Here is a 66,940-nt window from a genome sequence, read left to right on the forward strand (position 1 = left end):
AGCTCTACATCACAGAGGGAGGGACTGGAGAGGTCAATGATGAACATGAGGTCAGACAGATTGAAACAGCATCCAGGAAACCAGCCAGACCAGAAACAAGCATCAGACAAGAAGACATCTTTAAAGCCTCACCTGGAAGAGATGGACCAATCAGAACAGTGATGACAAAGGGAGTGGCTGGCATTGGGAAAACAGTCTTAACACAGAAGTTGACTCTGGACTGGGCTGAAGACAAAGCCAACCAGGACATACACTTGACATTTCCATTCACGTTCAGAGAGCTGAATGTGCTGAAAGAGAAAAAGTTCAGCTTGGTGGAACTTGTTCATCACTTCTTTACTGAAACCAAAGAAGCAGGACTCTGCAGGTTTGAAGAGGTCCAGGTTCTGTTCATCTTTGACGGTCTGGATGAGTGTCGACTTCCTCTGGACTTCCACAACACTGAGATCCTGACTGATGTTACAGAGTCCACCTCAGTGGATCCACCTCATCAGGGGGAAACTGCTTCCCTCCGCTCGCCTCTGGATAACCACAAGACCTGCAGCAGCCAATCAGATCCCTCCTGAGTGTGTTGACATGGTGACAGAGGTCAGAGGCTTCACTGACCCACAGAAGGACGAGTACTTCAGGAAGAGGTTCAGAGAGGAGGAGCAGGCCAGAAGGATCATCTCCCACATCAAGACTTCACGAAGCCTCCACATCATGTGCCACATCCCGGTCTTCTGCTGGATCACTGCTACAGTTCTGGAGGATGTGTTAAAAACCAGAGAGGGAGGAGGGCTGCCCAAGACCCTGACTGAGATGTACATCCACTTCCTGGTGGTTCAGTCCAAACTGAAGAATGTTAAGTATGATGGAGGAGCTGAGACAGATCCACACTGGAGTCCAGAGACCAGGAAGATGATTGAGTCTCTGGGAAAACTGGCTTTTGAGCAGCTGCAGAAAGGAAACCTGATCTTCTATGAATCAGACCTGACAGAGTGTGGCATCGATATCAGAGCAGCCTCAGTGTACTCAGGAGTGTTCACACAGGTCTTTAAAGAGGAGAGAGGACTGTACCAGGACAAGGTGTTCTGCTTCGTCCATCTGAGTCTTCAGGAGTTTCTGGCTGCTCTTCATGTCCATCTGACCTTCATCAAGTCTGGAGTCAATCTGCTGTCAGAACAACAATCAACCTCCAACAGGTTTGAACTGTTCGGTTACAAATCACAGCTACCATCACAGCTCTACCAGAGTGCTGTGGACAAGGCCTTACAGAGTCCAAATGGACACCTGGACTTGTTCCTTCGCTTCCTCCTGGGTCTTTCACTGCAGACCAATCAGACTCTCCTACAAGGTCTGCTGACACAGACAGTAAGTGTCTCACAGACCAATCAGCGAACAGTCCAGTACATCAAGAAGAAGATTGAAAAGACTCCCTCTGCAGAGCAAAGCATCAACCTGTTCCACTGTCTGAATGAACTGAATGATCGTTCTCTAGTGGAGCAGATCCAACAGTCCCTGAGTTCAGGACGTCTCTCCACAGATGAACTGTCTCCTGCTCAATGGTCAGCTCTGGTCTTCATCTTACTGTCATCAGAAAAAGATCTGGATGTGTTTGACCTGAAGAAATACTCTGCTTCAGAGGAGGCTCTTCTGAAGCTGCTGCCAGTTGTCAAAGCCTCTAACAAAGCTCTGTAAGTGTATAGATAGTTGGATTTATTCATCATTATATAAAGACTTTGCTATTTTATTCAGCAGGAGGGAAAATAAATTCCTCTCTTCTTTAATTCCTTCCATCATCTCTGAGGTCTGAGCTTCATCACATTGAATCTGAATTAAAACAATGGATCCTACATTAAAGAGCCAAGTCTCAGCTTTAATTTGAGCAGGTTGACATCAGTATAGAAAGAACTGTGTGGGAGATTCAGCCCTTTTAGTGGTTCAGAAGTAACTGGACAAATACACATGAAGTGAAACAAACAGATTTAATATTTAGTGTAAAATCCTTTGCAGTCATTGACTGTAGTATCCATTATTATATTTTAAAGTGAATGTGCTGAGATCCCAAATAACATATCATGTCTAACTGTCCAAATACTTACGGCCTTGACTCTACATATCTGTTTATTACTGATTGTGTCATATTTAACTGTCATGTCTCCAACTTGTTGAGAATAAAACAGGAAGGATTTGAATCAGAGCCAATGAAAGATGATCATCAATGTAGAAACTCCTCATTGGTTAGCAGGTGGATAAAGAGCTGATATTTCTGCTTCACTCAACAAATATGTGTTTAATGTTTGGCCCAGTTTTCAAATGCAGGTCTGTTAGTTTGCTGTGAGCTGCAGAGCAAACTGAGAGTTTTGTTCCTTTGATTGTCCTTTCAACACAAATGTTATTTGACTTTCTCTTCATTGTTTCCTCCTCAGACTGAGCAGCTGTAACCTCTCAGAGAGAAGCTGTGAAGCTCTGTCCTCAGTTCTCAGCTCCCAGTCCTCTAGTCTGAGACACCTGGACCTGAGTAGCAATAACCTACAGGATTCAGGGGTGAAACTTCTGTCTGCTGGACTGAAGAGTCCACACTGTACCCTGGAGACTCTCAGGTCAGTTCACTGTCTGTTACTGTTGTAGATCTTATATGTTTAATCCACAACTGAACCTTGTTTATCTTCATCCAGAACTCAAATCCATTGATTTTAAATTAATGAATGAATGAGATTTGAAATACTTGTTGTTCCATATTGTGACTTTTTCTTATCCATAATGTGACCATTTTTATCACAACTATATACAGAAGATCCTCAGAACTAATATTTGTACAAATCAATTGAAAAACACTTGCTGAAGAAAAAACTCTTCTTTCCTTTGAAGTTCATTTCAATGAAGTGTCAGGACTAATGTCAGTGTGTGTGTGTGTGTGTGTGTGTGTGTGTGTGTGTCCGTGTTTGTGTGTGTGTGAGCAAAGACTTAAAGGACCACTCTGTTGGTTTGGCGTGTCAGTCCATTAACTGCAAATCTTGTTGTATTGTAAACTGTTGCTGTGTGTTTGGAAAGACACCAACAAATAAACTGTATTATTATTATTATTATTATGTCATGTCATCATCTGCTGCTTATCTGGGTCCAGGCCCAGGTCGCGGGGGCAGCTGCCACCCAGTCCACAATGCACCAAAGTCCTATGGCACCTCCACGGGTGGTGAGCCCATGGGAGGTGGTGCCGCCCGGAGTGGGATTCAAACCCACAACGCTGAGAGATTGAGTCTCATGCTCTACCAACTGAGCTAACCATGCATTATTATTATTATTATTGTTGTTGTTGTTGTTGTTATTATTATTGTAGTTATTGTTATTATTTATAAAAGTAATAGTGTTACATTGTGTGTATGTGACTTTGCTGCTGAGCATTTTCCAAAGTTTTCCATTAAATCCATCTGTAATTTGGGCTCAAATAGTTGTTGTTCAGTTGAATATGTGTTTAGTTGTGGATTAACTGAGCTGATCTGCAGGATAGAGACCAGGACCAAGTAAGACATTTTGGACATCCTGGATCAGGACTGAACATTTGAAGTTTGATCCATTTCAGTGGTGAATCAAAGTCAGTTTTTAGTCCAACATGTCTGATTTGAGCTTTATCTTCTAATTCCAGACTTGACTGAGCTCAGCAGCATGTCATGAATCTGTGTTTACATGAATAGTTGTATGAATGTTGTGGTGACATTTGGATGATGTGTGTAGAAGGCTGACATTATGATGATCCACAATAAGAGAAGGACAAAGTCCCTCTACTCATGTTAGTGAAAGCTCATTGATTAGGACATATCTGATTGGATTAGAAATGATTTTTATCCACATGATTTATTCTTTATTCAGATTGAGTTCCTGCAGTTTGTCAGAGATCAGCTGTGCTTCTATGGCCTCAGCTCTGAAGTCCAACCCATCCCATCTGAGAGACCTGGACCTGAGTAACAACAAGCTGCAGGATTCAGGAGTGAAGCTGCTGTGTGGTTTTCTGGAGAGTCCACACTGTAGACTGGAGACTCTGAGGTCAGTTCACTGTCTGTTACTGTTGTAGATCTTATATCTTTAATCCACAACTGAACCTGGTTTATCTTCATCCAGGACTTGAATCCATTCAGCTTGAATGAATGAATGAATGAATGAATGAGATTTGAAATAGTTGTTGTTCCACATTGTGACTTTTTCTTTTCTCAGACTAAGAATTATTCCTTCAGTTTCTCTTCATTTCAGTCAGTTGTCATGAATAATGTCTGTTGACTTCAATGAAACCTTCAGAACTCACACTCGTATTTGTCGCTGTCAGTTGTATGAAGTTGTATGAATGTTGTGGTGACATTTGGATGATGTGTGTAGGAGACTGACATTATGATGATCCACAATAAGAGAAGGACAAAATCCCTCCACTCATGTTAGTGAAAGCTCATTGATTAGGACATATCTGATTGGATTAGAAATGATTTTTATCCACATGATTTATTCTTTATTCAGATTGTGGTCCTGCAGTTTGTCAGAGATCAGCTGTGCTTCTCTGGCCTCAGCTCTGAAGTCCAACCCCTCCCATCTGAGACACCTGAACCTGAGGAACAACAAGCTGCAGGATTCAGGAGTGAAGCTGCTGTGTGGTTTTCTGGAGAGTCCACACTGTAGACTGGAGACTCTGAGGTCAGTTCACTGTCTGTTACTGTTGTAGATCTTATATCTTTAATCCACAACTGAACCTGGTTTATCTTCATCCAGAACTTGAATCCATTCATCTTGAATGAATGAATGAATGAGTGAGTCAATGATTTAGATTTGAAAGAACTGTTGTTCCATATTGTGTCTTTTTCTTCTCTCAGACTAAGAATTATTCCTTCAGTTTCACTTCATTTCAGTCAGTTGTCATGAATAATGTCTGTTGACTTCAATGAAACCTTCAGAACTCACCCATTTGTATTTGTCGCTGTCAGTTGTATGAATGTTGTGGTGACATTTGGATGATGTGTGTAGAAGGCTGACATTATGATGATCCACAATAAGAGAAGGACAAAGCCCCTCTACTCATGTTAGTGAAAGCTCATTGATTAGGACATATCTGATTGGATTAGAAATGATTTTTATCCACATGATTTATTCTTTATTCAGACTGAGTTCCTGCAGTTTGTCAGAGATCAGCTGTGCTTCTCTGGCCTCAGCTCTGAAGTCCAACCCCTCCCATCTGAGACACCTGGACCTGAGTAACAACAAGCTGCAGGATTCAGACCTGATGGATCTGTCTGATCTTGTGCAGAGTCCAGACTGTGGACTGGAGACTCTGAGGTCAGTAGAGGGTTGGAGTCAGTCCATGCTGCTTTCATCAGTATTGTCCTAAACACAGTTCGTATCAAAGCAAAGATCCAGTGTCTCCTGTAAACCTCCAACCTTCTCAATGGCTGCTTTCCTCATTGAAGCTGTGAGAGGAGAACGGGGACAGGCTTCAGGATTGGACAGAAAAACAGAGAGACAGACAGCGGTCAGCCAATCAGATCAGACACAAGCCTGATTGTGTGTTTGAGGTGATGTGAAGACGACTGTTGTTGTGTTCATGTCCACAGGAAGTAGAGCTGGATTACAGCTGACAGCCTCACAAGATGTGTAGAGACAGTGGTCCTCATTCATCAAAGTGTCGTAGCATCAAATCTGATCTGAAACTGTTTGTTGTCTCATTTCAACACTAAAGAATTGATGAGTTTGATCTTTGTCACAGCTCTGAGATCAGTCTGACTGCAGCCTGCAAATCACTGGCTCTGATTTCAGAGAAGCATCATGACATTTTGTCAGCATGTGGTCTGATACAGAGCAGAACCTCTGCTGAAGTCCAGTGATCACATCTGTATATCTGTCCATCTGTCAGATACTTTCAGTGACAGCCTCCATGTTTATTTGTCAGCTGATATTTCAGAAGCAGATCAGATGTTCATCAACACACAGAGACTCTTTCTTTAAATGGAACATGAGTGTCAGCCAGAGCGGCTTTATTGTTTATTTAGTGTTTCCTGTTTTATTTTGGCAATGCTTGAGTTTCCTGTTGTTCACGGTTCTTCCTCTCATTTCAGGTGTCTTGACTTCCCTCTCCCCGTGTGTGCCTCACACCTCCTGATTACCCTTCCTCCCTTAATATGTTTCACCTGTGTGTAATTGTCTCCCCGCCCCTGACATATTTAGTCCCCGTCCTCCCTGCACTCTTTGCCAGATTGTCTTGTGTGTTACTTGCGTTCCTACCAAGCTTTCCAGCGTTTCTTGTTGCGCTCGTGATGCCTATTGTTTGACCTTTGCTTGGATTTTGGATTTCGAGTTTGCCTTCTCCCTATTGTACCTCTGCCTTATTGGACTGATTGCACGTGTATCAAACCCGGACTGATTAAACCGTTTTTCTGGTTATCCCTAACTCTGACTCTGCGCCTGTGTCCACTCCACGACCTACCCTGCCCTGACAATGAGTTGACATGTAACAGCAGTGAATCCATCACTAAACTGTTTGTGCAGTAATGGAGCTTCATGACTCAGCAGTTTATTTCCACTGTGGACTTGAGTGAAATGTTCAGAGTAAACAGACTTGATGCTAAAAGTTCCAGCTCAGTGTCTTCACTCCAATACGTTAACATGAGAGCTGAGAGGAAGCTGCTACACTACACAGCTGCTCCACTTCTGCTCTGAACAGGACTGAAGTCCCTGCTGCTCTTTATACTGGATGTGCTGCATCAGTGACTGACAGCTGATGAAGTGAGTCTCTGTAAACACTGATTTATCACCTCTGTTGTCTGTCTTCTTCTCTCAACAGATGGAGGTAGTGATCTTTCTAAAGGACAGAGTGAAGAGGACGGTGTGTGTGTTGAGAGAGGACGAGCTGTGTCCTGATGATCCAGAGAGGTTGAAGCAGCAGCAGCTTGTGTGTAGAGAGGCTCTGATTGGTCCATGTTACTGGGAGGTAGAGTGGAGAGGAGAGCTTCATCCAGCAGTGACTGACAGAGGAACCAGAAGAAGTGGAGAAGACTCTCAGTGCTGCAGTCTGAACTGCTCTGAGAACAGCTCCACTGTCAAGTCCACCATCATCCCTGTGTGTTCCTCTGGATCTGAAAGAGAATCATCAGTGTATCTGGACTGCTCTGCTGCTGCTCTGTCCTTCTACACAGTCTCTGCAGACACACTGAGACTCCTCCACCTCCTCCACCCTCCACTTGGACTTTGTCTTTTTTTATTCATTCACAGATGCTGAACCCAAAGTGATAAATCAGATTAATCAGCTCCATCATGTGGTGTGATGAAGCAGATCTTGGAGGTTCAGAGTTATGCAGTAAGTTGAGGCATCATTATGTGTCTGCTGTACAAAGTACACAATACATATATTATTATTCACTATACTTCTTCTTCTTTAGTCCCAATGAACGATCTGTATATGTTTCAGAAGATGTCCACATTAGTGTAAACAGAGCTGTGTGTGTCAGCCAGTGCTCTAGAGTTCCCCCTATTGAACACACTCTGGTACTGCAGATAACATTGAATCCAATTTTCTGATTGGCTGAGGCTGGTGAATTTTGTGATTTGCCATTTCATTCATGTGAGAACATGACTGGAACTTGTACAGGAACAAATTCACAAACTGAGGCAGGAAGAACATTTAAACTGGAAAAAACAATGGAGCCTTTCTTCAGATATAATAATTCAATTATACTACAAACTGCATTATAGTATAACATGTTATTGGAATGACATAAACAGTAATAGAGACCAATAGAGACCAAAAACAAAAAATGTACCAGGCTGTAAATATGTTTTTTTAGGCTGTAAAGTTGGCTATTTTAACATGAGGGTCAATGGAGAACTGCTCACTTCTGGAGCAGCCCCCAGTGGCAGCCGAGGAACTGCAGCTTTTTGAAAGAGGAAGTGATCCTCACTGCTGAAACCTACAACTCCCCCCTTGGTAAAATGCAGAGAGTAATTTCCCCAGGAGGGATCAATAAAGTAATTAAAAAAATATATAAATAAATAAAATAATAATAATAATAATATATATATATATATATATATATATATGGCACAGCCCCAACACTAAGACAACCCATTGCGTGAGTACTTTTACTTTAAAAAATACTTATATATTTGTGCTTTTACTTTAGTACTAAGCTTCAGTACTTCCTCCACCACTGCTCTCTTTAATATTACACTTTCTGAATTAGTTCCTCCTCTGCTCTCAACTTTCTTACCCTGGACTTCATCTGTCAGCCAGTGATGATGTTTAACCCAGCACGTGCTTCATGGTTCACTTCTGTTTATCTGAACATCTCAGCTGCCATCCCTGGTGGGGTGAGTGCAAAGAGGTTTGGAAACAATATAGAGATGACATTTCTGGAAATCACATTCAAAATGATCAACTTTACTCAGTACCCTAAAACAGCTCCTATTGGCCCACATTTTCTCTGCTCCTCCTCTGTTTAGGGGCCAGGAACCATGGTCAAGCCCTAAATGTTACATGGACACTTTTCTTCATCACTACAGAAGTGTTTATTTTTGTACAAGTTCATGAGTAAAGCTGGAAATACTGCACACACAGCTAATTTTAGCCTCTGGAATAAACTCTGTGTGAGTTAAAATCAGCTCAGTCTGAGTGAACATGTGTGACCATTGAATAGACTCTGTGGCAGAGTTAAAATAACTCTGTTCCTGGAGCTGAATTTTTAACTCTGAAACAGAGTTAACTTGAACTGCTCCTGGAGTTAAAATACTCATCCCTCACTGAGTGTGACTCTAAAATGTAGTTATTTTCGATATAAACTCTTCTCCAGTGTTGACACCTAACACTCAAAATGTGTTTTATTTACACTTTTTAGAATTAAAATTTATTCATTTATTATATCATTTAGTTTTATGGGAAAATGACCACCAAACACCATCCTGATGATTTTTTTTTTTTTTGCTTTTATTTGTGCAAATACATTTAAAAGTTCAACACATGACACTTTGAATTAATTGCTGCCTTAAAACTGTAAAATTTAACAGCACACAGGCAGCAAATAATGCCAATGAAAAACATTTGTGAAGTTGTACAAAACACTGTAAACAACACATTACTGCATAATAAAATGTCTGCAAATGTATAAAAAACTGACACATTTCTCTGTGGTGCATTGTGTAACTTGAGGTAGACGACTACTCACTTTACAGTTCAAGTATAAAACAGTAAGAGAACTCATTAAATTGAGATTAGAAATAATTTTATGCAACTGTCTGATACAACATAACATTATGAATCACAACCATATGACATCTGAGCATCAAACCATTTGAAATATCTTAATCTCTCCCTTTCTAGAATCAGTTCACTCTGTGTAGTGTCACTCACTTGGAAAGCATGGAAGTGATCATGGAAACAAGTTTCATGCTCAATCAAAACAAAAACACTTTGTGCAAAATGATTGATGTTATTTTGCTGAACAATGGTTCATGTTTTCATCAGCACCAGTGCACACAAAGAGTCCAACACGATACTCAGCTCCACAGCATTTCACCCACTGTGTGACAGACGATGGCTTCAGAATCAAGGTGAAGAGATTCAGTTGTATAAAGAACTACAGTATTTGGTTCACCACTCCACAAAAGCTTGGCTATAACTGAAGCACACGTCTTTGTTGTGAGTAGAACCTGAAGGAGCTGCTTCAGTATTTTGGAAATGAGATGAAGTATTTCATCAGTTACAGACTGAGAATTGTTTACTGTCTCTGTGTCGTTGTTGAAAGGGATCTGGTTAGACACACTTGTGTTATCAATGGAGCTGTGGATCTTAATGAGATGTCTCCTGAATCCACAATAACTAGAGAGACTTTTACCTGGATACATGGCATGAATTCATTTGAGGTTCCTGAACAAAAGCAACACTGAACCAAAGGATGAATTACAGAGGAAACATCTCAACATTTTGGCTAAATAAGCTACTTATGGTTTGTTTAACAGCTTTGCTCTGAGCTCTTTTACTCTGTCTGCAAAAATGTAAACAGGCTGGAGAGAGCGTCATCATACTTCACACCGAAAACAAAATGTGACTTGAACAGCTCATCAAAAGCACCAAAGGATGTACATGACTGACATGACAGAAGCTTTTTGTCCAAGACAATATAAAAGGTGAAAACCTGGGTCTTTGAAGTTTCTGTGGTAAGAAGATATGGCTGATGGGTTCCTTCAGTGGTCAGGAGATGATCCTCAAGGCTTTGGGATGACTGAAACAAGAGAAATATGTTTACAAAAATGTGTTTCTAAAACTCAGCAACATCTACAGTATTTGGAAGTTTTGACAAACCTTCTGAAATTTTACCAGATGATCCGTTGCCTCTCTGACGCTGATCTTTGTGGGACGCTTTCTTCCAGCTGGTTGTGGAGTGAGAAGATGAAGCAGCACCAGAAGAGAAGCCATGTTGCTGTCCTACTCTGGGGACAGAGTGAAAAGTACTTTTACACTCATTATATATATTAAGTAGTGTGTTTATGATATTGTTCTGTGCATTGTTCTAATGGTTTTACTATGATCTTAACCAGGGTCTGTTTTGACCGATTCTCAGGGGAGTAAGATAGAGACATGGGACCTTGTCCTACCCCCCCATTTGTGTGTACCCCGAGTCCAACGGTACCACCCTTGAGTCTCTAGGACTTAGGGTTCTGGAGTTATGAGCATTTGAAGTTCCCTCAAATAAGGGAGTTGGGAGAGTGAAAATTTGGGGTTTTAACCAGGGTCAGTTTTAACCGATTGTCAGGGGAACAAGATAGAGACATGGGACCTTGTCCTACCCCCCCATTTGTGGGTACCCCGAGTCCAACGGTACCACCCTTGAGTCTCTAGGACTTAGGGTTCCAGAGTTATGAGCATTTGAAGTTCCTCCATATAAGTGAGTTGGGAGCGTGAAAATTTGCCTAAGTGTGAGAGGCCAAAAGTGATCCCCCAAGTGTTTAGGAGCACGTTTCAGAGTTTAAGGAGTTGTTTGGACCCCCCTTTCTGTGGTACTTTTTGTAAAGTTGAAGTTGGTGTTTAGGGTTGCTAAGAGTGTACAGGGCTTGGAGTTTTAAACATATACACAAATAACAACTATTAATGGCCCAGTCATTATAAATCTGTGCTGGAGAGCAAAGCAATGTTCAGCCCTCACATTGAATCTTAACTGCAGACTTAAGTGGCCTATTTAGACTCAGATGCTTTTGTAAAATAAATCAATAAAAACACAATAAATTCATGACTGTTGGACGACTCACATAACTGCATTACTATTCTGATGATAACTGTACCTGCTTCATCAGCAGTGTCAGATCCTTCATTCAGAGCAGCTTTCAGTTGTTGTTTTAAGAGAGACGCATGTTTGAAGCAACCTCTGCTCCAAACATCAACCTCTGCTCCAAACATCAGTGAGAAGTCTTGCAAAATCTAAATAAAAAGAGAAAAACATTTTCAAATGTTTAAAATAAACCAATATTTTCACTAAAAAATGACCGCTGTGGGTCATGAAGAATCTGCTGACGGTAGTAGAAGGTTTCTCTCATCTTCTGGGACTCTAAGTCAGGATCAGCTTTGTGGTGAAGGAGAGATATGGCTTCCATGCATTCATCTCTGATTGGCTGATCATCATATGTTCTGGATGATGTGGGACCTCCTTTTAGCTCCACTCTACTCTGGGATGAAGCGGTGCTTTTGGATTTGTCTTCATGCACCACTCAAGAAAGTCTTCGTTGCTTTGAATATCATGTTTCAGTGTTCCTGAAAGAGTAACTGTGTGGTGGAATCTTTCAAACTTCCAGTCTCTTCATACTCTTTAATCACAGTCATCTCTGCTAGTTTTGAAGTAAGAATTTTCTCCAATTTCTAAAAAAGAAAACATTATAAACTATTTACAACTACTCTTAGATCTATGTTGTAAGCAAATACATTCATCTCATACATGTACATATTACTTGCATTTTTTAGGAATTATGTCAAATAAGGATTAAAATCTTGTTGTAAACAAGCTGGAAAACAATTACATTTTCTGCAAGCACACTGTCCATCAAAGGCTGGCATCCAGAATTACTTGTGTCTCTGCTTAAAGTGCTTGAGACTGACAGTGTATCTGTCAGACTTGGAGAGGAGGAGCCTTCACACCCTTGCTGCAGGACACTTAGATCTGAAGATCACACACACACACAAGTATAAGGCAAATAAAATCTAAAGTCCAGCACATTAAAACTATATCACAGACCTGGCTGGATATTACCTGTCTCAAGACAAAACATTACCATTACCTATAACTCTGCTTACCACAAGTAGTGAGGGTCACATATTCTGTCAGGTCTGAACGATCAGCCAGGTTCATAGATGCTTCAGTAGATGGGAGGTCTGAAATGCAGACAACACATACAGCTTAATATGAACTGATTAAATACTGTACTTTGGAATTCTTATCATCCACTTCTCACAATACAATCACATACAAATCTCTCAAAATATAAGTGAAGCAAACTATGAATTTTTAAATGACAGTAGATAAAGTGAGAACAATGACAAAATATCACACATTTAAAGTACTTTCTGATAAAAATCATGCTCTTACCAGCCTTGTGACGACGTTCCTTGTGCTGCTCATGCCGCGATAAAATGTGTCGTGAATTCCAGGGGCAGAGTTAAAACCAGATCCTGAACACCAGGGAATAAACTCCAAAATTCAACTCGGCCTGGGTGTACACCTTAACACAAACTGTAGTCAGAGTTATAAAATAAACTCCAGAAATGTAACTCTTTCACACTTTTTTGCCTGACTCCAGATTTTAGTACTTTGTGAATTTGCTGTGTGTTAGTACATGTAGTTGTGTACAGTTCAGCTGCTGCTGTCCTTGGTGCTGAATTCACCAACCCAGCTGAATGGTCCTGAGTGCTTATTGTTGTAATTCATTTGGTATTTTTGAGGAGGTTCAATATCATTAGTATGGGTTATGTTTTGGTTAGAGTTAGGCTTTCAGTTATGATGGTTAAGGTTAGGTTAAGGGGCAAGGGAATGACTTATGGCAACATGTGTCATCACAACTATATATATATAATATAACTATATACTACAAGAATGTGTGTGTGTATGAGAGAGAGAGAGAGAGAGAGAGAGAGAGAGAGTGTTTGTCCTTTGATGTATCAACATTCTACAGTCTGATGTCAGAGGCTGCAGTAAGTGGACACACAGCCAGAGACAAGTTCAGAAGTCAAACAGGAGCAGAAACAGTTGGACTGGACAGGACTTGCTCATGATTTAGGAAGAAAGAAGCACTCAGATGTTTCTGCACAATTATTGACAAGGAAGGGAGGAGCTACTGCTGTTACAAGGACAAGAGGAAACCACAGGAAAGTGCAGATCAGCTCCAAGGTTTTCAGTAAGTCCATACATGTTAGTAGTTCATGTCAGTGTTTAGTTCATTTAGTGAAATGTTTTGAAAAGTGTCCCACGTGGGCCTTTGCTTTCTTTCCCAAGAGACAGCTTGACTAGTGGCATTTCACACAGTGTTCCTTTGTTTTTGGCAGAGCAGTGCATGATGGGTAGATCCAACAAAGCGCGTTTGCTGCACGCCGCAGCCTATTTGCAGCAGTGTTTGTGTCTTTTCAGCCATAAATGTAACAGACAAAGGGGAGCTGATGCTCAAGGCACTGAAATGTGGGATTATGCATTGTGGGCACCGTCAGCCAGAGTGCTGTGCCTGGTGACCACCACCCGCTCTCTTCCAACTGCAGCTCATACTTACCTGGCAGGGGAGATACCATGATCAACAAGGTGGTTCACCCAGGGTGAGGCTCGGCCATTGCACTACGGCTGTGCTGACCCCTGCGAATTCCCCAAATGTGGGAATCTCGACTGCATAATTTCTGGTAGTGGGGGACTGCGTTCGCGCTCTCCCATGTTGCTAGCGTGTAGAAGAACACACAATGTGTCAGGAATTCCCATGTGCTAACCTGTTGAAGGCTCTCCATTTTGTGAAGTGGCTTTGTTGATTTGGGGTTACATGTCAGCTTTTGCAGTCTGTCCACAAAGCGGCAGTGTTGCTCTGCAGAAGCTCTCTGGCGTACGCTACAGAGTGGCGTGTTTAGTCATGACAATTCCCCGTGTTCCCATTGGAATTGGGGAAGTGGGCGTGGCCTTTCCATGACAAAATGAAGTGTGAGCTCTCCTGTCCTACTTTGCTAATTGTTTGTGGAAGAAATGTGTGCTAGATGTTGTTCTAGTATGTTTTATTTCTAGGCTTTGGTGTGGAACAGCAATGAGTTGAAGCTATTTTTGGCCGGCTTTGCCGTATGGCTGAGCCTTTTGAGTTGGTGAAAAGTCAAACATCTTTGTATAGCGGCAGGGAAAAGTACACAGCAGACAGATGGGCGGAGTTGCTAAGTGGCGGCAATTGATAAGCTGGCTTACAAACGGGACACCGCGACACTGTGACGGTTGTACCAAGAGCTTAATTTGGACGTCAAAGGCTTGGGCCTCATCGCTTCTCGGCCTTTTGGCTAAGATCAAGTGTAGTATCTGTTCTTATCAGTTTAATATCTGATATGTTCCCTATATGGGGATAACATATTAAACACATTTTTAGGAGAGGGAGCTGAAAAGGGAGCTTGCTCCGCTCACTCCACGCATCGACCTGGCATTGCAGTGCCGCCGGGAACGGTGCACCTTTATCTTGCTTTGTAGAAAATCAAGGTCTGACACACATGTTTAGTTAGGAGTCAAACTTTTACAGTGGCTGAAGGAACATGCGGCTAAGTTTTTATCAAGTGAATTGTGCACAACCAGTCAGTTGATTTACTGATATCACCCAGGGAACCCAGCTCAACAACACAGTGCACCTCAGCTACGATGATTGGTCGCGGACTCCCTGAAGACGCCTGATGGTTTCCCAGACTTTGTAGTCTCCATGTAAAAGCCAGGCCTGGATTTTTCAGGCTGGAGGTGGTGGGGAGGCTGGGATTTAGCACGCGACAAGCCAAGGGAGGCGTACCGGGACGACTAGGGTCCTCAGCTGCTCTCTGAGACAGGCCTGTTCTGACTCTTGTTTCTCTTCATAACGCACAAGTCTTTCGCCTTTTACTAAAGACTTCCGTGGAGAGGAACACCAATGAGTTGAAGTTATTTTTGGCTGGCTTGGCCTTATGGCTGAGCCTTTTGAGTTGGTGAAAAGTCAAACGTCTTTGTAGAGCGCCACAAGTGTGAGCTCCCCTGTCCGACTTTGCTCTTCCTTTGCGGAAGAAATGCGTGCTAGATGTTGTCATTTCGTTGGTATACTTTATTTTTAGGATTTGGTGGGGATGCTGGCGTCTTTGAGACAGGAAAAGTGTACATGATGACAATAAAAAAAGAAATAACGCTACTGAATGAACCTATTTCTTCAATATGACAGATGATGCTTGAAAAATATACAGTTGTAAGAAGATAAGATAAGATAAGATAAGATAAAAATACTTTATTGATCCCAAACTGGGAAATTCAACTGTTATAGCAGCCGTGTACAGGTAATAAACACAATAGTACAATGGTCACAAGTACAGAAAATAAGGAGATTTGCCCTACATAAATCTGCAGTAAAAAAGCTAAATAAAGCTAAGTATAAGTGACAGTCAGCGGTAACAATAAGTTAAGTTTGTGAAACCAGAGTACAAATGTACAAAGTAGTACAATGAATTCTCCAGAATGTGCATAGTAGCAAGTCAGTGCACCAAAACAGTCGAGTAGTATGGATGTGCAAATATAAGAAGAATAAGAGTGCAGGATGAATAAGTATATAAACAACAATGAAACAATAAAAACTATACCACTGTAATATGAATGTGCAATATGAGAGGAATAAGAGTGCAGAATGAAATATTCTTATAAACAGCTATGGAACTATAAGAACTGTAAAAACTATAGAACAGTAATATGAATGTGCAAAATAAGATGAATAGGAGTGCAAGATAAAAAATTGTTATAAATAACTATGAAAACTATTAAGACTGTAAAACTGTAGGACAGTGATATGAATGTGCAAGAATAAAAATGAATAAGAGTGCAGGATGAAATACAGTTGTAAACAAGGTTAAGGTGCATAATCATCATAACAGCAATAACACAGGTTATCTCTGGCACAGGGGTGATGAGTTATACAGTCCTATAGCATGTGGCAGGAATGATTTCCTGTAGCGGTTCCTATGACAGCGAAGCTGTCTGAGCCTTTTGGAGAAGGCGCTCCGCTGTCCGTCCAGTGCAGTATGGAGAGGGTGGTCAGGGTTATCCATGATGGATAACAGTTTGTTCAGAGTCCTCCTCTCCATCACTGCTTCAAAAGAGTCCTGTTTGCAGCCAATGACAGAGCCAGCCTTCCTGATCAGTTTGTTCAGTCTGTTGGTGTCATTGGCTGAGATGCTGCCCCCCCAGCAGACCACAGAGGAGAACAGAGTACTGGCCACAACAGACTGGTAAAAGATTTCCAGCATCTTGCTGCACACGTTGAACGACCTCAGCTTCCTCAGGAAGTAGAGTCTGCTGCAGGCCTTCTTGTACACAGCTGTGCTGTTGGTCTTCCAGTTCAGTCCGTTGTCGATGGTCACTCCCAGGTACTTGTACTCCTCTACAGCAGCTACGTCTCTGCCCTGGATGCTGAGGGGCTGAGGAGCTGATCCCTTCCTTCTGAAGTCTATCACCATCTCCTTGGTCTTGTCCACATTCAGCAGCAGGTGATTCACTCCCGCCCACTCTACAAATCCGTCCACCAGCCGCCTGTACTCCCCCTCCTGTCCGTCCCTTATACACCCGACAACAGCAGAGTCATCAGAGAATTTCTGAAGATGGCACGACTCTGAGTTGTACTGAAAGTCACTGGTGTATAAGGTGAACAGGAAAGGAGAGAGCACAGTGCCCTGAGGGGCTCCCACACCACTCACCACCACATCAGACAGGACACTGCCCAGCCGGACAAACTGTGGCCTGTCTGACAAGTAGTCAGTGATCCAGGAGACAGAGGACTCACTGACACCCATCAGCCGCAGCTTCCCACCCAGCAACAGAGGCTGGATGGTGTTGAAGGCACTGGAGAAATCAAAGAAAGTGATTCTCACAGTGCCTCCACCTCCATCCAGGTGTGAGTGAGCACGCTGCAGCAGATAGATGACAGCATCGTCCACCCCAAGGCGTGGCTGATAGGCGAACTGCAAGGGGTCAAGAGAAGACTTCACCTGCGGCCTCAGGTGGGCCAACACCAGCCTCTCCAGCACCTTCATCACATGTGATGTGAGCGCAACTGGACGGTAATCACTGAGGCCGGATGGAGAAGACTTCTTGGGGACAGGAACCAGGCAGGAGGTCTTCCAGAGGTGTGGCACCCTCTCCAGACTGAGGCTCAGGTTGAAGAGGTGCTGGAAGACTGCAGACAGCGGGCTGGCACAGGTCCTCAGGATCCTGGGGCTGATGCCGTCCGGACCAGGGGCTTTGTGCAGGTTGACCTTCTCCAGCTGTCTCCTCACCTGCCAGGTTTCCAGCGTTAAGGAGGGGGGTGGGGTCAGGGCAGGGGGAGGGGTGATGGTTTCAGTCCAGTCCGGTGAGCTCACTGAAGAGGGGGGAGGGAGGGGCGGTGAGGGGGTGGGAGCAGGAGGGGGGAGGTGTGGGGGTGGTGGGGGAAGGGTGGAGGAGACCTGGGCCGTTTGAGAGCTGAATCTGTTGAAAAAGGTGTTCAGCTCATCAGCTCTCTCCCTGCTGCCTTCAGTCAGCCTGCTCCTCCCCCCACATCCTGTGATCTTCTTCATTCCAGACCACACCTCCCTCATGTTGTTCTGCTGGAGCTTGGCCTCCAGCTTCCTCCTGTAGGTGTCCTTGTTCTCCCTCAACTTGTCCCTGAGTTGGTGCTGCACCCTCCTCATCTCCTCTCTGTCTCCAGACCTGAAGGCCCTCTTCTTCTGGTTCAGCAGGGCCTTCAGGTCACTGGTTACCCACGGCTTGTTGTTAGGGTAACACCGGACAGTCCTGGATTGCACAACAGTGTCCTCACAGAACTTAATGTAGTCTGTGATGCAGTCTGTCATGCTGTTGATGTCCTCTCCATGAGGCAGGCAGAGCGCGTCCCAGTCTGTACTCTCAAAGCAGTCCTTCAGGGCCTCCTCAGCCTCCTGTGTCCACCTCCTCACACTCCTTTTGGACACAGGCGTCCTCCTGACCATAGAGACATACTTAGGAGACAGCAAGACCAGGTTGTGGTCAGACCTGCCAAGGGGGGGGAGGGCAGTGGCACTGTATGCTTCCTGTGCATTAGCATACAATAAGTCCAGAGTCTTGTTTTCACGGGTGGGGCAGTCTACATACTGTGTAAAGTCCGTGAAAGTTCTGTCCATGTTCACGTGATTAAAGTCCCCAGTAATCACAATGAACGCGTTTGGCTGTTGAGTCTGTAGCCGAGATACTGTGTGGCTGATGACGTCAGCGGCAGCCTCCGCATCAGCTGATGGAGGAATGTAAACAGAGACCACAATGGCGGACGATAGCTCTCTTGGTAAATAATATTGCCGGAGTCCCACGGCTAAAAGTTCCACATTCGGGCTACAGAGACGCTCTTTAACTCGGACATGTCCGGGATTGCACCAACGTTCGTTCACATAAAGCACAATCCCTCCTCCCTTCTTCTTACCGGAGTCAATCACGTCTCTGTCCGCCCTCACGGTCACAAAGCCAGGTAGAGCAACGCTGGTGTCCGGGATGTGTGAGTGCAGCCATGACTCCGTGAAACAAAGCAAACTGCACCCGCGGTAATCCCTCTGGGTCTTGATCAGCGCCGCCAGCTCGTCAGTCTTATTAGCCAGAGAGCGTACATTCCCCATAATGATCGAAGGGACAGCAGGCCTGTGTCTCCATTTCCTTGCCTTCACCTGGACTCCGGCTCTACATCCACGCCGTCTCCTCCGTAACTCCTTCGGGATTTCGTGCCGTATTCCCTGCGGCAGCCCAGGTTTACTCAGCGCTAGCAGCTGGTCGCGAGAGTAAACAATGGGGCCCCCGCACCGCGTGTTACACTCCATTACAAAGTAACGAGAGTAGCAGCAAAAGTGCAAAAGAAAGAGCCTGGAGCACACAAAAACCAAGCAGTCCTTTTGGTGTTTGCAATAAATAAAGAAATACTATAAAAAAATAAGACTATACTAAATAAATACAAAGTAAAGGTAAAAGACACCAAGTACGACCGGAGCTGCTGTAACAGGCGTCCGCCTCCTGGGGGTGCGGCGCCACATAGCTAAGAAGCAAAGGAAACAAGAGAAGCTTTTACAAAAACAAGGTTCATGCAGCATTTTCACTTTGCACTCATCAAACACACATTCACAGATGAATACATGACTTTATGTGTGTACAGGTCTAGTGGTTTTTTTTTTGTATTCTTTGACAGAGGCACAGGTACTGACATAGGTCTGAGATGCTAAAAGAGAGAGAGGTTAGGGCGAGGGAATGCATTATGCCAGAGAGTGTCCTCACCAAGATATAAGTACCAGTATGTGTGAGTGTGTGTGTGTGCTTGTCCTTTGATGCCTTTGATGTATCAACATTCTACAGTCTGATGTCAGAGGCTGCAGTAAGTGGACACACAGCCAGAGACAAGTTCAGAAGTCAAACAGGAGCAGAAACAGTTGGACTGGACAGGACTTGCTCATGATTTAGGAAGAAAGAAGCACTCAGATGTTTCTGCACAATTATTGACAAGGAAGGGAGGAGCTACTGCTGTTACAAGGACAAGAGGAAACCACAGGAAAGTGCAGATCAGCTCCAAGGTTTTCAGTAAGTCCATACATGTTAGTAGTTCATGTCAGTGTTTAGTTCATTTAGTGAAATGTTTTGAAAAGTGTCCCACGTGGGCCTTTGCTTTCTTTCCCAAGAGACAGCTTGACCCCTGCGAATTCCCCAAATGTGGGAATCTCGACTGCATAATTTCTGGTAGTGGGGGACTGCGTTCGCGCTCTCCCATGTTGCTAGCGTGTAGAAGAACACACAATGTGTCAGGAATTCCCATGTGCTAACCTGTTGAAGGCTCTCCATTTTGTGAAGTGGCTTTGTTGATTTGGGGTTACATGTCAGCTTTTGCAGTCTGTCCACAAAGCGGCAGTGTTGCTCTGCAGAAGCTCTCTGGCGTACGCTACAGAGTGGCGTGTTTAGTCATGACAATTCCCCGTGTTCCCATTGGAATTGGGGAAGTGGGCGTGGCCTTTCCATGACAAAATGAAGTGTGAGCTCTCCTGTCCTACTTTGCTAATTGTTTGTGGAAGAAATGTGTGCTAGATGTTGTTCTAGTATGTTTTATTTCTAGGCTTTGGTGTGGAACAGCAATGAGTTGAAGCTATTTTTGGCCGGCTTTGCCGTATGGCTGAGCCTTTTGAGTTGGTGAAAAGTCAAACATCTTTGTATAGCGGCAGGGAAAAGTACACAGCAGACAGATGGGCGGAGTTGCTAAGTGGCGGCAATTGATAAGCTGGCTTACAAACGGGACACCGCGACACTGTGACGGTTGTACCAAGAGCTTGATTTGGACGTCAAAGGCTTAGGCCTCATCGCTTCTCGGCCTTTTGGCTAAGATCAAGTGTAGTATCTGTTCTTATCAGTTTAATATCTGATATGTTCCCTATATGGGGATAACATATTAAACCCATTTTTAGGAGAGGGAGCTGAAAAGGGAGCTTGCTCCGCTCACTCCACGCATCGACCTGGCATTGCAGTGCCGCCGGGAATGGTGCACCTTTATCTTGCTTTGTAGAAAATCGAGGTCTGACACACATGTTTAGTTAGGAGTCAAACTTTTACAGTGGCTGAAGGAACATGCGGCTAAGTTTTTATCAAGTGAATTGTGCACAACCAGTCAGTTGATTTACTGATATCACCCAGGGAACCCAGCTCAACAACACAGTGCACCTCAGCTACGATGATTGGTCGCGGACTCCCTGAAGACGCCTGATGGTTTCCCAGACTTTGTAGTCTCCATGTAAAAGCCAGGCCTGGATTTTTCAGGCTGGAGGTGGTGGGGAGGCTGGGATTTAGCACGCGACAAGCCAAGGGAGGCGTACCGCGACGGTGGTAGCCGGGACGACTAGGGTCCTCAGCTGCTCTCTGAGACAGGCCTGTTCTGACTCTTGTTTCTCTTCATAACGCACAAGTCTTTCGCCTTTTACTAAAGACTTCCGTGGAGAGGAACACCAATGAGTTGAAGTTATTTTTGGCTGGCTTGGCCTTATGGCTGAGCCTTTTGAGTTGGTGAAAAGTCAAACGTCTTTGTAGAGCGCCACAAGTGTGAGCTCCCCTGTCCGACTTTGCTCTTCCTTTGCGGAAGAAATGCGTGCTAGATGTTGTCATTTCGTTGGTATACTTTATTTTTAGGATTTGGTGGGGATGCTGGCGTCTTTGAGACAGGAAAAGTGTACATGATGACAATAAAAAAAGAAATAACGCTACTGAATGAACCTATTTCTTCAATATGACAGATGATGCTTGAAAAATATACAGTTGTAAGAAGCAAAGGAAACAAGAGAAGCTTTTACAAAAACAAGGTTCATGCAGCATTTTCACTTTGCACTCATCAAACACACATTCACAGATGAATACATGACTTTATGTGTGTACAGGTCTAGTGGGGTTTTTTTTGTATTCTTTGACAGAGGCACAGGTACTGACATAGGTCTGAGATGCTAAAAGAGAGAGAGGTTAGGGCGAGGGAATGCATTATGCCAGAGAGTGTCCTCACCAAGATATAAGTACCAGTATGTGTGAGTGTTTGTCCTTTGATGCCTTTGATGTATCAACATTCTACAGTCTGATGTCAGAGGCTGCAGTAAGTGGACACACAGCCAGAGACAAGTTCAGAAGTCAAACAGGAGCAGAAACAGTTGGACTGGACAGGACTTGCTCATGATTTAGGAAGAAAGAAGCACTCAGATGTTTCTGCACAATTATTGACAAGGAAGGGAGGAGCTACTGCTGTTACAAGGACAAGAGGAAACCACAGGAAAGTGCAGATCAGCTCCAAGGTTTTCAGTAAGTCCATACATGTTAGTAGTTCATGTCAGTGTTTAGTTCATTTAGTGAAATGTTTTGAAAAGTGTCCCACGTGGGCCTTTGCTTTCTTTCCCAAGAGACAGCTTGACTAGTGGCATTTCACACAGTGTTCCTTTGTTTTTGGCAGAGCAGTGCATGATGGGTAGATCCAACAAAGCGCGTTTGCCGCACGCCGCAGCCTATTTGCAGCAGTGTTTGTGTCTTTTCAGCCATAAACGTAACAGACAAAGGGGAGCTGATGCTCAAGGCACTGAAATGTGGGATTATGCATTGTGGGCACCGTCAGCCAGAGTGCTGTGCCTGGTGACCACCACCCGCTCTCTTCCAACTGCAGCTCATACTTACCTGGCAGGGGAGATATCATGATCAACAAGGTGGTTCACCCAGGGTGAGGCTCGGCCATTGCACTACGGCTGTGCTGACCCCTGCGAATTCCCCAAATGTGGGACTCTCGACTGCATAATTTCTGGTAGTGGGGGACTGCGTTCGCGCTCTCCCCTGTTGCGTGTGTGTAGAAGAAAAACTATGTGTCAGGAATTCCCATGTGCTAACCTGTTGAAGGCTCTCCATTTTGTGAAGTGGCTTTGTTGATTTGGGGTTACATGTCAGCTTTTGCAGTCTGTCCACAAAGCGGCAGTGTTGCTCTGCAGAAGCTCTCTGGCGTACGCTACAGAGTGGCGTGTTTAGTCATGACAATTCCCCGTGTTCCCATTGGAATTGGGGAAGTGGGCGTGGCCTTTCCATGACAAAATGAAGTGTGAGCTCTCCTGTCCTACTTTGCTAATTGTTTGTGGAAGAAATGTGTGCTAGATGTTGTTCTAGTATGTTTTATTTCTAGGCTTTGGTGTGGAACAGCAATGAGTTGAAGCTATTTTTGGCCGGCTTTGCCGTATGGCTGAGCCTTTTGAGTTGGTGAAAAGTCAAACATCTTTGTATAGCGGCAGGGAAAAGTACACAGCAGACAGATGGGCGGAGTTGCTAAGTGGCGGCAATTGATAAGCTGGCTTACAAACGGGACACCGCGACACTGTGACGGTTGTACCAAGAGCTTGATTTGGACGTCAAAGGCTTGGGCCTCATCGCTTCTCGGCCTTTTGGCTAAGATCAAGTGTAGTATCTGTTCTTATCAGTTTAATATCTGATATGTCCCCTATATGGGGATAACATATTAAACCCATTTTTAGGAGAGGGAGCTGAAAAGGGAGCTTGCTCCGCTCACTCCACGCATCGACCTGGCATTGCAGTGCCGCCAGGAACGGTGCACCTTTATCTTGCTTTGTAGAAAATCAAGGTCTGACACACATGTTTAGTTAGGAGTCAAACTTTTACAGTGGCTGAAGGAACATGCGGCTAAGTTTTTATCAAGTGAATTGTGCACAACCAGTCAGTTGATTTACTGATATCACCCAGGGAACCCAGCTCAACAACACAGTGCACCTCAGCTACGATGATTGGTCGCGGACTCCCTGAAGACGCCTGATGGTTTCCCAGACTTTGTAGTCTCCATGTAAAAGCCAGGCCTGGATTTTTCAGGCTGGAGGTGGTGGGGAGGCTGGGATTTAGCACGCGACAAGCCAAGGGAGGCGTACCGCGACGGTGGTAGCCGGGACGACTAGGGTCCTCAGCTGCTCTCTGAGACAGGCCTGTTCTGACTCTTGTTTCTCTTCATAACGCACAAGTCTTTCGCCTTTTACTAAAGACTTCCGTGGAGAGGAACACCAATGAGTTGAAGTTATTTTTGACTGGCTTGGCCTTATGGCTGAGCCTTTTGAGTTGGTGAAAAGTCAAACATCTTTGTAGAGCGCTATAAGTGGGAGCTCCCCTGTCCCACTTTGCTCTTCCTTTGCGGAAGAAATGCGTGCTAGATGTTGTCATTTCATTGGTATACTTTATTTTTAGGATTTGGTGGGGATGCTGGCGTCTTTGAGACAGGAAAAGTGTACATGATGACAATAAAAAAAGAAATAACGCTACTGAATGAACCTATTTCTTCAATATGACAGATGATGCTTGAAAAATATACAGTTGTAAGAAGCAAAGGAAACAAGAGAAGCTTTTACAAAAACAAGGTTCATGCAGCATTTTCACTTTGCACTCATCAAACACACATTCACAGATGAATACATGACTTTATGTGTGTACAGGTCTAGTGTTTTTTTTTTTGTATTCTTTGACAGAGGCACAGGTACTGACATAGGTCTGAGATGCTAAAAGAGAGAGAGGTTAGGGCGAGGGAATGCATTATGCCAGAGAGTGTCCTCACCAAGATATAAGTACCAGTATGTGTGAGTGTGTGTGTGTGCTTGTCCTTTGATGCCTTTGATGTATCAACATTCTACAGTCTGATGTCAGAGGCTGCAGTAAGTGGACACACAGCCAGAGACAAGTTCAGAAGTCAAACAGGAGCAGAAACAGTTGGACTGGACAGGACTTGCTCATGATTTAGGAAGAAAGAAGCACTCAGATGTTTCTGCACAATTATTGACAAGGAAGGGAGGAGCTACTGCTGTTACAAGGACAAGAGGAAACCACAGGAAAGTGCAGATCAGCTCCAAGGTTTTCAGTAAGTCCATACATGTTAGTAGTTCATGTCAGTGTTTAGTTCATTTAGTGAAATGTTTTGAAAAGTGTCCCACGTGGGCCTTTGCTTTCTTTCCCAAGAGACAGCTTGACCCCTGCGAATTCCCCAAATGTGGGAATCTCGACTGCATAATTTCTGGTAGTGGGGGACTGCGTTCGCGCTCTCCCATGTTGCTAGCGTGTAGAAGAACACACAATGTGTCAGGAATTCCCATGTGCTAACCTGTTGAAGGCTCTCCATTTCGTGAAGTGGCTTTGTTGATTTGGGGTTACATGTCAGCTTTTGCAGTCTGTCCACAAAGCGGCAGTGTTGCTCTGCAGAAGCTCTCTGGCGTACGCTACAGAGTGGCGTGTTTAGTCATGACAATTCCCCGTGTTCCCATTGGAATTGGGGAAGTGGGCGTGGCCTTTCCATGACAAAATGAAGTGTGAGCTCTCCTGTCCTACTTTGCTAATTGTTTGTGGAAGAAATGTGTGCTAGATGTTGTTCTAGTATGTTTTATTTCTAGGCTTTGGTGTGGAACAGCAATGAGTTGAAGCTATTTTTGGCCGGCTTTGCCGTATGGCTGAGCCTTTTGAGTTGGTGAAAAGTCAAACATCTTTGTATAGCGGCAGGGAAAAGTACACAGCAGACAGATGGGCGGAGTTGCTAAGTGGCGGCAATTGATAAGCTGGCTTACAAACGGGACACCGCGACACTGTGACGGTTGTACCAAGAGCTTGATTTGGACGTCAAAGGCTTGGGCCTCATCGCTTCTCGGCCTTTTGGCTAAGATCAAGTGTAGTATCTGTTCTTATCAGTTTAATATCTGATATGTCCCCTATATGGGGATAACATATTAAACCCATTTTTAGGAGAGGGAGCTGAAAAGGGAGCTTGCTCCGCTCACTCCACGCATCGACCTGGCATTGCAGTGCCGCCGGGAACGGTGCACCTTTATCTTGCTTTGTAGAAAATCAAGGTCTGACACACATGTTTAGTTAGGAGTCAAACTTTTACAGTGGCTGAAGGAACATGCGGCTAAGTTTTTATCAAGTGAATTGTGCACAACCAGTCAGTTGATTTACTGATATCACCCAGGGAACCCAGCTCAACAACACAGTGCACCTCAGCTACGATGATTGGTCGCGGACTCCCTGAAGACGCCTGATGGTTTCCCAGACTTTGTAGTCTCCATGTAAAAGCCAGGCCTGGATTTTTCAGGCTGGAGGTGGTGGGGAGGCTGGGATTTAGCACGCGACAAGCCAAGGGAGGCGTACCGCGACGGTGGTAGCCGGGACGACTAGGGTCCTCAGCTGCTCTCTGAGACAGGCCTGTTCTGACTCTTGTTTCTCTTCATAACGCACAAGTCTTTCGCCTTTTACTAAAGACTTCCGTGGAGAGGAACACCAATGAGTTGAAGTTATTTTTGGCTGGCTTGGCCTTATGGCTGAGCCTTTTGAGTTGGTGAAAAGTCAAACGTCTTTGTAGAGCGCCACAAGTGTGAGCTCCCCTGTCCCACTTTGCTCTTCCTTTGCGGAAGAAATGCGTGCTAGATGTTGTCATTTCGTTGGTATACTTTATTTTTAGGATTTGGTGGGGATGCTGGCGTCTTTGAGACAGGAAAAGTGTACATGATGACAATAAAAAAAGAAATAACGCTACTGAATGAACCTATTTCTTCAATATGACAGATGATGCTTGAAAAATATACAGTTGTAAGAAGCAAAGGAAACAAGAGAAGCTTTTACAAAAACAAGGTTCATGCAGCATTTTCACTTTGCACTCATCAAACACACATTCACAGATGAATACATGACTTTATGTGTGTACAGGTCTAGTGTTTTTTTTTTTGTATTCTTTGACAGAGGCACAGGTACTGACATAGGTCTGAGATGCTAAAAGAGAGAGAGGTTAGGGCGAGGGAATGCATTATGCCAGAGAGTGTCCTCACCAAGATATAAGTACCAGTATGTGTGAGTGTGTGTGTGTGCTTGTCCTTTGATGCCTTTGATGTATCAACATTCTACAGTCTGATGTCAGAGGCTGCAGTAAGTGGACACACAGCCAGAGACAAGTTCAGAAGTCAAACAGGAGCAGAAACAGTTGGACTGGACAGGACTTGCTCATGATTTAGGAAGAAAGAAGCACTCAGATGTTTCTGCACAATTATTGACAAGGAAGGGAGGAGCTACTGCTGTTACAAGGACAAGAGGAAACCACAGGAAAGTGCAGATCAGCTCCAAGGTTTTCAGTAAGTCCATACATGTTAGTAGTTCATGTCAGTGTTTAGTTCATTTAGTGAAATGTTTTGAAAAGTGTCCCACGTGGGCCTTTGCTTTCTTTCCCAAGAGACAGCTTGACTAGTGGCATTTCACACAGTGTTCCTTTGTTTTTGGCAGAGCAGTGCATGATGGGTAGATCCAACAAAGCGCGTTTGCCGCACGCCGCAGCCTATTTGCAGCCTCTTGTGCCTGTCACTGGCTCTGAAGAGTCAGTGACAGGCAGCTGAGTGGAACCAAGCAGAGAGGAGAAGTCAGTCATTGTGACGTTCGCCTCCACACTTCACACACTCCTCACACAACCACAAAGCAGGTGGAGAATGTGTAACAGTGTGTGTATATGTGTCCTTTCACAGACACAAATATTATCACTGTTATATTTGGAGGAACAAAGTGGTGACGAGTGATCTCACAGACACAGAGAGCAGCAGTGTGGACAGACTGTAGGAGGGTGTGCATGTGTTTGCCTGAGAAACAACAAGAGAATTTTGCTGTTTGAGTGTGTTTCTGACTTTAGGAGCATGTAGAAAGTTTGTGTTTTATCTTTGATGTGTTCGTCTTTGCTAAATGACCCATTTGCTTCTATCGTCTCTGTATGTGGATGATACTGACATGAAAAGTAAAGCTGAAGGTGAAAGGAAGGAGATGCAGAGAGACAGTACAGGAAGGAGTGAGTCTACATAGAGACAGATGAAAGGAGGGAGAGAAACAGGTGGAGGAAGGAGAAGCTTGAAGTGGTGAGTTTTCAATACACTGAATAAAAACACAGCTTTCCCTCATAATTAATATTTTTAAATGCACATCAAAACATTTGAGATTTTTAAATCAGCTCATGAGTCATTTTAAAATTCATTCCTGATGTCAGGAGTACTAGCTTTTTCTGGGGCTTTTATTTTCCATGGTCCAGAATAAACTTTAAAGATTAAACTAAGATGCATGAATGAAAGTTCACTCCATCTCTGTGTTTCTCTGTTAGTGTTGATGAAATCAGTACAGCAGGTGTCTCTGCCTGTTTCTAGTTCTGCTTCCTTCATTGGAGCAGAGCTGTTTTCATCCTTCATGTCTCCACCTGTCTGATCCTATTAGATCACAACACGTCTGCTGAGCTGATCAGCTCTGTAGCCCAGCAGATGGTGAGCTGATGATCCTTCATGATGGAGAAAATGAACATTTAATCAGCTGATAATAGAAATGAGATTGGTTTTTACTTCTGTCAAGAGAATTTATAGAATCTGTTTTGTTTGTGATCAAACTGAGATTTTATTTATTTTAAAATTCCAGTAACTGTAAACAGCTTCTGAAGAAATGAAGCTTATACTTTTCCTGTAGTCCTCATTTTAAATGGACACATCCTCACCTGACATGAAGTCAGGGTTTGTTCTGTGGGACAGCCAGAGGGATGGTGTGTGTCCCGTCAGTGTCCAGTAGCTGATCCACAGCTGGACAGCTGTCCTCCCTCCCAGCCTGTCTTCTGTCAGAGGGCTGGAGCTGCTCTCTTGTGTCCTGTCAGAGTTTGGACCTCAGTCTCTTCTCCACCAGTCTCCCCAGACAGAGCAGCCACACACAGACTGTCCTCCGTCTTCTGTCCTTCAAACCAGGACAAAGCTCCATGTCTCCTTCAGTCTTCTCACTGTCATTGTCCTGCTGTCTGCTGTGACAGAGTAACAGAGCTTTAAATAAGATCTGTGATATTTTACTGAAACCATTCTGAACCTTCACTGATTTATTACTTTTATTTCATGCATCCAGGTAAAGAGATATGTTTTCTTCATCTTGAGTCAAATCATGAATGATTTCTTTTCATCTGGTTTACTTTACTTTTCAAAAACTGTGTGAGCATCTGGAACATGAAGATGAGGCTAGTTGCTTTAATCTCTGTCTTTCTTGATAAGAATCATTTCTTTGGCACTGACAGGCGTCTGTTGATGTTGCAGCTTCAGTAATTATTCATCTTTTTCTCACCCTCCTCCGTTTCCTCCTCTCATCAGTTTTTCTTCTACCACCTGCTTCTTCTTTGCTCGTTATTCTCTCAGGTGTGAACCAGTGTGCAGCTGCTTGTGCAGTGAATAATGTAGTGATGAGTCTGATTATGCAGCAGGTAGTCGTTCATTCATCAGCCCAAAGGTTAAATTAGCTGAAACCAGACATTTACTGGTTTGATTCACATGAACAGAGTTTTGCTTTGGGAAATTTCCAAAAGTCACAAGTTTGTAGTGGATGAAGATTCTCTCCATATTCTGATACATCCACTGATTCATTTTATCTGTTTTTCAAAAACCTCTGAAAAGAAGAAAACAAAGGAAAATGTTCTTCACAGCTGATTTTAGTCTTCAAATATACAAACATTGTTTCTCCTCTTTCAAACAGTAAAACAACAGAAACATTAAACTTCATAAATCATGATGAATTATCATTGATGTTTATTCCTCAGTGCTGGTGCAGATGTTTGAGAAAATGATCTACATTCTGCATCTACATGCTGCATGACTGTGTTTGAACTGGTTTGAAGTCCAGACTTAACTGGCTGTGTCATAAACCACAGTGTTTGAAGAAGGATGTGTGCAGAGCTACAAAGCTAAATGACTTAGATTTGTTGGGTATTTGGTTGATTGTCGACTGTCGGACATGACACAAACCTAACATTTCCTTCAGCATATGAAATGTATTCATTTTTTTCTGAAGCTTATGTTTTAGACTGTGTGATCAGTACCTTCATTTCTATAAGTATAGTTGTTTTGAACACACTGCAGTGACTCAGTAACTCAAAGAACTTACTGCTTTTCTCAGATGAATAATCAAGTGATCAAAAAAAAGTCCCTTAGTCATTTATGATAAATGTAAAATGAAGAATCAGCTTTGTTTTCATGGTTTCTTTCACTGACTGAACACTCAGGACAAGTATCAGGTAGTTTTCACAAACTATGATGAATCACTGTTGGACTTTAAAGTTTCTCTCCTCCATTGCTCTCTCTCAGCTCCTTCTTTTCTCTTTGTCCACCCACTTTCTCTTCCTCTCGTTCCTCTTTGTTATTCAGAGACACTTGTATTTTCTGTGAGAAGTTTTCAGCTCCTGTCTGTTAGAAGTGTCAGATAATATTCTGTATTTTTTCACCTTGGAGTAGAACTGCAGTGGAAACAGTTTTCAGCAGCTGGACTGAAGTAGAACCATCATCTCTGTCTCTTCCTCCACATTCAATCGTGCTCTCACATGTTTGACTTTCTGTCTTTTTGTAATTGTTGCTGCTTTGCTCTGATTTTAACATGATGCAGTTCATGTCTGGTGTCTGATTGTTTGTTGTCTCGTGTTTTGCACCATCCTGAACCAACTCGTTGATCTTGAATTGCAGGTAGAACGTGATGCTAATGAGCTGTGACAGTGTTTAACAGTGTGTGCAGCTCGGCAGTGTGTGAGCACATATCTGTCCATGTCCATTAATGCTGTCAGGTGGTCCTCTCTCTCTTATTGCTGTTATATTATTTAATCCACTTTCACCATCAGAACAACTTGTTATCACATTAAACAGCAACAACTTGACATTATGTCCAGGTCTCACTGAGGCTCATGGTGTCACACAGACTGTTTTTACAGTGAAAGCACTGAGGGACAATCATTTATGATGGTTGGATTATTGACAAGCAGAAAGTCTTACAGGATGTAGATGAGACAGACAGGATGGATCAGGGAAGATGATTCCACTGTCCTCTGCTGCTGAGTGTGTCTGAATCCGTCCTGTTACACGACTGAATAATGAGATTCTATACTGATGGAGTTCAATAACGAGCATTGTTGACACACGAACTTGATTACAATTCCATGCAACTATCAGTTTAAGATCAATGTGCAATAATTCAATTATTAGTGCAATATCAATGTGCAATATTTATATTTATTGTGTACTATAGTTACACTACTCAGCAAGTTCCATCTCATATTTATGTATGTGTATACAGCAGCTATCTTTCTTAATTTAGTTTATTAGTTATTCTACTATTGGAATAGTGTTTATTTAATCTTGTTCTGGCCATATTGGCCTCTTACTTATATTTACTTACTGTACTGTACACCCTGCTGTTGCTGCAATTTCACCAATGAGGGACTAATAAAGGATTTTCTTATCTTATCTTATCAATTCAGTTCAATTCAATTCAATTTTATTTATATAGCTCCTTCCACAATCAAAATTGTGGAATTGTCTCTTTACAGAGACCCAGACGTGGCTCATATGAGGGACCCTCCTGCTGATGGCCGGGCTGAAAGGAGGAAAAGGAGGAAGATAGGACAGCTAGGAATGGAGGAGAGGAGGAGAAGGACATGCAGCATATGAAACATGATACAAACAGGGTTGGCAGTGAACAATGTTAGAGAGCCAGCATTCAGATTACAGAACAGTTAGTGGATACTGTGTGCTCAGCAGATTACAGTTATGATAGGAAACAGAGCACAGAAGCAAAAAGCTGTCATGATTGGTAATTATTTACATTACAGTCTGTATAGAATATTAATCCAACATGTATCTGTAGCAGAGTGGAACGTTAAATGTTCTGACTTTGTCAGTGTTTCAATAAAGTTATGTTGTGTTGTGTGGGGTTGAGCTCCACCTAGTGGCGTTTTCTGCGTACTGCAGTTTTTCTGCCGGACTCTGGTGTGTGTAGCGATGTTCGAGTGCTCCACCACAAAGTTGATTGTCGAGCCTTGAAATGGAACCGACGGTATGAGTGGATGCATTTCGTTTGTTTGTTTGTTTGTTTGTTTGTTTGTGGCACTGAGGTCTTATTTGAGGTAGTGTTTAAGATGTTTATTTTAAGATTAAGAAAACATGCTAATCGCTCAGCTAAGCGCTAGCAAGAAGCTAGTTAAGCCATTTTGGCTAATTTACTTTATTGTTTAGCCTCATTGTTTGTTCTGATGTGAACTGTAGTATGTTTGTAACATGTTGTGTATCTATTTGTGTTTCAGTTTTACAAAAGACATAAGAAGAGTCAGTAAAGCAATAAGGAAAGTCTACTGGGTCTTTTTATTTATTTGTTAGCTATCTGTTAGCCAGGACAGAACATTAAACATAGTAACGTGTTAGAAATGGATCATTGTAGACAATAAACAGCAGCAGGTGGGTGGAGCCAGAGATACCTGCAGAAAGGTACAGAGACAGAGAGACCAGAGAGAAACAAGCACAGGACTACGGGACAGAGAGGACACAGAGTTAATGACATGTAATAAAGGCTAATAAATGTGAGAGTGGGTCTGAGGAGAGAAAGAGAGAAGAGAAGAGGTGTGCAGAGGATCATGGGAAGTCCCCCAGCAGCCTAGGCCTATAGCAGCATAACTAAGGGATGGTTCAGTTTTCCAACATGCAGAGACTACTCACTATGTTCCTGTTGCCACAGGTGTGACTCCGGGGCTGACACGGTGCACCATCACCAGGACTTGTGATGTGGAATCCTCTTTTGATTTGATTTAACATGACAAACCTGAATGGAGGACGCACAGTGTGAAACTGGAGTGATATTGATCACACTGATTTTGGCTGGAGTGTACCGGTCCAAGGGGGAATCCACCTCCAGTCTCTGGGATGACCACCATGAATCACACCAAATGCAGGGTAATCAACTCCACCCTCCCATTTGATGACAAGCTGAACAACCCTTCCCGTCTCAGAGAGGACAAGCTTACACCCATCCGCTCAATCTGGGAAATGTGGATACATCGCCTCTCCATGCTTTTCAACCCTGGGAGAGGTGTGTGCGTTGATGAGCAGCGTGTCCCTTTCAAAGGCCGGTGCAACTTTCACCAGTATATGCTAAGCAAGCCAGCAAAGTATGGATTGCCTATGCCTGGAAGTGCCAGATTTACACAGGAAAGGCTGCTGGCAGTGCTGTGGAGGTCGGCCAGGGAAAATGTGTCGTCCTGGAGATGACAGAGGAGCTCCAAGGCTTCACTGTCACATTTTTTTACTACATATTCACTTGTGCAGGAACTTCTGAAGAAGAAAGTGACCTTGGTTGTGAGAATAAGAAAAAATAAGCATGAGCTTCCACCCAAACTCCTGCAGCTGAGAGGGAGAGCTATCCTGTCCTCTGTTTTTACCTTCACAAAGACAACCACAGTGGTGAGCTACATTCCCAGACGGGGGAAAAATGTGATCCTTCTCAGCAGCAAACATCGAGAAGCAGCTGTCAATGAGGATCAGAAAAGGAAACCTGCGATCATCACAGATTATAACCGCTGCAGGGCAGGTGTGAGCCTTTACATATTTATTACTGCATGCATCTATTCCAAACTTAGCTTACTTATTCTTACTAAAATAATGGGCTTGTCTGAGATATACTGTATTTGGTGACTTTATTTTTATTTTTAGTATTCAGTAGGCTTATTTTTTATTTTGGTCTTTTGTAGGTTATCTGCACCTACAGCTGCAGAAGAAAGACCTGTCGGTGGCCACAGGTTCTTTTCTTTGACATGACCGATGTCTCTGTCTTCAATTCCTTCGTGCTTTTTACTGCTGTGGATCCCACCTGGAACCATCCAAAGACACACAGGAGGAGGCTTTTCTTGGAGGAGCTGGGGAAAAACCTGGTGTCTGCAGAAATGATGAGGAGAGGTCGCCTCCCCCGTACACTGCCTGCTGCTACTGTGGTGCAGGATTCACAGGCCTCTTCAGCTGCTCCCACAGTGGGCCCTGACACTGACACCACCGCCAGCAGCTCCACAAAGAAGAGGGAACTGTGCTGGATGTGCACAGGAAAAAAGAAAAAAACTCTGTCTAAACTCCACTTACCTCCACATGAGAGTGCGTGTACATGCACACACAAACACACACACACACACACACACACACACACACAAACCACACACACACACACACACACTTTTTGTTCTATAAATTGTACTAAAACTAAAATGTATAGTATATAGTTTGTTTACATCACTTGCAGATCCATCTTCTGATTTTCTGTAACATATTTGTTTAGAACATATCTGTAATATTCTGTTTTCAATATTTAGTTTGATTTTGAATGTTGATTGTGGTTCACAGAATTGTGGAATTTGATAAATCTGCTGCTGACTAAAAAAATATTTCAGTGGAAAAGTGGAAAAAGTATTACTGCAGTATTTTTATCGATGTCTTATCGCCAAGAAATGACAAGCATTTTATGCACAGGCCTATGATGGGAAAATGGCTGATTTTGGTGGTGAACATTAAAAGACAGACAGTAGACCCTAGTAGTAGTCCCTAATGACTCAAGAGGGTAGTAAATTTGTTTCACAGTGTTCTACTGCTCTATTACAAAATGTAAAATTAGAATTTTAAAATTTGTAAAGAAAGAAACAAAAAATTGTGTCCTGTGCACTAACACAGCCAAAATGGTGGCCAGATGTAGAGGGAAACTTTGCAAAAATAGACAAAAATGTCCATACTGATGCCTGAGGGATTTGTCATTTGTAGGATTAAAAAAAACAAGAGAAAATGATGAATTGTTTGAGTCTAGAAAGTTCTGCTGAACTTCAGTAAAATTTACTTTGAACAATCCTACACAAGTTGGCTGTTTATTCACTGAAAAATCAGATATGAGCAAATCATCAGCTAAACAGGTTGATGGATCCTGACCTGAGAGTCTTCACTCCTGAATCCTGCAGGTCATTGTTACTCAGGTCCAGGTCTCTCAGACTAGAGGACTGGGAGCTGAGGACTGAGGACAGAGCTTCACAGCTTCTCTCTGAGAGGTTACAGCTGCTCAGTCTGAAGAGGAAACATTGAAGAAAAAGTCAAATAACATTTGTGTTGAAAGAACAATCAAAGGAACAAAACTCTCAGTTTGCTCTGCAGCTCACAGCAAACTAACAGACCTGCATTTGAAAACTGGGCCAAACATCAAACACAGATTTGTTGAGTGAAGCAGAAATATCAGTTCTTTATCCACCTGTTCAGGCTCTCAGCACACTGACTTTAAAATATAATAATGGATACTACAGTCTGACTGCAAAGGATTTTACACTAAATTTTAAATCTGAGGAGTTTGTTTCACTTCATGTGTATTTGTGCAGTTACTTTTGAACCACTAAAAGGGCTGAATCTCTGGGTAGAAATTCTATATAAATGCAGCCATTTACCAGTTCTTAGGTTTAGTCTGTGAAATCTGACTCATGATTTTTGAGTCTGAGCATTTTCAAGCTCAAGCTGTCTCCATCACTGTTGTGTTTATTTACTATGGTTACAGCTGTTTACTTGTTGATGTAGTAAAGGTGGTATGTGGCAAACTTAATAGGGTCATATTAAAGGAGCAGTATTCAATCCATGGCCTCCAGGACTACAAGTAAAGCAGCAGTTAGTGCAGTTACCCAGTGAAGATAAAGCTGCCATTTCAGTTGTAGTTGAGAATAACACAGATGAAGATATTAGACTACAAAACAGAACTGTACTGGGCATGCTGTATGCTGTAGATGCTGTACAAAGTGTTGAGGACAAAACTACACCAGAACACCAGCCACAAGATGAAAATGACCAAGTGAAATCTGGTCAGGAAACAACAGTGGAAGAGTGTCACGAAAAATCTGAAAAACAGCCTTGGGATCCACCTGTCGACCTCTCCCACCTAACCATAGAACAACAACAAAAAGTGAAACAGATGCTGATAAAAGAGAGGTCTTTGCTAAGGATGACACTGGATGCATTCCTGACCTGCAGATGACAATACTCCTTAAGGATGACAGCCCAGTCACAAAGACATGCAACACCATTCAACGTCACTTATACCAGAAAGTTAAAAAACACATACAGGACTTACTCAGTAAGGGATGGATCCAGAAGCTGACCTCTTCCTACGCATCACCAATAGTGATTGTGAGGAAGAAGGATTCTTCGATTCGACTCTGCATTGATTACAGACAGGTAAATGAAAAGACACACCTTGATTGACACCCCATCCCAAGAATCCAGGAAATCTTGGACAACCTTGGAGGAAACTCATGGTTCACCGTAGTTGATCAAGGTAAAGCCTACTATCAGGGCTTTGTCAGTGAGGAGAGAAGGGCATGCACTGCCTTCATTACACCCTGGGGATTGCATGAGTGACTGAGAATCCCCTTTGGTCTGATAAATGCCCCAGTGGATTTTTGGAGGTACATGGACGGCTGTCTTGGAGATCTGAGAGATGAGGTATGTGTACCCTACCTTGATGATGTTTTGCTGTTTAGCAGAGATTTTGAGCTCCATGTGGAGGGCGTGAGGAAAGTGTTGCAGAGGCAGAAAGCCTGTGGAATCAAACTCAGACGGAAAAATGGGATTTCTTTAAAAAGGAAGTATGGAAATATTACACTCAATCAACACCAGGGAAGGCAGCCTGTAATATATGCAATGAAGGTGTCAGCATGGGAGCAACAATGGGAAAAACCAAAAATACTTCAAACCTGTGGTCCCATCTTAGGATTCATCACCCTGAGTAGTATGAAACAGCACAGAAGAAATGGGAATCTGAACCTCATCAGGATGAGGCAACGTCATCTCAACCAACAATAGAGGACATGTTTCAGAAACAAAGAAAGTGAAACTAATGAACAAACTAGTCATAGAGATGATAGTCACTGACAACCAGCCGTTTACGGTGGTGTCTGATGTTGGCTTTGAGCTCCTCGTGGCTGCAGCAGAGCCACGATATGCACTGAAAAGTGAGAAGTATTACCGAACTGAAAAACTGCAAAAAGTTCACCACAAGGTTGTGGACAAGATCGAAGCCCTGATTCAACCAGAGAATGCCGGCAACTCTCTCTCCTTCACCACAGACTGCTGGTCTGGTGTGACAGAGTCTCTCATGAGCCTGATATGCCATTTCATTGATGATGAATGGACAAGAAAGCAGATCGTCTTAAATACAAGAGTGATGCATGGGTCTCACACTGGGGAATACCTGAATGAGACATTCCTCAGTATGCATGAGGACTGGAAGATCAGCCAAGATCGTCTAGCACTAGTGCTTCGAGACAGCGGAGCAAATATTGTGAAGGGAATGAGGCTTGCTGAACTCCCAGACCTCAGCTACACAGCACACACCTTGCAACTTGTGGCGAATGACGGTCTGTCAAGTCAAAGAGCCGTCACAGTTGTCTTTGCAATACTTAAGAAGTGTGCCACACATTTCCACCACTCCATTCTGGCCAAACAGTGTTTGCAAGACATTCAGAGGGAACTTGGCCTGCCAGAGCACAACATAATCCAGGCTGTTCCAACGAGGTGGAACTCAATGCTCCACATGCTGCAAAGAATGCTGGAGCAAAAGCGTGCGCTTACCATCTACCGTGGTGAACATGGAAATCCTCCATGTTGCAGGTCCGATTTAACTGAAACTCTTCTCCCAATAGAGGAAGTTACACTTCAGGTGAGCCACAGCAACTCATCAGCATCATTCCATGCCTGACTGTGCTGAAGATGCTACTTCAAGATGATGAGGGGCCATCCACAAAAGGCATCAGAATGCTCAGGCAAGCCATGAGGGAGTAGAAAAGAAAGTAGAAGACATAAAAACTGTGGTGCTGGCCTGCCTCTTAGATCCTCGTTATAATTGTCATGCATTCTCCTCTGCCACGACACTGAGCAAGGCCAAAGGATGGTTGATAGAGGAAGAGGACGCTGCCACACTTAATTTAACTTTGTTGGAGAGGAATCCATGCAGAAAGTTCATCTGCTTTCTAGGCTTTTATCTCTGATCACTTCTGGATCTGTGCTCATTCTTGTACCAAATTGTTAATGCTGTTGCACCTTTGACAGTTAAAATACCAAAACACACCTTGAGATAACAGTTACACCTGTAATCTGAAAAGATGGAGTAGGAAGCTGATGGTGAAAGTTAAAGATGAAACTATATCATCATGTTCTGGGACACAATACTTTCTTTGATTCTATATCTGTTTATGAGTTTGTGTTTTAACTGTATTTTTCTTTCTCCCACTTTTTGGGTCTCCTGTCTCCTGATCTCCTTTGTCCTGGATCTTAAGTACCAGTGTGTGTGTGTGTGTGTGTGTGTGTGTGTGTGTGTGTGTTTGTCCTTTGATGCCTTTGATCTATCAACATTCTACAGTCTGATGTCACAGGCTGCAGTAAGTGGACACACAGCCAGAGACAAGTTCAGAAGTCAAACAGGAGCAGAAACAGTTGGACTGGACAGAACTTGCTCATGATTTAGGAAGAAAGAAGCACTCAGATATTTCTGCACAATTATTGCCAAGGAAGGGAGGAGCTACTGCTGTTACAAGGACAAGAGGAAACTACAGGAAAGTCCACATCACTTCTTTTGGTTGCTCTACTTGTCTACCAGACATTAAGGTTTGTGTTTATAGTTTGTACTTTGAGATATCAGCCTGATCTCATGGTTTACTGATCATTTCCAATCTGTGTAAGAGGTGTGTGATGTTACTGCCAGTGCAAACCAAACATTATCTGCTGTTGCTTCTTCAGGTTAAAAGTTTTCCACTGGAAAGTCAGATGCTGCATTAGTTGTGAAAAAGTTGGTGTGTTTTTTTTTCTTTTTATGGTTTATATCACGACTTCATCTTTCTGTCCTCTTTAAAGTTTCTGATCTTGACATTAAGACAGAATGTTTATCAGAACAATTGTGATAAACACACTCATTATTTTTCCCACCTGCTTGTTCACTGTCAACTCTTTGAACTCCTTCACCACAAGATTCCTCATGGTTCTTGGCAAAACTTCACTACCCGCCCATTTCACAATGCACCGGAGGCCTATGGCATCTCCACAGGTGGAGAGCCCATGGGAGGTGGCCACCCGGAGTGGGATTCAAACCCACAACCCTGAGAGGTTGAGTTTCATGCTCATGCTCTCATGCTCTACCAACTGAGCTAACCAGGCAGCCAGCAAATCTTCATACTCACACAAACGAGGTGTGAATGTGTGAGGATCAGGTGCTACAGACAGGTGTTCTGTTGGACTGGAAGAATTATTTTTTCTTTGTCAGTAACAACACTGAAATACATCACTGCCTGACTGTTCACATTGTTCCAAATCAGTTTTACAGATTTTCTGCCATTAAAACCTGCTGGTTCAGCTGGTTATGGAGTCCAAAACAACTTTATTCAGCCTGTTTAAACACAGGTTACACTTCAACTACTAAATTCTCACACACAATCAAATATAGCAACACATTTCCTACTTCTGCTCCAGGAAGCCTGAACTCCTCATTGCTCCTCTTCACAAATGAAACTAGTTTCAAAGCCTTTATAGTCAAACATGACAGGAACTTTTCACACTGACATCTGGAGGAAAGAAACACCGTGATCTGGACATTCATTAGAAATCAAGACACTGAGAGGTCAGGAGCTTTCAACTTAGTGTTCAGTGTGAGACATGAGTGGATGCACTGTGTGAATTGAATGAGAACTTTCTCACTAATGAGAGAACGTAATGAGGAGGACTTGTTTTTTCCCACAGTGATGAGACTCTATTAGCAGAAGTATAAAACCCAGGAACTGCATGCACTTAGACATTTCACTGAACTGGCAGTTGTAAATCTTTTGTGATGTAAAAAGTCTTTTGATGTTGGAAAAACCTTAATATTCTGTAAAAAAAATCATCTTTACATTCAGTGAAAGTGTTTTTGACTGAAGTTTTACCATCGAAAAATCATGTAATTAGGTTCAAATAACTGAATATAAGCTATTTTACAGTGATGGTACAGGTTCAGTGAATAACTGACTCAGTAATTTGGGATTTCTTCAAGGAAAAACTCACAAGTAATAAAGAAATAAACTAGACTCTCTTTGAACTGCAGCAGATACTCGAGCACAGAGACTCTATAAATCCTGTTTCAGCTCTGAGGTGACTCTGCCATAAAAACATTCATTCATCATCATTTGGTGCTGTGTCATGTAGCATACAATGGCTGGAGAGATATGTCACTTATCATATTCAGTGCTGTTGGCCAAACATGATAGAGATGAAGGACTTTGCTTGTGTGTATGTGAAAATATCAGACATGATTCGTCTTCAGTAACAAAGTCTGAGGCTTGACAACAGTTTGATATTTGTTTTAATCTTCATCATCAGATCACTTCTTTAATACAAAGCAGATATTAGTGATCCTTCCATATTCTGGAGAAAAAGGACGACATGGTCCAGTGGAGCATGAAACCACCAAACCTCTGTGACTTCATTTCACTCAAACACTTTATAAAGCTTTGCTCAGTTACTTGTAAGAGCTGAATGTGTGGAGTGTAAAATCAAAGGTCACTTGCAGGTTTTAATGGTTGAGTGGTGAAGTTGGCCTTGCTGCTCTGATCTGTTTCTGTCTGACTGCTATGGTCTGAGGATCAGACGTGATTTGTGCTGCTTCAAAGATTCTTGTAATAATGTGTGAGCAGAGTAAGAGGGAGCCAAAGTGTCACTGGTAATCTGAATGTCCTCTATGTAAAGTAGCTTTAGCTGCTTGTCAGTACAGGATGGTAACAATTTGTTCTGGTCTGTGACAGGGACAGGTTGAAGATGGTGGTGAAGACCGGTGCCAGCTGAGCAGTGCAGACCTAGACCTTGTAGTCCACCTTTCCCTCTTTGATCCTCCTCTTCAGGTCAGTTCTAGCAGCTCTGTACCATGCCCTATCACCTGACCTGAAGGTGGAGTTGTGGACTTTAAGGAGTGACCGGACGTAGCTGTTGATCCAGGCTTTCTGATTGAAGAAGTCCAGGATGAGTCTTTTTGTTGTCACATTTTCCACACAGAACCTGATGTAGTTCAGTACAGCTTCTGTGTGTTCAGCCAGGTCCTCGTGTTTGAAGCGCTCCCACTCTGTCTGTGAGAAGCAGTCTGGCCCTGGCCCTCCCTAACTCTAACCCTGTAACAGTGTTCCATCCAAATACATGTCTCCTATTGTTCATTCTGCAGTTTCTATCCAACTCTTCATAATTCAATATATTTAGACAGAACCAAATCATTCTGATATTACTTACAAACATTATGAGACTGTATGTTTAGACAATACTTTTCACATCTTCTGAAGTCAGTGATGTGTTCACTACAGCAAAAAAAGGATTTCAATGGAACAATGTCTACAGAGCTTCTTACAGCTCTTTGCTTCTTCTACACAGTCATTATGACAAGTTCATCACAGAAAGAGATAAAAATATGGACTCAATGTAGAAAAAGAAGACAAAAAACTCCACCTCTGTAAGACTGTGAATACATTTTACATTTTAGAAAAGAAAAACCTTCATTAGTTTGGCTGATAAAAGGATTTGGTCAAATGAAATTTGTATAACTACTTCTCCTTCTATGAGGTGTTAATAATTTGATCACATCTGTCACAGCAGCTGCTGCTTTAAAAAATTAAAACTCTTTATAACTGTTGCAGGTTTTTCAGATATTTAATAGATGATTTATTTAGATTATTAATATGTTTTGTAGATCCTGTTTAATATTTAGCACTGCTGTTTCTGACACAACTACCAAAGTATTATTAAAGCTGCTACAAATAAAGCTACTACTACTCCTACTGATGAATGAATGAATTGAGTTGTACCTACTGTAACATGTTCACCTCTGCTGAACACTTTATGATATAACAGGTCTTTAGGAGGGTCTACCCCACCCTAACCCAAACCCTCTGACAATGTTCCATCCAAACTTATTCTTCCTACTCTTCATATTGAAATGTTCATTGTAATATTCATACATGTAGCATTGTTTATTCATCTGACAGATAAATGAATGTGTGTTCCACTGGTTTCAGGCTCCAGAGCTCAGGAGATGTGAAAGTTTGGGTTGTAAATCACTCACATTAATGCAGACTGTGAGACTCAGAAACTGACATAATCAGAGCACTTTAAAACTGTGCACTCCTGACCTCTAGTGGCTGGAGTCAGTGTGACATGCTCTCACATACACCTTTTAATGCATGTGTGAACTTATTCATCAGTTAATAAATGTATGTTATAATTTTAAACATTCATTTAAAGGAAATTTATCAAAAAAAAAATTCTTTAGATAAACTAAAAATTAAATTAGGTCAGAAAATAACTAAAAAATCATCAAAAAAAAAAAAACATTGTACTTTTGATTGGTATTTTCTGTTGTGTATGTTCTGTCATTATACTGACATATGAACTGTGGGAAGAACATGTTGGGATGGAATATTGTCTGTAGACCCTCCTAAAGCCTTTTACCTCTGTCATGGAAGTTATGCCAATCTGGTCTCAACCAACAGAATTATTACATTTAGAAATGTTTTAAATGGTTGAAATACTGAGCTAAACACTTTGGGACTTATGTACTAAGATGCACTAAACCTAAAGACATAGTAAGGTGAATTAATTTCCTTTTTTTGACTGTAGAAGAAAATGAAACTTTGACGAAGGAGTTGTTGAGAGTTCAAACTTATATAAATACTACAAACAGTTAAACTTATCTTACACACTAAAGAGAGCAGAAACTTATCTATATACTAAAAAGAGTTGAAACTTACTACAATTATCTATTTACTAACATGCAATTTTTTAAAATTATTTTAGGAAAGTGTAGAAGAAAATAAAACTTTGAAAGAAGGAGTTGGGGAAAAAAATGTGTGTGTGTGTGGGACAAGTGCATGACGTCATCCTGCTGAACGTGGGCCACAGGCTGTGGGAGGACTCTGGGCTGGATCATTTTACAGAGACAGAGAGTGGAGGAGAAGGACGGTCAGACTGGATCAGCTACACTCTTTAGACTGCTGCAGCAGAGTGGGACAAATGTGTGTGGTGACCACTGAGCCAGGATAAAATGCTTCTGACCAACACAAAGACAGGAGGCAGGTGAAAACCAACACTTGTCTATACATTTAGAGCACTGACGTCCTGCTGGACACTGTCCGGTATGGTCTGTGGAGCAGAGGTGGAGGGCTGGGTGCTGGGGCTCTGGTCCAACAGGACAGCAGGAGTCTCATGGCGTCTTCTTGCTGAGGGCTCTGGAGCTGGTCTCCTGCTCCCTCTGTCTCCTCCTGCGTACAGCAGCCTGTTACAGAGATGGACACAGCGAGAAAGTCAAGGTCCAGGTCAAACTAGTTGACTTAAAGTCCTCTCAGACTGCTGCTGTAACATCAGTGGATTCAACACGAAGCTCTGAGGAAACAGAGCAGAGGTGCTGTTACACACAGCAAACGCCACATATTTAACAAGTGTGGATGCTGCTCAGGACGACAAACACTGACTCGCTTGATCACCAGATGAGACCGAGTGAGGTTTACCACCTCGGCCAAACAATGAGCTGCTACAGCCCACTCCACAAAGCCATCATTCACAGCAACAGCCAAGGAAATCACATATGTAACACTCCAGCACACACCTCCACTCCACACTTCCACCATCCACAGCTCTCATCAACATACAACCACTCCCACTGGTCTCTGAACAGCAGCCACTCATCAAACTTACTGATCACTTAGCATAAAGCACCGACCGAGGCCCAACCAAACACTCTCAGCACAACTGTTCAGCATCATCCGGGCAGCACATGAAGACCTGGCTGTCTGCAGGACAACCAGAGAAACTGAAGACAGGTGTTTCTGCTGCTCCCAGCAGAGGGACAGAGGCCCACATCAGGACTTTACAGGCAACATCTCAGCAACTTGGGGATATGATGTGACTGGCAGCCATGGCAACACTGGACAGGACCAAGTTAAACTGGCAGGATGTCAATCCTGGAGGTGGGAGGCATCGCCAGTCTGTAACGTTTTACTATCTAATATCTCCACTGACTCCCTTCAAACTAAATGCAAATAAACTCTGTATGTATAGTAATAAAGGAAAAATCACATTTTTTCCATGAATCCCTCACAGTTCACCTTCAGTAGTGACCATTTGTTCAGAATTCAAATCAAACTAGAAACAAATTTAAAATCAAAAGGAAAATAATGTACACCAGCAAAACAAGTCCATTGTCTACACAACGTCTTTGTCTTTTCTTGAGGGTCATAACTGTGTGATTGTATTAGTGTAGAACTTGATGGGTTGATGATTAATAATTATTTTGTATTTTTCAACTAATCATAAAACTATTTACAGTTTTATGCCACATGTGCTCGTGAGTGTTGGTTTCCCTTGAATCTTACATGAACATTTTATAAAATGTAACCAGTGGAATCACTGAGGTTAATGACAATTACACTCATTTAAAAACATTAGGTATTAAAGCACTAAATCAAACTAAAGATAATCTTCAAAATCTGATTATTTCAAATCAGCACAAGCTCATAACAAATCTAACAGGATCCACATTTTTGCCCAGACAGTAAAAGAAAGGAGTCTTACCCTGTTGGTGCCGGTGCTCATCTGGCTCCTGGTGGACTCTCTCCTCCAGCAGCTGTGGTCATGGAGGTGAGAAGGCAGATCACACATCTGGAAGCATTAACACAGAGTTTAGGATGGAGCTCTGCTTAACTCATATTTTTGACTCAACACTCAAAGTGGAAACTACTGTATCTTTAAAAGCAGCAATTTACTGATTTTTCCCTAAGAAGCTTAAACCAGCTAACACTGAATGTGTTTGCTTAAAAAGCAGGTTGACAGCTGGGCAGGGTTACTTCTGTCTGAAGGTTACATTTAATTCAATAAAAGAAATGAATATTATGCTTTGATTGGGGTTGAATGATTTTTTTGCTTTGCATCTAGCACTATTGATTTGCACTAAAACATGAAGGAAAGAAAAAAGTGGTGTGGAACTTTGTATAAAGAAAACAATGGATTTGACTTTGTTCAATAAAATGGTGCTGAGCTTCTGTAACACAACAGATTGTGGAGGATACTTTTGTTCCAATACTCTGTGTGAATTTACAGCAACCATAGCAGCTCATGCAGAGGCACATTAAAGCCTTTACCATGCACAGTGACTGTAACCCTGACTAAAAAACTAAATACCTGAGGCTGTGATGTTCCTGGTAAGTTTATCCTGCAAAGAAGATCAAGGGAGATCATGGCTGGATAAAGTCACTCTGGGCAGTGGGGGCAAAAATGATGTGTGGCCCCACCTGAGTCCTCTTTACCTCACTCTATATGTCCTACACCTACTAGTGATCTTATGATGGAAAACTACAAAGCCCCAGGTTTGATGTGTGTTAGTTTAAGATCATTACAAAAAAGAGAGAGATGATAGAGAGGCTCTCTCTCATTTCATTTGATATTTATAAAACTGAGACACACATTTCAAAACAAGGGGGTTTCAGGGTCTGAGGACCTATAGGGCAGCCTGCTTGGCCTGGTTGGCAGTTCAGCCCTGAACATTTCCAGTTTGTCTCTTTTTCTTGTACTATATGGACACAAGGCTCATTTTCTAACACAGCATAGTCCGAATTTTTTATTTGTCACCTTTCTGTTAAGGGCTAGTTCAGGTTTCCCTCCTCCTTCCTTTTGTATCCTGTATGTCCCCTGCCTTGTGTGTATTGTTTGTCCTCGTTTGTCTGTTTGGTCGGTGGTGGTGGTGTGTGTGTGTGTGTGGCTCTCTTGCCAGGATTGAGCGTGGGGACGTCACGTTCTCAACCAGTAACTGACACAGCTGTTCTGAGTCCGTCATCAGCCTTCTATCTTCCACTCATGATTTAAGCTGGCTCCTCAGTCCTGTCGTCGCCAGTTCGTCTGACCACGTCTACGGTAGACACGTTGGCTCTGAAACACTTACTAAGTTACTTACCTGTGTTTTGGATTCCCGTTGTAATTCTTGTACTCATCTTGTCCTCCCTCTGTTCCTGTAGGATCACCTGTCCATTCTCCACTGCCAGGATAATCATTCCCGGACACCTGCTCCCCCCGCTCCATCAACCATTCCACCCATTACCTTCTACCTGCAAAGGACTTTGCCTTGCCTCAGCTGAGAGCAGCCTCACTTCCCCACCACGCCATTTTCTCAATAAAAGTGAACTCTGCACTTCATTGTCTCAGAGTCCTGCATTTGGGTCCTTCCTGGTTCACACGGTTGCTTCCCACTTCGCCACAACACTTTCATCCCATTAAATGTGAATGAGTACCATCATTTTTGAAGCTCTTGCACAGGTGTCTACCTGTATGTGTATTTTTCCTGTTGTTGCTGTCTCTCATTTGACTTGTTTACTAATAGTTTATACAATAGTTTGATCAAGTGTAGTCAACATTTCACTTTTTTATTTTTATTTTTTTTACACAAGCTGATCTCCTAAATCTATTCAATATCCCATATATACATTGTATGTTTGTTTTTGTTATAAACAACCAGTCCATCTGTAACTTCCTGTATTGTTCACTTTATTGCTCTGCTTGCTAAAAAAAAAAAGAAAAAAAAGAAGGGATTTTAAATCTCAGTGGGTTCAAATGATTGAAAATAGTTCTATTAGTTTCACAGACTTGCAGTTAATACCCACTCTGTTTTCCTGTTTCAGTCGTTCTTTCTCATCTTTTCTTGTAAACCTTCATTTTTGCATCCTCAGAGTTAAAAGCCAACACCTGGAAGTCACTCTTTAGTGCCTCACTGATCTGAAACAAGGACAATAAAAACATATAGTGGGTACGGAAAGTGTTCCCATTTGCTAAAATCATTAGCATGGTCATCAAAGTTCATTTTTTTTCCCCTCATTAATGTACACACAGGCCCCCATATTGACAGAGAAACACAAAATTGTGGAAATTTTTGCAGATATATATTAAAAAAGAAAAACTGAAATATCACACGACCATAAGTATTCAGACCCTTTGCTCAGTATTTAGCAGAAGCACGCTTTTGAGCTAATGGCAACAAAGAGTGAAAAATCTAAGGGGGTCTGAATACTTTCCATACCCACTGTAAGCTCATTATTTCAGATTTATTCATACAAAAGTCAGTTATCACCATGGGTCTAAAAAAGCTACAGTGACAGATGCAAATAATGACTGGACCATACAGAAAAACATGTTTCTATCACATTAACCTGTAGCTCTTTCTTTCCTACACTGATGCATATCATATATCATATATCATATCATATCATATCATATCATATCAGTACAGGTGTACTGGCGTTCAACAACATGATACCAGGAAGTCAAAGTGGAAGCACTGAGATCTAAAATCATTCTGGGACGGATGTGACTTCTCTCTGTTAGTTTCAACAACATAGTGTCCCAGTATTCAGAATAAAATCCATAAATAAATGAAGATATTTTCAATAGCTAACTGTTGTTGTGAAGACATTTGAGTCGCAAGGACTTTTGATATGTATTTTACAAGTAAATTAAGATATATACAAACAAAGTATTAACATTTATACAAAACACCTTGCAGTTTATAAAATGAGTAAAAATAGTTCTATGCAGCTGAATAAAATATTTAAATGCTGCCTTCACATTACCTACTTTTACTTTGATAATTAAAGAACATTTTGCTGACAATGCTACAGACATTCACTTAAGTAACATCAGCTGCTAACAGTAATGTAAAAGACAGTTTACATGACATTTGTTCATCACACAGGTGACACAGGTCCAACATGATGCCTGTCAGTCAGAGCAAGGTAAAGAGACTGAAACATATTTAATTAGAACGTTCATCAGGACTAAAGAATAAGAAGTATGGTGAATAATAATATATGTCTTGTGTACTTTGTACAGCAGACACATAATGATGCCTCAACTTACTGCATAACTATGAACCTCCAAGATCTGGAAGACTGAAAAAAATAATGTGGAAATTAGCTGCAATTCTCCATCACACCACATGATGGAGCTGATTAATCTGATTTATCACTTTGGGTTCAGCATCTGTGAATGAATAAAAAAAGACAGAGTCCAGGTGGAGGGTGGAGGAGGTGGAGGAGTCTCAGTGTGTCTGCAGAGACTGTGTAGAAGGACAGAGCAGCAGCAGAGCAGTCCAGATACACTGATGATTCTCTTTCAGATCCAGAGGAACACACAGGGATGATGGTGGACTTGACAGTTCAGACTGCAGCACTGAGAGTCTTCTCCACTTCTTCTGGTTCCTCTGTCAGTCACTGCTGGATGAAGCTCTCCTCTCCACTCTACCTCCCAGTAACATGGACCAATCAGAGCCTCTCTACACACAAGCTGCTGCTGCTTCAACCTCTCTGGATCATCAGGACACAGCTCGTCCTCTCTCAACACACACACTGTCCTCTTCACTCTCTCCTTTAGAAAGATCACGGCCTCCATCTATTGGGAGAAGAAGACAGACAACAGAGGTGATAAATCAGTGTTTACAGAGACTCACTTCATCAGCTGTCAGTCACTGATGCAGCACATCCAGTATAAAGAGCAGCAGGGACTTCAGTCCTGTTCAGAGCAGAAGTGGAGCAGCTGTGTAGTGTAGCAGCTTCCTCTCAGCTCTCATGTTAACGTATTGGAGTGAAGACACTGAGCTGGAAGCTCACACACCTGCAGAGACTTTTAGCATCAAGTCTGTTTACTCTGAACATTTCACTCAAGTCCACAGTGGAAATAAACTGCTGAGTCATGAAGCTTCATTACTGCACAAACAGTTTAGTGATGGATTCACTGCTGTTACATGTCAACTCATGTTCCATTTAAAGAAAGAGTCTCTGTGTGTTGATGAACATCTGATCTGCTTCTGAAATATCAGCTGATAAACATGGAGGCTGTCACTGAAAGTATCTGACAGATGGACAGATATACAGATGTGATCACTGGACCTCAGCAGAGGTTCTGCTCTGTATCAGACCACATGCTGACAAAATGTCATGATGCTTCTCTGAAATCAGAGCCAGTGATTTGCAGGCTGCAGTCAGACTGATCTCAGAGCTGTGACAAAGATCAAACTCATCAATTCTTTACTGTTGAAATGAGACAACAAACAGTCTCAGATTAGATGTGATGGAAGGACAGTTGGACCAATGAGGACAACTGTCTCTACACATCCTGTGAGACTGTCAGCTGTGATCCAGCTTTATTTCCTGTTGACATGAACACAACAACAACAACAGATCACAATGAGCTTGTGGCTGCTATGATTGGCTGACTGTCCTCTGCGTCTCTGTCTTTCTGTCCCATCCTGAGGCCTGTCCCCGTTCTCCTCTCACAGCTTCAATGAGGAAAGCAGCCACTGAGAAGGTTGGAGGTTTACAGGAGACACTGGATCTTTGCTTTGATACGAACTGTGTTTAGGACAATACTGATGAAAGCAGCATGGACTGACTCCAACCCTCTACTGACCTCAGAGTCTGCAGTCCACAGTCTGGACTCTTCACAAGATCAGACAGATCCTTCACTCCTGAATCCTGCAGATTGTTTCCCCACAGGTCCAGGTGTCTCAGATGGGATGGGTTGGACTTCAGAGCTGAGGCCAGAGAAGCACAGCTGATCTCTGACAAACTGCAGCCCTCCAACCTGAATAAAGAATAAATCACGTGGATAAAAATCATTTCTAATCCAATCAGATATGTCCTAATCAATGAGCTTTCACTAACATGAGTAGAGGGACTTTGTCCTTCTCTTATTGTGGATCATCATAATGTCAGCCTTCTACACACATCATCCAAATGTCACCACAACATTCATACAACAGCGACAAATACGAGTGTGTGAGTTCTGAAGGTTTCATTGAAGTCAACAGACATTATTCATGACAACTGACTGAAATGAAGTGAAACTGAAGGAATAATTCTTAGTCTGAGAGAAGAAAAAGTCACAATATGGAACAACAACTATTTCAAATCTCATTCATTCATTCATTCATTCAAGATAAATGGATTCAAGTTCTGGATGAAGACAAACCAGGTTCAGTTGTGGATTAAAGATATAAGATCTACAACAGTAACAGACAGTGAACTGACCTCAGAGTCTCCAGTCTACAGTGTGGACTCTCCAGAAAACCACACAGCAGCTTCACTCCTGAATCCTGCAGCTTGTTGTTGTAGTTCAGCTCCAGGTATCTCAGATGGGAGGGGTTGGACTTCAGAGCTGAGGCCAGAGAAGCACAGCTGATCTCTGACAAACTGCAGGACGTCAATCTGAATAAAGAATAAATCATGTGGATAAAAATCATTTCTAATCCAATCAGATATGTTCTAATCAATGAGCTTTCACTAACATGAGTAGAGGGACTTTGTCCTTCTCTTATTGTGGATCATCATAATGTCAGCCTTCTACACACATCATCCAAATGTCACCACAACATTCATACAACTATTCATGTCAACAATAATAATAATACATGTTTTTCAATTGATTTGTACAAATATTAGTTCTGAGGATCTTCTGTATATTGTTGTGATAAAAATGGACTTTGAACAACTCACACTGGACATTTTCTACACTTCATTTAGAAAACATTAGTCTGCTGACTGTGACAAATACAAGTGTGTGAGTTCTGAAGGTTTCATTGAAGTCAACAGACAACAGGTCAACAGGTTTTAGACTCTGGTTGTTTTACAAATCTGTTTAAATTAGGTAAAAAGGTCAGCTGCTTTTTCATTTTCAAACTTGCTTTGCTGTATGAATTTTATTCAACATGTTACACAGCCTGCCCATAACAAAGGCCACATTTTAGATCTATGTATTACCCACGGCCTGTCTGCTCATATTTCTTCAGTTGTGGATTCAGGCTTATCTGATCACTTCTGTGTCTTTTTTACTGTTCCTAATTGATAACTGAAAACCGATACAACCCCAAAATCTTCTTCTCAACCATGGATCATCTAATTAATCCTGTCTTTATGAAGGCTGGCAGTCTGTCTAACAGCTTCAAATGTGAAGACTTTAGAGTCCACTTCAAAAATAAAACAGACTCTATCAGATGAAAATGATCTCAGTGTAAGCAGACAAATTCAGTCACCACAGAACCTTTGTATGAGGAAACACTGGAGAAATTCATCCTGGTTGATGCTGAGATGCTCGGTAAAGTCATTTCTCAATTAAAACCATCAACCTGCCCCTTAGATCCCATACCTACATCCTTTTTTACAACCTTTTATAGCTTTTTAATGAAGACTTACTTAACATAGCAAATGATTCTCTTCAGATCATTGTCTTCCCTGCTGCTCTTAAGACAGCAAGAGTCAAATCCCTTCTGAAGAGAAACAATTTAGATCCCTCCATACTTAAAAACCACAGACCAGAATCCAATCTACCATTTTAAAGTAACATTTTAGAAAAGCTTGTTTTTAATCAGTTGAATGGTTTTTTTAAACTCTCACAGTATTTTTGAAAAATACCAATTTGTCTTTCGGACCAGTCATAGTACTGAGACTGAACTAGTCAAGATTGTAAATGACCTCTTGTGATATATGGATATGAAAAAAAAAAAAAAAACAGAACAGAACAAAACAAAACAAACAAACATCTGTATTAGTATCACTTCACTAAAATGCAGCTTTTGACTAAAGGTCACACCATTCTTTTAGACAGACTTCACATCCTGACTGGCCTCTCTGATACTATTAGGTACAAGTCTTATCTTACTGACAGAGAATTTTATGTTAGCATGGGTGAATGTTCTTCTAAAAGCTATAAATTAAATTGAGGTGTTCCCCAAGGTTCAATTTTAGGTCCTAAACTTTTTAACCTTTACATGCTGCCACTTGGAAATGTCATCAGGAGGCACTGCATCAGCTTCCACAGATATGCTGATGATACACAGCTTTACATTGCTGTGTCTCCTGATGACCCAGGGCCAATCCAGGCTCTTTTTAACTGTATTTTAGATATCAAGTTATGGATGGCAGAAAATTTTCTACAGCTCAATTAGGACAAACTCTGGCACTAAACGCCTGTAAACAAGTGAAAAACCAAGAAGTCATTTTGACTCAGACCTTAGTTTTGAGTCTCACATTAAAAATGTAATTAAAACTGCTTTTTATCATCTGAAGAACACTGCCAGAGTGCAACCATTTCTCTCTCAAGCCAATTCAGAGACATTGCTACAGGCTCTGATCACCTGCAGAACTGATTACTGCAACGCTCTGCTTTCTGGTCTCCCTAAGAAGAACATATCTCAGCTACAGGTGCTTCAAAATTCAGCAGCACGTGTACTGACAAAGACCAGACAGAGAGCACACATTACACTGATTTTAAAGTCTCTGCACTGGCTTCCTGTCTGCTTCAGAACTGATTTTAGGATCCCTTTATTGGTTTGTAAAGCTCTTAATGGTCTTGGTCCAATCTAGTTATCAGATTTGCTTTTAACCTATGAGCCCTCTAGAACCCTCTGGTCTTCTGGTAGTGGCCTTTTAATTAAACCTAAAGTCAGAACAAAAACTTATGGAGAAGCTTCCTTTTATTACTATGGACCAAGTCTCTGGAACAGCCTCCCTGAAGACCTGAGGGCAGCAGAGAACTCTGATACTTTTAGAAGCAAACTTGAGACGTGTATGTTTATTTCTTTGTCTGTTTATCCAAACATTTTAGTCTGGTTCATTACTCTTTTTATATTTATTTATTAATTTATTGTTTGTTTTTTGGTTTGTTTTACTGGATTTCTGGTTTTACTCAGATTTCCTCTGTTAACATTTTTCTGATCATTTTTCAAAACTTCAGTTTGATTTCTTTTAAATGATTCACTTCATCCTATTATCATTTTGATTGTTCATGTTATTTATGTATTTATTTTATATTATTTTGCTATTTAGATTATTTATCCTGCCTCCAGTGTTTTCTCATTGCAAAGCCTTGAGATTTATGATAGTGTTTCCTCAGTTCCTGTTTTTATTAAAACCTTTACTTAACCTTTACTTACTGATGGATTTTGGGTGTGTGCCTGTGTGGAGTGGAGGGACTAATACTGTGTACAGCACTTTTACTACAATGTATTTGTATGAAAGTGCTATAAAAATAACGTCTGATTGATTGAACTGACTGAAATGAAGTGAAACTGAAGGAATAATTCTTAGTCTGAGATAAGAAAAAGTCACAATATGGAACAACAACTATTTCAAATCTCATTCATTCATTCATTCATTCAAGATGAATGGATTCATGTTCTGGATGAAGATAAACCAGGTTCAGTTGTGGATTAAAGATATAAGATCTACAACAGTAACAGACAGTGAACTGACCTCAGAGTCTCCAGTCTACAGTGTGGACTCTCCAGAAAACCACACAGCAGCTTCACTCCTGAATCCTGCAGCTCGTTGTTGCAGCTCAGGTCCAGGTGTCTCAGATGGGAGGGGTTGGACTTCAGAGCTGAGGCCAGAGAAGCACAGCTGATCTCTGACAAACTGCAGGAACTCAGTCTGAATAAAGAATAAATCATGTGGATAAAAATCATTTCTAATCCAATCAGATATGTCCTAATCAATGAGCTTTCACTAACATGAGTAGAGGGACTTTGTCCTTCTCTTATTGTGAATCATCATAATGTCAGCCTTCTACACACATCATCCAAATGTCACCACAACATTCATACAACTATTCATGTCAACACAGATTCATAACATGCTGCTGAGCTCAGTCAAGTCTGGAATAAGAAGATAAAGATCAAATCAGACATGTTGGACTAAAAACTGACTTTGATTCACCACTGAAATGGATCAAACTTCAAATGTTCAGTCCTGATCCAGGAAAAATGTCTTGCTTGGTGATCACATGTCCCAAATAGAAAAGAACAGCTAGAAATAATTTTCAATTGATAATGTCAGACCAGGGATATAAAGTAGATAAGTACAATAATGATTTTTAAGTTTCTTACTTAATTAGCAACAAATTATTATTAGAGTGTGATGCATGTTAAAAAAAAGTAAGAGTGAATTAACTCTTTCAGCTTCCAAAGCAGGAAGGAGAAAAGCAGTTCACTTCTTATAGGCTCAGTCTGACTGAGATGTTCATTTATAATCATATGAAATCTTTAAGTGTGTGGACAGTTTTTCTAACAGACATCAGAGGGTTTAGTTTTAATCAACAATTCTCATCACAAAGTCTCCTCATGTTATTCTAAGCTGCAGTGATGCAATAAGAGTAAAAGCATCAACAGTGTCAGGAATTCTGTCAGATTAAAGAATCTTTGTTCACTTCAAATGAAACTAGAATATTTATTATGTTGTTATTTAGTGATAAACTCTCCTTCTGTTTGTTTTAAAACCAGAGTGAACACATGGAAAACCTCCAACAGAAAAATGATTCAACTCATCTAGAAAAAAAAAAATCTGTTGCTCTTTATTTTTTTGCCACTTTGTTATAAACACTTTTGTCCCATTTGGGATCCTGTAGGAATGATGATTCCATTTTTCCAGTGATCTGATTGGTCAATATTTGGGCTGTTGACAGGTTTTGATCTGATCCTCTGAAGTTTACCTGCTCCAGAGCAGGTTAGCTGTGCAGCATAAGTTACCATGGCGATATAACCTGTTCAAGAGTGAACCACCTTGGTAATTCTGAAAACCCAGAGTTAAACCTGAAGTTACCGGGCTAATCCCAAATCCTGATTCACAGTAGCCTACAGGTCTCTGATCAGCTCAGGAAATCTAGAACTAAACCCATGTTAAAGTGAAGATAAAGTATTTTAATAAAGTCTGTACTTAGATGATAAATATCAACTCAGATGAGAACGAATAAAATCCTCTTCATTGTTGAAGTTTTTCCATGACCTTCTGCTTTATGAACTTTGTAGCTGAATAGGTTTTTGTAATTAAATGTGAGGGTTGAGTTAGGCTTAGAGGTCTGGCTGGTTTAGGTTTGTAACTCCACCCACTAATGGGTAGGAATAGATATGCCTGTCTTTAAAAGCCCAGGTGAGGGTGCAGCACTTCCTCTTTGTCTGAGGCCTCCTGTGAGCAGTGCTTTGGTGTGTGCAGGTGAGGGAAAGTTGGATTTGGAGAGAGAGAAAAAGGGAAAAGGTTATTTGTTTTGTTAATAGAGGAATTTTCTGATTCCACAGATCTGTGCAGCCCTGTGAGCCTGTAAGCTGTTGATGCCATGCTCAAGAGGTCGGTTGTGGTTGAATTAAACTCAGCTCTTTCCCTGTGTTCTATAGCAATGTGTGTTTCCATCTGACAGGAAGACTGAGGGTTGCACCTTGTTGAGTCTTATCTACTGAACCAGACAGAGCCAGGGGATTCTGTAGTAGCCCCCACATGTCCTTAAGTATGAAACCTATTTAAAGGCAGTATAGTGGGGCTATGTCCCCTAAAGTACTAATACACATTTTTAATAGTTGTTGACACCTCTTTCAGGCCCAGATCCAGCTGCTGCTTTGCCTGAGTGGTTCTTTTATTGGCTTTATTTACTTCACATGTTCTTTTTACAGGGACTGATGTAATGATTCTGCTGCACTGACATAAGTTCCTGTGAACTCATTATTGAGTTTTTAATTATCTGTCCATATATGTCCTTTCTTGTTCATTTTATCTGAACCAACTGATTGTAATTGTTTTTATTTTTAGGTAGAGGTCCAGCCTGTGGGGAGTAGTTTGCAGGGTACACACTCTGCATGCTGTATGGTAATATAAATGGTGGCGGCCACATAGTCGTGTCTTGAATTTTCTCATGTGCAGTGCAGTGTTTGTAGACTTGCTGTTGTGACTTGTGTTTGAAGTGTCTTCTAGTGGGACCAGCACCAGGTGAGCACATGGTGTGAGTATAAGCAGGTTGTGATAGAACCTCCCCACAGTGAGGACTCTACCCTTGCTTTAAACTTTTATTGTTGTATTCAGTTGGTGCTATTTAGGTTATTTCAGTATTGTAGAATAAAGGCTATCATTTGTACTTACCTGAGTGCTTTTGTTCTTTCAGGCCTGTTAGTTTTCAACAATTCCTGTATTAATTATCTAGGTTTAAATAAAGTTAATATTTGTTTGAATGAATTTCTACTGCTCTTCCTTTTTGAACTTTTTAGTTATTTGTGTCACCACTCAGTATCAGTAAGTTATATTACTTTGAGCTTTATCATTTTAACTCCTCAGACCTCTCTACACAGAGTTGGGTCACATAAAGTAAAGTGAAATGAAATGAAACTGAAGGAATAATTCTTAGTCTGAGATAAGAAAAAGTCACAACATGGAACAACAACTATTTCAAATCTCATTCATTCATTCATTCAAGATGAATGGATTCAAGTTCTGGATGAAGATAAACCAGGTTCAGTTGTGGATTAAAGATCTAAGATCTACAACAGTAACAGACAGTGAACTGACCTCAGAGTCTCCAGTCTACAGTGTGGACTCTGCAGAAAACCACACAGCAGCTTCACTCCTGAATCCTGCAGCTTGTTGTAGCTCAGGTCCAGGTGTCTCAAATGGGAGGGGTTGGACTTCAGAGCTGAGGCCAGAGAAGCACAGCTGATCTTTGACAACCTGCAGAAACTCAGTCTGAATAAAGAAAAAATCATGTGGATAAAAATCATTTCTAATCCAATCAGATATGTCCTAATCAAAATGTCTTGCTTGGTCCTGGTCTCTATCCTGCAGATCAGCTCAGGAAATCCACAACTAAACACATATTCAACTGAACAACAAGTATTTGATCCCAAATTAAAGATGGATTTAATGGAAAACTTTGGAAAATGCTCAGCAGCCAAGTCACATGTAAATGTAATACTACTTCTATAAATAATAACTAATAATAATGATAATAGTAATAATACATTTTATTTGCTGGTGTCTTTCCAAACACCCAGCGACATTTTACAATACAATACAATCTCATTCATTCATTCGTTCATTTATTCAAGATGAATAGATTTAAGTTCTGGATGAAGATAAACCAGGTTCAGTTGTGGATTAAAGATCTAAGATCTACAACAGTAACAGACAGTGAACTGACCTCAGAGTCTCCAGTCTACAGTGTGGACTCTCCAGAAAACCACACAGCAGCTTCACTCCTGAGTCCCGCAGGTCATTGTTACTCAGGTCCAGGTGTCTCAGTCTAGAGGACTGGGAGCTGAGAACTGAGGACAGAGCTTCACAGCTTCTCTCTGAGAGGTTACATCTCCTCAGTCTGAAGAGGAAACAATGAAGAAAAAGTCAAATAACATTTGTGTTGAAAGAACAATCAAAGGAACAAAACTCTCAGTTTGCTCTGCAGCTCACAGCAAACTAACAGACCTGCATTTGAAAACTGGGCCAAACATCAAACACAGATTTGTTGAGTGAAGCAGAAATATCAGCTCTTTATCCACCTGCTAACCAATGAGGAGTTTCTACATTGATGATCATCTTTCACTGGCTCTGATTCAAATCCTTCCTGTTTTATTCTCAACAAGTTGGAGACATGAGAGTTAAATATGACACAATCAGTAATAAACAGACATGTACAGTCAAGTCCGTAAGTATTTGGACAGTTAGACATGTTTTGTTCTTCAGGCTCTCAGCACATTGACTTTACAATATAATAATGGATACTACAGTCAATGACTGCAAAGGATTTTGCACTAAATATTAAATCTGATGAGTTTGTTTCACTTCATGTGTATTTGTCCAGTTACTTTTGAACCACTAAAAGGGCTGAATCTCCCACACAGTTCTTTCTATACTGATGTCAACCTGCTCACATTAAAGCTGAGACTTGACTCTTTAATGTAGGATCCATTATTTTAATTCAGATTCAATGTGATGAAGCTCAGAGCTCAGAGATGATGATAAGGAATTAAAGACGAGAGGAATTTATTTTCCCTCCTGCTGAATAAAATAGCAGAGTCTTTATATAATGATGAATAAATCCAACTATCTATACACTTACAGAGCTTTGTTAGAGGCTTTGACAACTGGCAGCAGCTTCAGAAGAGCCTCCTCTGAAGCAGAGTATTTCTTCAGGTCAAACACGTCCAGATCTTTTTCTGATGACAGTAAGATGAAGACCAGAGCTGACCATTGAGCAGGAGACAGTTTATCTGTGGAGAGACGTCCTGAACTCAGGGACTGTTGGATCTGCTCCACTAGAGAACGATCATTCAGTTCATTCAGACAGTGGAACAGGTTGATGCTTTGCTCTGCAGAGGGAGTCTCTTCAATCTTCTTCTTGATGTACTGGACTGTTTCCTGATTGGTCTGTGAACCACTTCCTGTCGGTCTCAGCAGACCTCGTAGGAGAGTCTGATTGGTCAGCAGTGAAAGACCCAGGAGGAAGCGGAGGAACAAGTCCAGGTGTCCATTTGGACTCTGTAAGGCCTTGTCCACAGCCCTCTGGTAGAGCTGTGTTGGATCAGGTTTGTCTCTGGACAGTTTAGACCAGTTGGAGGTTGATTGTTCTTCTGACAGCAGATTGACTCCAGACTTGATGAAGGTCAGATGGACATGAAGAGCAGCCAGAAACTCCTGAAGACTCAGATGGACGAAGCAGAACACCTTGTCCTGGTACAGTCTTCTCTCCTCTTTAAAGACCTGTGTGAACACTCCTGAGTACACTGAGGCTGCTCTGATATCGATGCCACACTCTGTCAGGTCTGATTCATAGAAGATCAGATTTCCTTTCTGCAGCTGCTCAAAAGCCAGTTTTCCCAGAGACTCAATCATCTTCCTGGTCTCTGGACTCCAGTGTGGATCTGTCTCAGCTCCTCCATCATACTTAACATTCTTCAGTTTGGACTGAACCACCAGGAAGTGGATGTACATCTCAGTCAGGGTCTTGGGCAGCCCTCCTCCCTCTCTGGTTTTTAACACATCCTCCAGAACTGTAGCAGTGATCCAGCAGAAGACCGGGATGTGGCACATGATGTGGAGGCTTCGTGAAGTCTTGATGTGGGAGATGATCCTTCTGGCCTGCTCCTCCTCTCTGAACCTCTTCCTGAAGTACTCCTCCTTCTGTGGACCAGTGAACCCTCTGACCTCTGTCACCATGTCAACACACTCAGGAGGGATCTGATTGGCTGCTGCAGGTCGTGTGGTTATCCAGAGGCGAGCAGAGGGAAGCAGTTTCCCCCTGATGAGGTTTGTCAGCAGCACATCCACTGAGGTGGACTCTGTAACATCAGTCAGGATCTCAGTGTTGTGGAAGTCCAGAGGAAGTCGACACTCATCCAGACCGTCAAAGATGAACAGAACCTGGACCTCTTCAAACCTGCAGAGTCCTGCTTCTTTGGTTTCAGTAAAGAAGTGATGAACAAGTTCCACCAAGCTGAACTTTTTCTCTTTCAGCACATTCAGCTCTCTGAACGTGAATGGAAATGTGAAGTGTATGTCAGGGTTGGCTTTGTCTTCAGCCCAGTCCAGAGTCAACTTCTGTGTTAAGACTGTTTTCCCAATGCCAGCCACTCCCTTTGTCATCACTGTTCTGATTGGTCCATCTCTTCCAGGTGAGGCTTTAAAGATGTCTTCTTGTCTGATGCTTGTTTCTGGTCTGGCTGGTTTCCTGGATGCTGTTTCAATCTGTCTGACCTCATGTTCATCATTGACCTCTCCAGTCCCTCCCTCTGTGATGTAGAGCTCTGTGTAGATCTGATTCAGAAGGGTTGTGTTTCCTGCTTTAGAGATCCCCTCAAACACACACTGGAACTTCTTCTTCAGAGCAGATTTAAGTTTACGTTGACAAACTGCGGCAACATGTCCTGAATGAACAAACAAGAAACAACATCAATGACCGATTCATAAAGAAAACATGACATGTTCATCCTCCTAAAGAACACACATGAACATATGTCCCTCCATGTCTTGAGACGTTAGTAAATGTCCCATTTGTCCATCATGTTGAATCTTCAGAGAAATCCTCTTACTGCTGTGCAGACAGTCAGCCAGCTCCTCCTGCTTCATTCTCCTCAGGAAGTTCACTGTGATCTTCACAAAAGCCTCTCTGCTGCTCCTCCTCTGCTCTTCATCCTCACCGTCCAACACCTCCTCATCCTCTCTCTGACTCTCTGAGCATTCTGGGTAATCTGGACTCACAACCTTCTGGATCTTCTTCAGCTCCTTCTTCACAAAAGTGACAATGTTCTCCTCCAGCAGCTGGAACAGAAAACTATATGAATGACACAATCAAAGTAAAACCATGGAGCCAAACATCAGATCCATATTGGACACACTGACAATCCACTGCTCTAAAAAGTGCAGCATGGAGATTATTGTCAACACAACATATGTCAAAGTAGTTGTTGTCCATGTACAGACCATAAATATGGAGTCCAGGTGTGTTTGATGCTGCTGGGCAGACTGAGCACTGGGAACCTCTGAGCTCTCCTGGTCCACTCTGTGGAGGAATCATGAAGAATTAGCTCACATTATGTTTGCAGCATCTGTGAGTGTTTTATGCTTTGTACACAAACAACAGCTGCTTTTATGTTCTGTGGTGACTGTCCTGATTAAAGCAAACACTACTGTGCTGTGACATTCTCAATGAGAGGAAACAAGCAATCACTTCTGTACCTCATGACCTAGAGTCATCACAACAAGTCCACCTTTTAAATGATGAATTTTAAGGACTCACACTGGGTTTGACAGAAGTCTCACCTCTGCTACAGGACACTAACACAAACACTGGAACTGGATAGGTGCTGAGTTACAGGGAGTTTTAGTTCTGATCTGAATGACACATATAAGAACATAAGAAGTGATTTTCTTGAAAAGAGAAACATCAACTTTGCCACTAAAGCCTGTGTTTCAGCCTGATCATGTTCATATACTGTGTCATTCATGAAGCCTGGAGACAAAACACAATCACTTCATCTTTCATAGAAGACCAGTTATACAGGACAGCTGTCTGATACATTTTAAACTCAGCTGCAGCTCACTTCTTTGCAGCAGAGGGAGGCTGTCCTTTGAAATCAATGAGGTGATCCTTTGACCTGTCACTTCTTATGGACACACAGCTGGGCTCAGGTACAGGGAAGTCTGGTCTCTGATTGATCCTGGTGGACACACAGATTAAGACCATCAGGGACATGGGGACAGGGACAACATTTCTATTATTCATACAGTGTTCTCATAGTAAAGGAGAAAACATGTAGTCAGCTGCAGCTCACTTCTTTGCAGCAGAGGGAGGCTGTCCTTTGAAACCAATGAGGCGACCCATTGACCTGTCACTCTTCATGGACACACAGCTGGGCTCAGGTCCATGTTCAGGTCCAGGTCCAGCAGAGTCTGGTGTGTGCTGCTGCTCTGGCCTTCAACACAACACACACAGAGCTTTGAGTGTGAATAATGATGGTGCAGTGATGTGAGTGCTGAGCTCTGACATGGAGAAGAGTCATGGACAGTTAGAGATCCTCATCTCACCTCTGAGCTTTTGGTCTGGATCTCATGGTCCCCCCACAGACCTTTTTAGGGGGAGGGGCTCCCTCCTCTCTGTCCTCACACTGATTCATGATTCTGAATTCACATCCACATCAGCTCACACACACTTTCTACCTTCATCTGGAGAGAAAACACAAATCATTCATCTGCACATCAACTGAAATCATCCTCAGGTTCAGGTTCATGTTACTTTATTTGTACCTGTAGGTAGATTTGTTTTGCAGTCAGATGATCAGATGATGACGCCCTTTTGACAAATATACACAGAACACAAAAAAATGTTACACAAAACCAACACAGCTGACTATAAACATGATGATAAAAGTAAAAGTGCTCAAGGCTCCACCAATCAGGATCAAAGAGAGAGAAGGGTCAATACAGAATAACTCTGATGTACATCCACTTCCTGGTGGTTCAGTCCAATGTAAAATAATAAAAACCCACATAATAAATAAATACGAGATAAATCCATAAGTAAGTATCACTGCAGCTTGTTCAACTCTGTGACAGCAGCAGGAACAAAGCTGTTTTTATATCACTGGGTTTTACATCTTGGGACGATAAACCTCCGCCCGGAGGGAAGAAGCTAAAAGTGGCAGTGCAAAGGGTGGAGTCATCATTTAAAATGGAGGTAGCTGTCCTCTGTACCTGTCTGCTGTACAGGGACGCTGGACTTGGCTGGGACTCACCAAGCAGACGACTACACCACTTAACTATTTAGTCTGAGGACGTCCTCTGTTTTAAAGTTGTCTGACTGAACCATGACACTAAAGAAAATGATCAAATGGATTCTATAAAAGAGAGAGAACATGCTCATTATGGTTCAGTCAATGTGAAAATGTGCAAGTTTCCAGTGTACAGTGTAAACGTTGCTGAGACTTTTTACAAACCACTTCACAATTTTCTTCAAAAGTTAATTTGTTGTCCCAAGATATTTGTAAGACTAACAATAACTGAGTCATCAGCACTTTATGATGCTTCTGCTGTGATGTCTGCTCTGACACATGTTTGTGTATAAAATCAACAATAGTGGTGACAACACACACCCTTGAGGAGAAACAGTGGAAGAACACCTTTGGTCAGACAATGTACTGTTGACCCTCACTCTCTGTGTCCTGTTGGTTAAAACATCCAGAATCCAACTCACCAGATTATTATTTAAATCAAACTGTTGTAGGAGCCTTTCAATTCAAATGTGAGGTTGGATTGTATTAAAAGCAGAAGAGAAGTCCACAAATAAAAGCCTGGTGTGTGTCCCATTAAAATCCAGATGTTTAAAAAGCATGTTGAGCAGAGTCACTGTAGCATCCTCCACTCTTGGGAAATATTTTAACACACTTACAGGGAATGATCATGTCCCTGCAAAAGACCATGTATGAGCATGTTATGTCCACCAATGAGTCCAAATCATCCCCACAGGACTGTGTGAAAACATCCCAGTCTGTGCAGTTAAACATCCCTGGAGACAGAGCATCGACTCATCTGTCCAGACCTTTATGTCCCTGATCTTTTCTCCATCACTTGTCCTGTAGAAATATCAGCTGCTCCTCCACTGATTGGCTCTTCTTTCCTCTTTCATATCTTTCACACACGATTCAGAGACGACCATTTCCATTCACTGACACACAGATGGACTGAGATCCACTGATTTTATCTGACAATCTGTTTGTCTGCAGTGTTTCTGTAGAAAATGACTTGATGAAACAAGCTGCAGGTGATTATTCCACATAAAACAACTGAGACTCAGTTCATTTCTCCTCAATATTATTCCAGGGGCCCTTTTAGTTGGGGCTCCTGGCACTTTCCTGCCTTTTCTAATAGTAAAGTCTGAAATATATGAAGCAGCAACAACAAACCAAAACCAAACCAAACAGCAGAGACACAGATAGACATCAATAAAAACAGCAAATATGTCCTGACAGACAGTTTTTCTGTTTGTACTGTGACCAGCCACAGAGATATAATCACCTATCAGAGCTGCTGAGATGCTTTATTGTGAGAGTATTTATGGATTTGGGTCTTTATCATCTATCATCAGGTAGAGTTTGTCCTGATAGGACCAGGAGGTCTCTGACTCTGTGGATGGAGTGTTAACTGTCTCTCTGAAAAACCCTGTCAGTCCCTCTGAGCTCAGTCCCGTAGAGTTCATCTAATGACAGAGAAAGTCAGAGCTGTTCTCCAGCCGCTGTCCGGCCGAGCTCAGACCGCATTTAGCGGCTCAGACTGCGGGAGAGCAGCGGCTCAGGTCCGCCTCCTCCACAGGCTGATTCAGGCAGGAAAAGCTGCCTTCAGTCAGCAGTAAGTGGAGCCACAGACTAACAAAGGCTCCGTGTTCAGCTACTGACCATCAGCTCACTCTGCTTCTACTCTGACTCCACCGCTTCTACTGCAAATATCCACACAACATGGCGGAAAATAACGGTCCTCCTCCTGCCTCATCCCGACTTTACAGTGACAACTCAGTCTACACAACTAAACACCACAACACAGTATAAAAACACGACAACATCCAAATCCGTACGTCAGATAATTCAGGTAACTACAGGAAGTGTTGACGAGTGAAACATTCAAAGTGCGGACATTTACCTTCAGATAGAGAAAATCATCTGCGCCACTAACTTCGGTGAAAGTGAAAGCAAACTTTCAGTAACCGTTGTGTCATGATGCGCTCCTGTCTATGCGTCATTGGAGCAACACAATCACGTGTCGACGTCCACTGACCAGGAGCGACTCCAAACCACCAACTCCCTCTTGTGGTGAAACTACAACATTACAATGCCTGTACTATTTATATTGGGCCACACTACTTAGTTATAAATAAATGAACAGCTGAGTAAACTAAACAATTAACAAGCAGTAAATATGAAGACAATGGTTCCACTCTGCTACAGATACATGTTGGATTAATATTCTATGCAGACTGTAATGTAAATAATTACCAGTCATGACAGCTTTTTGCTTCTGTGCTCTGTTTCCTATCATAACTGTAATCTGCTGAGCACACAGTATCCACTAACTGTTCTGTAATCTGAATGCTGGCCCTCTAACATTGTTCACTGCCAACCCTGTTTGTATCATGTTTCATATGCTGCATGTCTTTCTCTCCCTCTCCTCCTTTTCCTCCTTTCACCCAGCCCGGCCATCAGCAGGAGGGTCCCCCATCTGAGCCAGGTTCTGCTCAAGGTTTCTTCCTGTTAAAAAAGTTTTTTCTTGCCACTGTTGTCTTAAGTGCTGATCTGGGGTCAGGCTCTGGGTCTCTGTAAACTTTGAGATAATTTTGATTGTGGAAGGCGCTATTAGAATAAAATTGAATTGAATTGATGTAATATTTTACAGTGCATCCCCTGGTTGTAAGTTAGTCCAGAGCTCATCTATGACCATCATTTTTTATTGGATATATCCTGTGTCACCTTTGTTACCATTTTACACAGTGCACAGCCTCCATTAAATTCTTTTACAGCGTATTTCCTGATAATCAATGTTAGAATTTTTTACAGTGCATCTTCTATTTATCATTTTACAGTGATTCTTTTAGTTGTCACATTTTTTACAGTGTATCTGCTTGTACTGAAAACATGGATGGAATAATACATGGAACATTATTCAAACTATGACCAGTCCTCATCTTCCTGCTGATGTCATCAATACTTATTGGTACATATTGATCCTAATAATCAGTGTGAGTCCTGTTGGACACTTGTCAGTGTGACCACTGGAGGGCAGTAAACTCTCTGATTATCTGTCCATCAGTCAGACATCAGTATTTATAGCAGTGTAATAATATGTGTGTTCACATACAGAGTCATTATCAGACTGATGAACATTAGAGCTAAAATAAGTCAGTAAATGTGGAATAATGTCAGTGTGAACATCAGTATCATTGTCAGTGCTGTGTGTGCAGAGTTGTAGTTACTGACAGTGACCACTGGAGGGCAGAAGACTCCTGTTCAGTGAAGAGGTTATAAAGTCACTTTTTCTTCCTGTCTCTGTTTTTTTTATTTTTATTATTATTATTTCTATTATTTAAGTGTAACTCTAATGCTATAATTTTACTGACTAAATTACAAATACACTGTATGAAGGGATCTAAGGTTGGTGGTGGTAATGTAGTGTTTGGATCCTCTGCTGGAACACACACTGCTGTAATCCTAGCCATGTTTTGGAGTAACAAAGATGCTGTGAGCATTGTGGAGCAGAGAGAGGTGGTTTTCCATGGAGGACTGAATGTAGGACCAGTCTGATTTCTGCAGCTAAGAGGAGACAGTGCTATGAATCAGCCCCTGCTCATATACAGTGAATACATGTGGCAGCCACTTCCCTTTGGTCCTCACTGTGGCTCATTGTTCCTCAGGTGTGTGTGGGTGCAGCTGTGCTCATAGTGGATTAACTATATCCACTGACCCTGACATGTACGTTGTGGGTCAGAGGGTGGTTGTGTAACTACTGCTAACTGGTAAAATGATGTATCATCTCATGCTCGTTGTCCCCACTGTCCAGTGGAGAGGACAGATCAAGGAGTTCTGTCCCAACACCAAAATGCTGCTGGTGGCTGCAAGTCAGACCACTGAACAGGAATCTTCAGCAGGTCCCAGCACAGACACACTCCAGTATCATATGATCAGATGGGTGAATACCTCCCATACTCCTGATGGAACAGAGTCATCTGTAGGTTCATGAAGTGTTTGAACCCGATTCTACCTAATGGAACAAGCTTCATAACAAACTGTAGTGCTGAATATTGTATTCATCAAGGTCATCATTGTACATGTGTGAGGAAGCTGGAACATTTTCTATGGTTTGTGTTGTTATGAATGGTTGTTTTTGGATTCAGTTGGTTGTTGATGATTTTGTCATGGAAACAAAGATTAAGGTGTAGCACACTAACACGTCTTCACAGAAATGTGTTTCACTTGTCTGTGGAGACTCAAAAAACTCCTTCAAACACATCAGACACATGTCTGACGCAGGTTTACTCAGCACGTTTGACCTACGTTGGACCTGTTCATACTAAACAGCTGCCAGCTGCTGCTCACTGCTGGAACAGTGGATTTCATACACTTCACTGCACATTCATGAGAACTACACTCAGTGCTCACTTTATTAGGTACACCTGGACAATCCAACGCAGTTCATGTCAAGTTGGAAGCAGCAAATGTTTTTGTATTTTGTGAAAACATGTTCTCTTGAGAAATAACCTGTAAATTGAATTAACTGATTAATTGTTGTTGATTAATTGTGATTAATTAACTATGAGCCAGCAGTGTGCAGTCTGACGAGCTCTCCTGAGATCTTTCCCTGTGCCTGAGTTCAGCTAGAACCAAAACCTCTGTTGACACAACTGATATAAGATGTTCACTCCAGTGTTTTAGAAGATTCAGAGGAGAAAAAGAAAAAAATGTTCTCTTGTTTACCAACAACTTCTCTTTCTGTTTCATCTTATTTTTTCTGGTAAGATGAAGATATTTAAAACTACTAGTGTGTGTGTGTGTGTGAACATCTTGATCTTGTGTGCTTAAATATCACATCAAGTTAACAAACATATCATCTGAACAAAACATCCCACAAAATGAACTAGACACTGACATGAACTACTAACATGTACTGACTTACTGAAAACCTTGGAGCTGATCTGGACTTTCCTGTAGTTTCCTCTTGTCCTTGTAACAGCAGTAGCTCCTCCATTCCTTGTCAATAACTGTGCAGAAATATCTGAGTGTTTCTTTCTTCCTAAATCATGAGCAAGTCCTGTCCAGTCCAACTGTTTCTGCTCCTGTTTGACTTCTGAACTTGTCTCTGGCTGTGTGTCCACTTACTGCAGCCTGTGACATCAGACTGTAGAATGTTGATACATCAAAGGCATCAAAGGACAAACACACACACACACACACACACACACTCTCTCTCTCTCTCTCTCTCTCTCTCTCACACACACACTCACACACACACACACACACACATA

General features: G+C 42.0%; 12 non-coding genes across 12 annotated transcripts; all 12 read left to right on the top strand.

Moving 5' to 3' along the window:
• Nucleotides 1-13,744: 13,744 nt before the first annotated feature.
• Nucleotides 13,745-13,908, top strand: LOC121189105. The gene has a single exon (XR_005894815.1). It is a non-coding gene; the product is annotated as a U1 spliceosomal RNA (small nuclear RNA).
• Nucleotides 13,909-14,486: 578 nt separating this feature from the next.
• On the top strand, nucleotides 14,487-14,677 carry LOC121189127. Its single transcript, XR_005894835.1, has one exon. It is a non-coding gene; the product is annotated as a U2 spliceosomal RNA (small nuclear RNA).
• Nucleotides 14,678-15,042: 365 nt separating this feature from the next.
• Nucleotides 15,043-15,157, top strand: LOC121189070. The gene has a single exon (XR_005894786.1). It is a non-coding gene; the product is annotated as a U5 spliceosomal RNA (small nuclear RNA).
• A 4,645-nt stretch (nucleotides 15,158-19,802) lies between these two features.
• LOC121189118 lies at nucleotides 19,803-19,972 on the top strand. Its single transcript, XR_005894827.1, has one exon. It is a non-coding gene; the product is annotated as a U1 spliceosomal RNA (small nuclear RNA).
• Nucleotides 19,973-20,550: 578 nt separating this feature from the next.
• On the top strand, nucleotides 20,551-20,741 carry LOC121189028. Its single transcript, XR_005894761.1, has one exon. It is a non-coding gene; the product is annotated as a U2 spliceosomal RNA (small nuclear RNA).
• Nucleotides 20,742-21,121: 380 nt separating this feature from the next.
• On the top strand, nucleotides 21,122-21,236 carry LOC121189071. The gene has a single exon (XR_005894787.1). It is a non-coding gene; the product is annotated as a U5 spliceosomal RNA (small nuclear RNA).
• Nucleotides 21,237-22,383: 1,147 nt separating this feature from the next.
• Nucleotides 22,384-22,547, top strand: LOC121189102. Its single transcript, XR_005894813.1, has one exon. It is a non-coding gene; the product is annotated as a U1 spliceosomal RNA (small nuclear RNA).
• Nucleotides 22,548-23,124: 577 nt separating this feature from the next.
• LOC121189120 lies at nucleotides 23,125-23,315 on the top strand. The gene has a single exon (XR_005894829.1). It is a non-coding gene; the product is annotated as a U2 spliceosomal RNA (small nuclear RNA).
• A 380-nt stretch (nucleotides 23,316-23,695) lies between these two features.
• Nucleotides 23,696-23,810, top strand: LOC121189078. The gene has a single exon (XR_005894792.1). It is a non-coding gene; the product is annotated as a U5 spliceosomal RNA (small nuclear RNA).
• An 817-nt stretch (nucleotides 23,811-24,627) lies between these two features.
• LOC121189119 lies at nucleotides 24,628-24,797 on the top strand. Its single transcript, XR_005894828.1, has one exon. It is a non-coding gene; the product is annotated as a U1 spliceosomal RNA (small nuclear RNA).
• A 578-nt stretch (nucleotides 24,798-25,375) lies between these two features.
• LOC121189122 lies at nucleotides 25,376-25,566 on the top strand. Its single transcript, XR_005894831.1, has one exon. It is a non-coding gene; the product is annotated as a U2 spliceosomal RNA (small nuclear RNA).
• A 380-nt stretch (nucleotides 25,567-25,946) lies between these two features.
• LOC121189072 lies at nucleotides 25,947-26,061 on the top strand. Its single transcript, XR_005894788.1, has one exon. It is a non-coding gene; the product is annotated as a U5 spliceosomal RNA (small nuclear RNA).
• The last annotated feature ends 40,879 nt before the right edge of the window (nucleotides 26,062-66,940 follow it).

This window comes from Toxotes jaculatrix, chromosome 10, assembly GCF_017976425.1.
Source record: "Toxotes jaculatrix isolate fToxJac2 chromosome 10, fToxJac2.pri, whole genome shotgun sequence".
NCBI lineage: Eukaryota > Metazoa > Chordata > Actinopteri > Toxotidae > Toxotes > Toxotes jaculatrix.